General features: G+C 41.8%; 1 protein-coding gene across 3 annotated transcripts; it reads right to left on the reverse strand.

The window, feature by feature from the left end:
- Nucleotides 1–9420: 9420 nt before the first annotated feature.
- On the reverse strand, nt 9421–42552 carry PPP4R2 (protein phosphatase 4 regulatory subunit 2). Of its 3 annotated transcripts, none has more exons than XM_033141210.1 (9): nt 42403–42552; nt 41392–41473; nt 20890–21060; nt 17192–17285; nt 16056–16093; nt 15240–15314; nt 14172–14315; nt 13294–13568; nt 9421–11872 (listed from the first exon to the last, which is right to left on the reverse strand). In XM_033141210.1, the coding sequence occupies exons 1-9, from the start codon at nt 42545–42547 to the stop codon at nt 11556–11558; spliced, it is 1341 nt and encodes a 446-aa protein (XP_032997101.1). In that variant the 5' UTR covers nt 42548–42552; the 3' UTR covers nt 9421–11555. The 3 variants fall into 3 exon arrangements, with proteins under 3 accessions (XP_032997101.1, XP_032997099.1, XP_032997100.1); XM_033141208.1 differs by having other exon boundaries at nt 42182–42471; XM_033141209.1 differs by lacking the exons at nt 41392–41473; nt 42403–42552 and adding an exon at nt 36472–36617.
- Between the last annotated feature and the right edge of the window lie 12915 nt (nt 42553–55467).

The raw sequence follows: 55467 nt of genomic DNA on the forward strand, positions 1-55467 counted from the left end.
TTCAGCTACTGGAGCTGCTTCTGCTGCTTCTTCCATTGCATTGCCATACATCTGGGTTTTCCCTGACACTTTGCCAATTCAGTGAAATTGGCCCCCGATGCCATCTTTACACCCAAAAACCAGGACATGTCAGGAATTTTCCTGACGTATGGCAAGCCTACACTTGAAATGGGGAAACCCAGCCAGATGTATTATCATTATTATAAATTATTATCATGTAAATTTAGCTCCCATATCCAGAACCAGAAAAAAAGTATGTGAAGTTGTCCATCCAGCAGATAGATAGATAGATGCATTTTATCCCCAGTAACATATGTATTAATGCACTGTATTTACTCTGTTGCAATCAATCCAGGCCTTCGCATTCATTATGGTTCCATGTACAGCTAAGTTGCGCTGGTCTCGGTGCAGCTTCCAAGCACATACCGCTAATTGAGCACAGTGTTACAAGTCAAAGGAACGAAATCCGCTGAAATAAAAATATTTTCTACTCTAGATCAGTAGTTTGTAATAAATGGTGCCATAAAAGAGGAGGAAGAGAACCTAGACCTCCAGTAACTCAAACATCTTTTTGACTTGGTTATTTAACCTAACATGCTGCTATTATTTCCTGCCTTATACACATCATGACTTTCTGCTGACCAATACCCATTATTTGCTGTTTGCATTGCTTCATGTTATTCTTAAATTTTTAAAAGTGGTCTATCAGTAGGCTTAGCAATGGCTGCCTTTCAATGCAAATTTGCATGGCTGCCTCTCAGGAATTTCCAAAATAACGCTGCCAGTATTAACAAAGCCCTGCTAATCCCTTAGCTTCAGATTTTGTTGAGAATGTACATATTGCTATTACTCGCCATCTTAAACGGAGTGCCGGAATTATTCAGTTCACCTATTTAAACAACAAGTAGCAAGCACTTATTTCTGTGCATTGTGGAACCAAACTCTGGATTAGCAAACTACAGTGTGCCTTTTGCTGCGCTGCCACACAGACCTCCCTGGAGAATTGCTGGGAGACACAAAACACAGTCCTGATACCATCAGACAATTACGGAGATCAAACTTCTCCTCTAGTTAAATAATTAGCTGCTACTAAGCCATCCAGCAGTCACCCAAGGGAGTGCACAAAAGGCGCAGGCACCAGACAGGTTATTTGTAAAAAATCAGAGAGATGTTCTTGATTTACAGGCTGTTTAATGTCAACCTGTCAATGGCTTGGCTGAATAAGCATTGCCAGACAACACATCGGCAGCAAGAGACACTTTGCTCCTGGTCCTCAGTTGCATTGTCCCACATTTATTTTGATGTGACAACATCTCAGCTCTTTACTGAAGAGTCGGGAACATGGGAAACTGCCTTATACTGAGCCAGACCATTAATCCATCTAGTTCGGTATTGTCTACCCTGACAGGCAACACCTCTCCAGGATTTTAGACAGGGTTCTCTCCCAGCCTTACAGGGAGATGCTAGGAATTGAACCTGGGACATTCTGCAGGCAGCGCAGATGCTCTACCACTGAGCTATGGCCTTTACCCTGCTACTCCTTTATGGGAGGAGCCATAGCTTAGCAGTAGACGAGGTGTTTTATGTGCCAGAAGCCCCAAAGTTCAGTCCTCACAGCCTCTAGTAAAATGTTCTTAGGGGGCAATTATAGTACTTTATTGTTTATTTAATTTGTGTACCGCCCTATACCTGCAGGTCTCAGGGCGGTTCGCAGCATAAAATCACAATATGAAAACGCAAAAGACATAATAAAAGCAAAAACAAGAGTAACCCAATAATCCCCTTGTTATGTACTGAGTTGAATAGGATCCAAAATGCAGCAGTCTGATTGGTCCTAGAACAATAGGATTGAGATTGCAGCAGTCTGACTGGTCCCAGAACAATAGGATTGAGATTGCAGCAGTCTGATTGGTCCCAGAACAATAGGATTGAGATTGCAGCAGTCTGATTGGTCTGCAGGAGCCACCCAATCCAGCTCCAGGTGGAAGTGAATCCGCACTCCGATTGGCATACAGGAGTATCCCGGAATTAGCCAATCACGTGGGGCCCATTGTGTAAATAGTGTATATTATAAAGCAAACATTTTGGGGGAACTGCATTCCTCACTACTATGAGCTGAATAAAGAGCATGAAATTCACACTTGACTCCGAGTATATTTCACCCCTCCTCCAAGTGATGGGGAAGACCTCTGTGGAAAACTCTCGAGAACCACAACTGTCATGTCATATTGGGCTCAATGGACTTATAGGCTAAGCACACATTAGCTGTGTTTCAAGGCATATTTGCACATTGCCATGCACACCAGAGAAGGGGCAGGGGTGTCTTCACCCAATACACATCCCTTGTTTAGTTTCTCCACCCCCTAGCAGCCCTCTGAACTCCTATTCACGAAGCTGTTCATCTGTGCATGTGCAATGGCTCAAGTTTTCCTTTTGCTTGTGTTATAAGAATTATAAGGTCTAAGATATAAAATAAATGTACCAGGCAAACACATACATAAGTATATAAACCATGTGTCTGAAATAGTACAGGAGAACAATCCTGAAGCCACTTTGACTCCCAAATTGACCTCAAATAGCCTTTGGACTGTAGGGGCTTACACCTCCCTTTTCTAATAAAGTCTGGCAAGTATCTGTTAAGCTGAGCAAACTATCGATATGTGTAAGGCTTACTAGCTGCTTTGCTTCTCAATACAGTGGTACCTCGGGTTAAGAACTTAATTCATTCTGGAGGTCCATTCTTAACCTGAAACTGTTCTTAACCTGAAGCATCACTTTAGCTAATGGGACCTCCCGCTGCCTGCAGGGGCGTCGCTAGGGGGGCAGTGGGGCGGTACACCCCGGGTGACAGGGGAGGGTGGGGGTGACAAGCAGCGGCCCCTCCCACCATTCCCAAGCTCTGCCGCTCCCTCCATCACACTGGGAGCAACAGCACACAGCCGAGTGAGCACCCCGTCCGTGCAGCGCTGCTGCTCCCGGGATGACCGGCAGCATGGGGAGTGACGGGAGGGGCCACCGCTTGTCACCCCCACGCGCCGCCGCTCGCTCCGTCGCCCCGGGAGCAGCAGCCCTGGGAGACTCGGTATTGTCTTTGTCTTTGTGCTGCGTTGTCGGGAAGGGGCTCTTAAATTATAGCGCTCTTCCCGGGGTTATGGACTCCCTTCTGGAGACGGACCCAGTTACAGAATTTTTATAACACTATCTAATGCGGCCAGACTCTCCACGTGGTTCCCCCGCGTGAAGGTAGTTAGATCTCTGGCCCACTACTTGAGTGATCTGATAAATCCTACGCTAAGAAGGGCCTTTACACTAGCTCGATTTCATGCCATCCCCACAGCATTCTTACAGGGTGTATTTTCCAATACTCCTCTGGATCTTCAACTCTGCCCATGCAACAAAGGAAAGATAGAGGACTATATTCACTTTTTCCTCTACTGCCCACTATATGTCTCAATAATGTTGTGATATTATTACAAGCCGAGCTGCGAAAAGCCTCAGCAGCGAGGTCACCTGACTATGAGTCATGTTTCACCCTGTGGGAAAACCACTGGTCATACCAGCCTTCCCACACATGTGATGTTATTGTAATGTACTGTTGTATTTTTACTTTCTGTTCTGGCTCGAGAGATGCTGGACGTATTACAGACAGCTCTGAATATATGAGCTGGCTACGCAGAGGCATACTCTGCACTTTATCTACAATAAAGTAGGTTTTAGCCTTAAAGGCTTGTGTGTGTTGTTCTTCAAGCTGGGGAACAATCACATATTACTAATGTGCCCTGGACTCGAGTAGCCAGGAAGGCACAGAGGCTTTGTTCCTGCCTGGGGGTCAGTCTAAAAACTTGCCCCCCCCCGGAAGTCTCACAACAAATAAGACCCAGGCTTTTCCCTCTAATCCTGCTGACTGTCGCCAGGGACGATGACCGCATGAAATACTTACTGGCGGATGCCAACCCCTTGATTTCACATGGAGTGGCCATCTATACATTACAGGTCCTGAAACTCAGGACCACCTTTTCGGCTAACTTGCCTTATCCTTAGTACTATCTATCTTCCTGATATGGACACTGTCGACATTTTATCTATTTTATCTGTATTATCCAGCACGATTTTACATCTAATGCTTTAACTGTATCTGTAGTATTCTTTGTATAATTGTGCCAGGTTACTGCCTGGTCCTTTACTATGTGCTATGGCCATATGGCTAATGCAATAAATAAATTGAATTGAATTGACTCTGGCCTCCCAGCTCAGCATTCTGGATTGTCTCCAATAATTTTTTTCTTTAACCTCATTGCTGAGTAACCTCAACAACCAAGTCAGAATAGGGGCAGGGGCAGGTAGGGCAAGTTGAAATCATTTAATGTTACTTAAAATGGTGTATAATCAGAGCCGTCTCATCCATTGGGGCTGGTGGCGCGGCGCACCAGGGCGCAATGGCCTGGAGGGCGCCTCCGCCCTCCAGCCCCGCTGGCAGCGCCTGCCAGCAACGCCCTCCGACTGCCCAGCGGAGCAAGGGAGCTGGCCAGCCACGCCACGCCCTCCAGCTGGCCAGCGCAGCGCGAGCTGCCTGGCTGCGCTGCGCCATCCGGCTGCCCCGTGGAGCGCGGGAGCGCGAGTCGGCCACCCTCGCCTCCCTTCCCGGAAGCGCTGGAAGGGCGCGCAGAGCCCCGCGCCGCTCCAGCGCCACGCCCCTCACCCCCCGCTCGTCCACCCCCCTCCCAAGGGGCGGCAAGCGCGGGAGGGAGGCAGCGGAGAGGCGGCATGGTGGGGGCGCCAGAGGGATAGCCGCGCCAGGGCGGCCGATCTTCTTAAGACGGGCCTGTGTATAATTATAACTGTATTGTATTCAAGTTACTGTGAATAATGTTTGAACACATGATGCAGGCTTTGTAGTTTTCCATTGCAAAGGTGGGGTGAGCTAAACCATACGACTTGAGTCTCAGGTTTATGGATAGTTTCAAAGTGTTTACAGTACTTACCGGTATGTTAATGAAGTAGCCCACAGCACTCAAGAGTCATGAGTCATTTTGCAAGCAAGCACAGATCTCCCTGGGCCTTCACCAAAATGCAGCAAGTTGGAAAAGCAGGAGTTATTTTGCTTTTTAGCTGAAAATGCTGGGTTTTTGGCAAAGATTTGCTCTTGTGCCTTATACTGGGATCAATGCATGCAAGAACAGAAATTTATAACTGAGACAATGTGCCGTTTATTATTTTTGTAACGTTTAAGTCAAGTTTCTGCAAGTAAAGCTTTAAAACGTATTTATGTGTGCTGAGAAGTTATTTCTACACAAAAAGTCAGATATAATAATAATAATAATAATAATAATAATAATAATAATAATAATAATAAATTTATTACTTATACCCCGCCCATCCGGCTGGGTTTCCCCAGCCACTCTGGGCGGCTTTCAACAGGAGACTAAAAATACATTAAAACATCAGTCATTTAAAAACTTACCTAAACAGGGCTGCCTTCAGATGAGAGAGAGAACTTCCATTGGCAACATTAGTACAGTGGTACCTCTGGTTGCGAACAGGATCCGTTCCAGAGCCCCGTTCGCAACATGAGCAACATTTAACATGAAGCACTGAATCTGCGCATGTGTGCCGGGTGATTTGGTGCTTCTGCGCAAGTGCAAAGCATGATTTAGTGCTTCTGTGCATGCACAATGTGCCAAACCTGGAAGTAACCCGTTCCGGTACTTCCGGGTTAGGCACATTCGTAACCCATGCCGAACACAACCCGCAGGTATTGTAACCCGAGGTATGACTGTAATCTCTAAGGCACAAGACTACAACTTCCAGGAAGCAACCAGATTCTGTGGTGTGTAATGTTGCCACCTCCCTGCCCCCATACACCTAATAGCCCTAAAAGAGAACAGGGAAGGTAGAGCCTCTTTCCAAGTCACCAACCAGCTCACCCAAGGCAGTAGAGGCAACTACTTCTGGCCCTACAATCAGCCGGAGAGACCCTGTTGGTGATTGTGCTACTCAGTTGGTGTGAACCCATGACAGGGCCTTCTCGGTGGTGGCTCCCCACTTATAGAATGCCCTCCTGGCATGATGCATCTGTCTCTCATTGTTCACATTCAGCAGGAACTTTAAAATATTCCTGTTTACCCAGGCATTTGATGGCTGAAAGAAACTGTTCCTGGCAGCCTTTAATTTTTTTGCCTGGGAGGGTAAGTGATTGTTTTTAGATGTTAGTGGTACCCTGTGGTTCAGATGCACAGCTTGCAGCTACCAACCCCCCCCCCCCATACATTCATATATTGTGGCCCATACCTGTGAAAGGCCCTCTCAACTGAGAATGCGCTTGACAAAGACGTTCCTTTTTCAGCAAGCATTTTAAGGTGATTTCTGACTCTGTCGTGAATTTTAATTGCTCTTATTCTTTTAAGAAAGCATATGGAGAAATTCTGAATATTAAGCAGTACCTGGAATGAACGAACGAACAAACAAACAAACAGTTTTTAACGTTTTGAGATTTTAAAAAACTTCTTGGTCTTTGCTGCCCTGGGCCACTTTCAAATAAAGGGCAGGGTAGTAATTTAATAAATAACAATAAATAATAATAACAACAGCGAATGACCTACGTGCAGAGACACAATGATGTGGGAATAGTCACTTTTTTCAGGTCTCCAGGTCTTGAGCCATGGAAGGTTTCAAAAACAGACCGGATGCCATTGGAGTCCTGGAGAGAGACATTCCCAGCCACCAGTTCCAGTTATTAGCAGCCATGGGGCGGAATACAGCATTAGCTGGAACATTTGGCAGCCATTTCAGATGGTCTTTTCGTTTACTGCTTTTCTGGATCGGTGATGAGGGGAGGATTGTGTCTGCCTCCCTGCACAACTGAAACTACTTGCTGAGACCCCCTTCCCACCCTTTTACCCTTCCTGGAAGGTTTGCATTTTTTTCCCTTTTGGTCCAGAAATTTTAATTTCACATCCGAAGGGCTTCATCTTATCCCATTTTGCTTCTCCCTTGCTGATACAACCCTTTTCTTTTCTTTCCAGCATTCCTTTTCCCCCCTTTCAAAAATATTTTGGCTCCTCTAATAAAACAAGCATTTGCACTAAAAAAAACACACACACACACACCTTGAATGCTCCCTGTGGCTCCTCTGTTGTGGTTGCTTTTAAGTCCCTTGAATTTATATTGTTTTGACTGAACTGTCAGGATTTCAAAACTGCTTGCTGACTGAAAACATATGCAGTCACCAAAAATAGCGAGGCACCTCTCTGGCTGAAGAGCGCCCCATTTCCCACCAGAGGGCAGAATAGTCCTGTTTGAGTCGGTGATGATTCTTTCATATGCCACAGCAACAGGTTTGTTACTGAGATGCGAGAAAATGGGTCAGTGATACACACAACCTGAAGTCTTGCTTTCTTTCACTCTTCCGCAAGAGAATATTATTATTTTTTTCCAGTGGATGCTGTTGGATTTATTTTCACCACCTGGACTTTTCATCTTTCTCAGTTTTAGGAAAACACAGGTGCACGAGAAAACGAAGAGAACTCAAAGCTTGGCATTTTATGCACATCTCCTGACCATTGTAGTATTTGTGACAGATCAGTTCATTGATTCTAGGGCAGGGTTTGAGAATGCCCTGGAAGCAGGGCCAGCCCAATACATTTTGGCACCTGAAGCAGACTATAAAATGGCACCCCTTCCTCCAGGGAAGGGGGGGGGTGAGTGAAGATCTACATCAGGAACAAGGTGGGGAATAAAGATCTGCAATGGGAACAATTGTGGGAGGAGGCCAGCAGCACTTCCTATTGGTGCAAGAGCCCACTGTAGAGGCAGCATTGGGGGCAGGGGCTGCCGAAATGGCAGATTTGATCTCCAAGGGGTTCACCACAGCACTGCCACTGCAACAGGAGCAGAGGGGGTCACCTAACCTTGCCTCAAAGTTAGGCCACGTCTGCCTGGAAGACTGCAACCCATATTGGGCTAGTTACAGGTAGGTAGCCGTGTTGGTCTGCCATAGTCAAAACAAAACAAATTAAAAATTCCTTCCAGTAGCACCTTAAAGACCAAGTTTGTTCTTGGTATGAGTTTTCATGTGCATGCATACTTCTTCAGATACACTGAGACAGAAGTCACCAAACCCTTAAATACAGTGAGGGAGTGGGGAGGGGTATTACGGTACTCAGATGGGTGGTGGGAATGGGTGATCAGCTGATAGGTGTGGAAAAGCTGTTGATGACTGTTAACGACTGCAATTGGTCTTACAGGGAAAGGCAAGGGGTGAGATGGCTAAAGATAGCTTTGTCATGTATAATGAGATAAGAATCCAATGTCTTTGTTCAGACCAGGTTTCTCAATGGTTTTAAGTTTGGTGATTAGTTGCAATTCAGCCACTTCTCTTTCCAGTCTATTTCTGAAATTCCTTTGTATTAAGACAGCTACTTTGAGATCTTTTATCTGTAAGCCAACAACTTCTACTTGTGTAATGGGACTGCTTCTACCTCGACAACCCCCCCCCAAAAAAAACCTGTTCTAGAGGGTCCACCAACTCTGGAGCAGGTTTTGAGGCTGTAAGGGGAGAGAGGAAGTTCTGTTACACAAGCAAAGTCTTTGGATGCGACCCACCAAAAGTCAGGATGCGTCCTCAAGCATTCCTATATAAGGTGGTAGTCAAGAACACCACAGAGAAATATCTCAGCCTGGATATGTTGTGATTTGTTCCCAATTGCAGAGATCACAGCTTTCTTTTTTCCTTTCCACACAAATTATGAATTATGTGTAAAGCAGTTTACATAGCTGTCTACTGCCGGGCAGAGTCATTGCATTTTAATAGGGCAATAGCGTTTGTGGCTTGGCTACATTCCATAGTAACTCATTGTGATTAATTTAAGTTGCACAGAACACAGCCACACCCCAACAATAAGCATTGCAATTAGGGGTCTGACTTGTTCCAGATCTAAACACATTTACTTGGAAGCCAGTGCCCCTGGTTTGAATGGAAATGCTCAATAACAAGGTGCCATCTTTGTGAATAGCCAGTGTTGATGCCCTGGCAATCTATTCTCTTGTAGGAGGAAGTGCTTCAGGGAACGCTGCGCTACACTTTCCAAATTCTTCTTTCTGCAAATAAGAGAATGGGGATTGCCTGGGCAGCAGAACTCATGGACTCCAACCACCATCCCAAAAATAAGCCATAGCAACAGAAATCAAGAGACTAACCACTGACAACGAATGCAAGCTCCCGGGTGCCAACTAGTTTTTATGGAGTCAGCAACTAAATTGTGCCTTCTAAACCAAATCTCAACTGTACTTTCAAAGGCAGGCTGATTGAAATTAGCTCTGTCTTCTAATACTGGTGGACTCAATTCAGGCTGCCATCTTAGAAGGGGGAAAGTCTCATTTGAGTCAACGGGATTTACTTCTCAGTAGACATTTACAACACTGCGCTGTTAAGAATTTATTTTCCAAGCTCCTGCTGCCATTGCATTAGTACATTTATAAATTCATTATTTACAAGACAGTTGAAATCTGGCATCAGTGGGTTCTGTTAAAAATAACAATGTCAAAGGAGCACAGGTGCTTAAAGAATAGGTTTATTAACAATATTTTCACAAACAAACATCTAAAGAAAAAATCAGAAATCTCTAAAACGTAAAATTTGTTCTCATTGGCAAAATATCCCTGAAGGAAAAAAAGAGCAAAAAAGGGAAGGTGAGGGGAGAAAAATGTTTTATAGCCTTGGACTTTTGGAAAGAAATTCTAATTTCTAAGTTTGGTTTTAGTGCTACTTAATGCTTATTACACACACCCAACCCTCTGCAGAAGAGGAAATGGAGAATAACTGATTTTTCCTTTGTATACAGAACAGCAACTGAACTTTTTTCATAAGCATCCCCTTGTCTGAACCTGACAAGACAGCACAGTTTATTACCACCGTATACATATGCAAGCTCAGCCAAATTATTCTGGAATACAAACAGAATTCAGTCCCACCCTTCTCCAAAAGGAAGCACACCGTGGAAGTACAAGAATTGTTAGCATGCATTTTTGATGGTTATTTTTGTACTCCACGGTACGTGACTTCACCTCCAAAAAGGGGGGTTCCTTTTATATTTTGATTAAAATGTACTCAAACATTTTATAACATTAATATTTATTGCTTTATATGAATACTGTATTGAAAGCCCAAGCATTCAGTTTACACACAAATTATACAATTATATACCGTTTCACAATGGCAGTGAGCACTCTTTACAATCTACAAAAATCTACTTTACAGAAATTTAAAAATTCTAAATATCAAAAAGGTACAGTTGAAGAAACAGGTATAAATTTGGCAGCCAGTAAATGAGACTGGAGGTTGCATCTTGAGTGTTTTTACACGTTTGGTGCCAGGGCGGGGAGCGGGGAGACAATATGAAGAATTTAAAGCAGTCATTGTGCTTTGAGCTGGCTTTGGAAAAGAAAGGGTTAACACTGGCTGTCAAAGTAACATGTTTAAAAATATTTAGTGCACTTTCAAAATGATGTACAAATTATGGTAGTTCCTATGTATGCCTACAAATGCTAGTCAGCCGTTCACCTCAGGTACATAACTAGGGGAATAGTCTTGAAAATGTTGCAGTCTCTTATACCAGTCTGATCTGCCTACTTTGAAAAAGCTATCTGAGAAAGGCCGGAAATGCTCCAGTTCAGAGACACTGTCTTCCTCAGGCTTGCAAGCATTCCCCCTACAGAAAGCTGAAACTGAAGGCTGTCCTCAACACATTTTTATCAGAATTAAAACTTTTCATTCAGGCACCTCAGAAATGTACGCAAGTGTTTTGCTAGAGCAGTTCTGTTGGAATGTATTTAAACCTGGTACTTTCAACGGCTTTCGGATCTTCAGGATACCAGGCGGGCCAAATTTTATTTGGTTTATTCAGAGGTGAAAATGTTGCCTTCTGTGAAATGAGCTCAATTATTTCCATTTAAAAAACAAAACAAAAAAACATCATACACCTTAAGAGTGCAATAATAGGTTCTCTTTAGATTAACATGTTTTCAAGTATTGTGTGTCAGGTGTGTAGCTTTTTTTAAAGTACACAATGCAGTCAAATGAAAACCTGAAAACCAAAAAGAAGCCTACAATTCACATGTTGAATGTTGAAACTGTAACCAAAAAAGAGGAAAAATAATTGCTATAGCATTATTATTACTTGGAGGGGGGGACGGGGAGAAGAGACAGGTGGGACAAAAGCTTCCTTGCGTACAGATAGCTAAGCATGGTAATCTCCAAAAAGTTGTCAAAATTATAATTACCTTCCAGTTTAAAAACTTTTAATTCTAAATAAAAAAACTATACACAGACCACTGATTTGACCATACCGAAATTTCAGCGGTAAAGCAGGACCTGAAAGGAGCTGGTATTTCACAGTTCTTAATTAATACAGCTCTTCAGGATTTAACTCATTGACAAGTTCAATTTACAGCCTGCTTTTGTTGTAAAACTAAAGGTCCACTTTTATTACATAAAATTATTTATACAGTGTAAAACCAGAGCCTTATGGAAAATACTGCCTCTAAGTGTATTTAAATTATTAATCCTGTTCCATAGGTTCTTCTGCAGCTTCTGTGGCCTCGTCGCTGTTTTCCATAGGGGTCTCTGCCGCCATTTCAGGAGTTTCACTGGCATACAAGCCCAATTCTTCTGTTTCACTGCAGCTAGCTCTGCTACTGACAGACCCACTGCTTTCACTGTCTTCAGAAGGCAAGTCCTTCTCTGCTTGAGTCTCGTCAGATTCCTCCATTTGATTATTCTCCTCAGAAACGTCTTCTTTCACAGTTAAGGATGTATTATTGTCTTTATCTTGATCTTTTCTTTCCGGAATAATCTCTCTGGGCGTCATGAGGGATTCTGGAATAGGGTTAGAATTTAGCGTTAAGTATTGATAGTTCAAGTTCAACCCAAGTGATATGTAGTTATTATACCCAGGAATATTTCTTTATTTTCCTTCACCAAAGTAGTGAATGCGTGCAGTACACACACAATAAAATTCTCTCCTCCCTATCCATGCATATGCATCCATTGTCATAATGTCTGCTGTAAAGGAACCAATTAGCACAGCGATCATTTTAGGTATGTCTGATATGCGTGCGACCGCGAGCATTGGGCCGAACCCAGAAGTGACCCAGAAACATCACAAAAAGGGGCAGAACAGGGTGGGGGCAGAACAGGGTGTTTGCAAGCTTTTTCACTGGTGTTTCAAATATACAGTAATACCTCCGCAAATGTCCGCCTTGTCTGGCAGTCTATGCCTGCGAACGTCCGCGGCAAACCCGGAAGTACCGAAACGGGTTACTTCCCGGTTTGCCTCTCATGCATGCGCAGAAGCACTAAATCACACTTCGCGCATGCGCAGAAGCGCAAGCCGCTCCACGCGTGTGCGCAAACGCTTTGCCCTGCGTCCTTTTCGGCTAGCGGCCAGGGCTCCAGAACAGATCCCGGCCGCAAAACAAGGTACAACTGCATGCAATTTCACTTAAAACATGTGGTGCCTCAGAACATAACCCCCGCATAAATTGTGAGTTTCCTGCAGCACACATACACACACTGAGTCACCCAGAGATGGGTTGTGGTATCTTGTAGCCTGAGCAAGCAAATTCTGCACTGCCCCTCAGTGACAGAACTGTAATAAAGGGAATTCTAGACAATTTGCTATGATTTAATAGCAGCTTGTCAACTGAGGTGGTTCACTTCACCTGGCCTAATGGCAGGGTCAGTTCTGAACCTACCCAACAGAGGAAAGGAGAGGCAAGAATTAATCTGTTGCAACTCCACTGTGACATAACATCCTCCTTGTCCTTAAGGCCAAGAAGGGGAAAATCTCCATCAGGGTGACCAAGTAGCAGACCATACCTGGGTAAACTCAAAGTTTGTGGGAATACTATTGGAGGCACATATTCCCAAACCTACTCTACAAACATACCTTCAAATTTGTGTCCTGGCATGAGCTGAGCTACCTGTAATTTTGGATAAGTTACTGAATGCAACAGATTCTGCACAGAGTTTAAGGGGCAGTCTGTATGAATACTGGTTTCTCCACTACCACACATAACATATGTACAGTAGCCTAGCAACAAGACCAACATTAAGATCCTCTCATTCCTTCACTTCTTCCCCACAGTTAAGTATTTAATTCAATGTTAAGCATCTTCAAATGTTAAGAGTGATGGAGTTTCTAACAGATGCAGAATTTAAAAGCTGAATTCAAGCCATGTTCCTAAGTACAAAGAAACTTCCCTATACAAAATAGTGATAGTCAATGAGCGATATACCTTCCTCCTCTTCCTCCTCTTCTTTACAATGCTGCCTCTCACAAACAGTTTCTTTCTCTTTCTCTTGAGATGAAGAGGGTGTCTCGGTCTCTTCTACCATCGCTGAGCAAACTTCGCTGGAGCCACTTTGGTTGGAGGTCCCTTCAGCTTCCTCCTCTTTGTCAAATTTAAGTCTTTTTACCTCGCGCCCCTCAACTTCGGTCGGATCTTCTTCAGGGTGTTTATTTTTTACAGAACTGCTTTGGACCCTTTCGGGTTCAGATGCCGACGTTTCACTGAAAGACAAGAATTGATGTGGACAAAAATCTTCATATCTCATATCAACAGGCAGGCAGAGGCATGTGGCTTTTACAGTACTAGTCTCCTTGGGTCGTTTCAATATCTGCTACTCTGTTCAAATGTGTGTTTATTACAATTTATAAAGGATGAAAGCAAGATTGTGGTGTCCCATCTGCATAGTTCTATGACAGGACTATCTACCAATAAAACTCCGCTAGGAAACGTGGATCTCAATAGTTAAGGTTATTAGTTCTTCAGTTAACACTTTATAAATTTCCTCACTACCCTCAGACGTAATCTAGTAGCCGTACTTATGTTCATGGTAAAAATTGGGTCACTCTGGAGTACATTATTTATAAATAGCATCCTACTGTTCTGATCTAGTGATTTACGGAACAGGTTCAATTTTAGAGATAGCCCATGTCCACAAGAAATTTTGGCGTGTATACAGAGTACATAGAAATATCCAGTTCAGAGCACAAACATGTCAAGAGCTCAAAAGAAAGCAAACATACAACCTGACTGATGGAAGGTGGATTGAAAGTTACAAGCCTGTCTATGGGAAACACAAAAACCAACCAAAAACTCCTCTTACAAACCTGCTAATTTTCTCTTCTGCTTGTGGGAGACCTGACTCTTTATTTTCTGGGCTGTCTGGTAAACCGTTTGTTGTCATTGGAGGTGACAAAGAAACATTTGGTCGATTGATGGGTCGGGGTGTTCCAGGACCATTTATATTGGATCTGCAAAAACAGGAAATCTTTACATCTTAGTAAACAAATTGCTACTGAATCCCAAGACATGTTGGATCTGTGGTTCAAGAAAAGGGGGTTATTTTGCTTCATACTGTTTTTGACAGGAAGATAGCTACATGCTTGTATTTGGACTGTTTTGAATATGATCACGTAATGAAGCAGGGAGAATCTAAAACCATAATCTTAAGTACAGCTACTCAGAAGTAAGTTCCATTGCATTGCATGGGACTTCCACCTAATGAGCGAGTCTAGATTGCAGCATGGATCTCTTAATTTCAGGAAACAATGGAAATGTTTTAGGAAATGTTTGGAGTGCCAAACATACTACAGTGGTACCTTGTTTTGAGTCCGGGGTCCGTTCTGGAGCCCCGGACACTTGGCAAAAGGGACGCTCAGCTGACAAAGCGCCGCTCTCTGCATGCATGCAGAGCGGTTTGTGCTTCTGCGCATGCGGCAAACCCAGAAGTAACCCGTTCCGGTACTTCTGGGTTCGCAAAAATGGACGCTCGACGGGTCGGACGTTTGCGGAGGTATTACTGTATTGATAGAGGAAGCCACTTCCCATTCTTTTAACTTTTATATTCTTATTCCGAAATCTGAAAATTTTCTCCCTGACTCATCTTGTCTAATTGCATTTATATTTTGATCATTTTTTCAACATGTCAAACCAATTTTTGGAGTTTTACATTTCTTTCAATCTAAGAGAATCCAAATAAGCTGTAAAAGGAATAGGCCTAGAAAGGCATCTTGCCAGAAAGGGTTAATTTTCCCAGGGACACCAATAGCCCTTGCAATGAATAAACCTGGTCCTTCACAGAGGTTACCTTGGCATTACAGGATAAAGGACAGATCAAAAAGATCAGAAGATTTTATTTTTCAGAGTACTTGTTTTCCTTAAGCACTTTCTCTTACCTCTCAGAATAGCTCGGCGAGTTTCCAGGAAACATCACACCATTCATCCTGTTTAAACTATTGGAATTGTTTTTCCTACAAGAAATGAAAGTGTTGTTAAGTCTTGCGAACTGCTTGTGGAATGCTTCTAACCAAGGTGATTGTTTAAAAAGAAAAAGAAAAAAAAGACCTCCAGAGTTTCAGAACTCTCTCAAGTATTCTTCATTTCTTATGTTAACACACACATATCAAAATGGTGTAATTATTTGCCAACCAGCATTTTTACATTTTGAATGTCTGTCCTCTCCAAGTTATATGCTTTGGGATCAGTTTTGGGCCTGAAAATGCTCCCCTCCACAAGACAAAAGATGAGACACATGCAAACATGCAAGCAGCTCCATGTGGCAAGTCGTCCATTTGCAATGAAAACAAAACTGCCAGTATCATAATACCATTATACAAATCTATGGTGAGACCATATTTGGAATACTGTGTAAAGTTCTGGTTGCCTCACCTCCAACCCTGCCCCGCCCCCAAAGAAGAACATTGTGGAGTCGGAGAAGGTTCAGAAAAGGGTAGAGTGACTCCCCTATGAAGAAAGATTGCAGTGTTTGGGACTTTTGGGTCTTTTTTAGAAAAGGTGAGTAAGAGGCAACATGATACAGTAGTTTATAAAATCGTGCATGGCACACATGGAGAAAGTCGAGAAAAGGTTTTCTCCCCATCTCATAACACTAGAACTCATGGACTGACTGCTGGAAAATTCAGGGAAGATAAAAAGAAAGCACTTCTTTATGCAGTGCATAGTCAAACTACGGAAAACAAGGTCACACTTACTCTGAAGATGGATATACACAACTGACAACCATGACATTCTGTAAGACAAAAAAAGACAAGAGGCCAGGATTTTTAGACAAAGGAAAAGTATTTCTGGCTTTCATCCTTCCTATGGAGTGATCGTGCCTTTTGCAACATACACTTCTTCCAGAAATGAACACGAGAGCCCCATGTGAGGTCAGGAACAGCATCTTTTAAATAAAGTCTATTGAGAAAAACTCTTCAGTAATATTGGAAAGTCAAACAGAATTTACAAACCATGAAGTCTGTTCAAATTAGAAACTTGCAGACAAAAATCTGGATAGTTTCTTCAAACGAGTAAGCAACATTAATCTTCCACCCCACACTACTGGCACAATGGGTCAGTGTGCCTCGTTACTAACCAGAAAGTTGGTGGTTCTGGCCCACCCAGGGAAGAGAAAGTCTGGGGAAACCCCAAGTGAAGAAGGCTCAGAGACAGGGGACTGGTGGTGGGATGACAAAGAGGGAGAAGACTGGGAGGAGGTGTCAGAAACTGAGGAAGTAACAGGGCTTAGTGAGTGGGAACAGTCTGTGGTAGAGAGGAGTCCAGGATCAGAATCAGAAGCTGAAACAGGAGGAGGAGGAGGTCAAGAGGCAGAGGTGAGGGTGTCTCCTGCTGCGACAAGCTCCCTTTCCTGCTGGTCTCCCAGAACCAGGAGAGGCATGAAGAGGGCAGAGAAGATAGCTGCACGCGGGCACAGTCTCATATTGCTTGGGGGAAACCCTGGAGAGGAGGGGACAGGCAACTGTGGGGAGGTGGGAACCTTCAGACTGAGCAACTGCTTCATGGGGGCAAGACCTGCTGGAGATGAGTTGCTGTGCTCATTAGGCCTGACACTCCAGGGAAGATCTTGCTTTTGCTAATGAAGTGTTATAATTTTTTGCTGGCTTGCTCCTAGGAGTCACATGCTACCTCCTCCATACCACTTTGTACATCAGAATATTTAACATGAATGAACCATCTAACATAAATAGTAGAAGGCAAATAATGCCGAACTCTAAAAAATGGCTAAAGACAACCACTCATTGGGGTAAAATTACTGTTGACCATAACACAACCATCCTGAGGATATTTGTTAAATGGTACAACTGCAATTTTGGCCATAAGACATTACCTTTTCTACTCCTCTGAGAAATTTGTCTGTTCCTGTGTAATTCCTCCTTGGATCTGTCAGCAGTTCACAGAGTCGCTGAATAGTAAAGGGGATACTAGAACAAAATACAAACAAGTTAAATTTTATTTTGAATTAATGGAGAAGGAACAACCTTGATAATTTTGTCCACTGTATATCACTTTGCACTTATCTGAGTGGTTAAGAATTCAATACATTCCCATTTAGTACCTCTAGGAGTGTGCTAGGCTTTATGGACAATAGATGGCACTGTAGCATCACAAACTCATTTGCTGGTCAATGAATTCACTTCAGAATTCCTCAGGATGCTCAAGGTAATCAGAAAAGGTTCACATGATCAGGAGTTATGTACCAGTAAGCATTATTTTGGTGCCTCCATCATAAATTAGATAACGTCCTCATCACCTGTTTCTTCTGAAAGATTGTTCAAAATCTTAGTTGGTAAGGCCTAAAAATCTGATATACACCTCACACTAAATAAATGTGAAAAGCAGCCCAGAGTTTTCATTAGGTTTTTTTGTTTGTTTTTGTTTTTAAACCAAATAAATAATAATAAACTAACAGTGTAATCTTCAAGACACAGATGGTACCATAAAGAACGATACAAAGGACGGACTACTGGTTTCAAACAAGCTCCTCCACCACACAGGTATTTGGTTTGTTTGTTTGTTTTTGAAAAACATGTGCAAAGATATCTAAGCCTAATAACCCCACCACATAAAACGCCAAAAAAACTTGCTCTATGAGGCAAACGGGAATTGAATCCCCCCCCTTTCTACTTTGTGATTAACATTTTTAAAAGGTCAGCAATAATATGTAATGAGAGCTGGATGAAGCCAGGTTAAAAAAAGAACATGACAAAGGTTTATATACTAGTGCCAACACAATTCTCAAATTATGAGACCCTGAAGAGAATGATTCTACACAGGGCAGAATCACTGGATCCAAAAATCTTTGCAATTTTCTAATATTGCAAGTGGTGTTAATTAGAGTTGTGAGGGCCTGGAAAAAACCCCCCAAAAATAGGGGGGAAACGGTTTCCCCCCTTTTTTCCTGAAGTTTTTTTTGTTTTTTTCTGAAAAATTGGAAAATTGAAAAAATAGATTATGGAATGTTTTATTTTAACATGATGAATAAAATATTTTAAGATAAGGGGTTCAAATATTTTATATATCATCTCTAAAAAATATGTATGCTATCCGATTATTCTAATTTCTGTGAGGACAAGCAAGTCCTAGGTCACAAACTGAACTCTCCAATGCAAGAACAAGATACAATTCTTCCTTTAGCAGGTGCTGTTGTCACCAGAAAAGAAAAAGGTTTCAGTTTTGTTTTTGCATGTGTGTGGTATGCATTGGTTCTGTTCCTCTTCGCTAGGCCACAAAGCACTGGAAGAAAATATAGAGCAACAAAAAGGGCCTGAAAGTATATATTTAATTACAGCTCAGAAAATGATTCTGATTAAATTTCATGCCCATTCATTGAAACTTAGTCCAACTTCCTTATTCAGTTCTTTTTATGAGAATGTTTTTTTAAATACTGTGGAGAGGAAATATGAATAATTGTTACTTCTGGAGTTTTAAAAATTGTTTTGTGGAGGGTTTTTTTGTTCCACATAAACTAGTAAACAGTTCAGGAGATTGTTGCTCCATTTGTTACAAATACAAATAAATATTATTTTAAAAGTAAATTCTGTTTGTAATAATTGTTTGGATACACTAGTTGTGATAATTTTATGCCCATTAAAATTGTCCATAGTTATATTTTGTTTCTAAAGTAACAGAATAACTTTCAATCTGGAAAAGAAAAAAGAAGTGCTAATGTAGCATTTTTTTTCAATTTTGCCGAAAATTTCCGCGCCCCCCCCCCCAACCGGTTTTTTCCCAAGCTTCATATTTTCCAGAAATTTTTTCGGGGGGAAACAGAAATTCCAGTGCTTTGAGGCCTAGTGAAGAGGAACAGAACCAATGCATACCACACACATGCAAAAACAAAACTGAAACCTTTTTCTTTTATGTTGAAATTAGAATAATCTGATACCATACATATTTTTTTAGAAATGATTTATAAAATATTTGAACCCCTTATCTTAAAATATTTTATTCATCATGTTAAAATAAAACATTCCATAATATTTTTTCCAATTTTTCGGGAAAAACAAAAAAGGCTTCAGGAAAAAAACCGTCGCCCCCCCCCTAATTTTTCCAGGTTTTTTTTCCAGGCCTTCACATCTCTAACCACACCAAATCACTCAAAACATGTTTCTCTCTCTCTCCATATAAATCTCAAATGTAGAAGAACTGAATAACTTGTGTCCAATTATTAAGGTATGCGGCACAGTACAACTCCCAAAATCATAATGTAAATATTATTTTTTATGGGTTTAGATTTCTGGAAGGATTGCAAAAGGAATGTCAGTACCTTTCATGAAAAAACTTGAAAAACTTAGCCCTATAATATTTATTTTAAATCCTACATAGTTAGCTGCAGACAGTTCCAAATGCTCTGAATTTTATAATTCTTCTAGGCTATGTTTTATAGAATTTTATTCCCTCTGCTGGTTAAAATTTCTGAATTTCAAGATCAAAGAATACTTTAGAAAATAATACGAGTTTTTCTTAACCACTGTTTCATGTCTTATGGCAAGACGGTCCAATTTTGAACAATAAAATGCTCATGCATTTATGAGTTTGCGCATTATAGGATGCCTTAAGATCCATTATTCTATTAAATAAGGGCAGATAATAATTCCAGTACTGAGCTAAACCAGTGGGATCCCAATTAGAATTTACAATAAAATATTTTGGTATTTGAATTTGCTGAGTCAGGAAGCTGCAATGTTAATTGGATATGATGGGTGTTCTTGGTGGACAGAATTCAATGCTAGTGTGGTGGAATAAATTTAACACTGATGTAGGATTTCTAAATCAGAGAATAGGTCGAGGAGCTCAGTTTTAACTTGGCTTCAACTGCCACAAACATCTGACCGCCTCAAGCAAACAAATACTGTTCAAGGAGATGCTTAATATATTGCTGCAAATGAATGGTACAGAGACAACAACTCTGGCTCCAAGATACAGTCGTACCTCAGATCTCAAATGCCTTGGCTTCCAAACAAATCGGCTCCCAAACAATCGAAATCCGGAAGTGAATGTTCCGGTTTTCGAACGATTTTCGGAAGCCAAACATCCAGCGCAGCTTCCATGGCTTCTCATTGACTGCAGGAGCTTCCTGCAGCCAATCAGAAGCTGTGCTTTGGTTTTGAGAAGCTAGGTTCATAGTTTGAGCTGTAGTAGAAAAGAACACATAGCTTTCTGACCTGCAATACTAACTAGAAGAATTAGTAGCTCAGATTCCTATTCTGTCCTCACTGCAGGTTCACATGGAACTTAGTCATCTAGTAAGTTATTTAAAAGCTATCATGCAAATTAGGAAGCGCAACCTTTGAAGAGCCTGATATGAAGGAATGTAAGCAAGTGATTTTTGCATGAGGACAATTCAGAAAGCTTACCACAATGGTTTGAACTTTGCCAAGAAACATTTATTTATAGAAATTATTCATATTGCTCAACATATGGCAGAAAATTACTACAATATGAAAGACAGAAACAGAATGTCTAAATTTGATAATAAATCATGCGGTCTGAACAACAAGTGAGGTTTGATCTAAGATTGCATACCCATTAAAGCCAGTGACTATTTTCAGAATACGTTCTTTCATTTCCTCAAAGGGAATATACTCCACGTTGGGGTTAGGAGGGCCTCTTGGCTCAGGAGCAGAAGTTCTGAAGTCATCCATCACTTTCTCCAATTTGAAAATAAAATAGCCTTTGAACTGCGACCACTGGATCCTAAAAAAAGAAACACACACAGCTTGCTTAACAGCACACAAAAAAACCACATGCTAACCATATTTATATTAAAGCAATAAAGCATGCACAGCAGTTAGCTTTAAAAATACCTGCAGGCGAAACAAGTCAAACAGAGAGAGAGAAAATCACATGACCAGGTATCTGAGCCATTTATTCAATCCTGTGTAGGTAGGGCTAGCTTCTAAAGTATGGATTGTTAGATCTGAACCTGGGTATAGTGGTGAGTGTAGCTGCCTTCCAAGCAGTGATTAAATAAAAAGTATTTTCTGTTATACCTCTGAGCCATAATACCAAATTTAAATCACTGACAAACAGGGCAGGTTTGGTCATTAAGCCCCCCAAACCAGAACTATTACATGAAGATGCAAGTGATAGCAAAATTTAATACTACTACCCTTTACTAAGAGAAATAAGGTCAAACATCAGATGAAAACAAGGCTCAAATAAGACTTGAAAGCAGAGATGCCTCAATCCTGAACAGCAAAAGCATTCATCATCCAGCGCACAGAGAGGGGATACAAGACAAAGGGCACTTTCTGCTTTCTAATAAAACTCTTGTCCACCACTCATTCCCCCCCAGTCAAGCTTGGTTTACTCCAGATATTCAAATGACAATACACAAAGTTGTTTGACCTTTCATGTGGTTCCTCCATTCAGGCATTACCAGAGTAGTTTAGGAGCAGATTCAGAGAAGCAGCTCCTTTGTTGTTCCAGTGATGCATGAATTTTGTCCAACTGAAGACCAGTTGGTATGCAGAGGAGCATGACCGTCCTTACTCTCAGTGGAAAGGAGGGTTGAACGAGGGATTAATGTATTCTCTCACTGAAAACCACTTTGAATTCTCATAAGGGATTCAAATCTCCAGTATCACACTTGCAACTGGCAGCTAATCTAGACACCAGTTGTAGAATTATGTCACAGAAAATCTACTTCCCTGGGCCTGGAACAGCCCAAATTAGATTTCTGTTGACTTTCAAGCATAATGGCCGCAAGTATCCTCAAATAATCGTGCCTGCTAGCCCAGCACAAAGCGTACTCTCTAACATGAGAAAACATGGAAGGTTTATTCTCTCTGTTTTATAATGTTAAAGCCCAAAGCATACAGTACTTACAAAGAGAGAGAAAATCACCTGACCAGATATCTGAGCAATTTATTCTTGTGAAGGTAGGGCTAGCTTTTAAACTATGGATTGCTAAATTGGAACCCATGCCTCAATTCACTTCCAGGGTCTTCCCATCTAGTTCCCAGCATATCCCCACCAATCCCCATCCTAAGTATATTATGTAGTTCATCCACTTTCACTTGAGCAGGCCAGCCCACAGGCAAAGAGCTCTTTGGAATTCACTTTCCACCTCTGCTGCTCACTGCCACTTGGTGTGTCTGACTCATACACAGAAGTGAGCATCTGACATGCATAATGAGGGCAGGCACCTGACACCTGTAAGAAGTTGTGTTCAGCTACCTTTTACTCAGAATAGAACCGTTTAAATTAATGACCACGGCTAACCTAGATCTAGTAATATCAATGGGTCTTCTCCGAGAAAAAGTTAGTTGACTCATTCAAGAGTAAGATGCAAATGTTTTAAAACATGGTTTGAAAACCTGTGATCCTCCAACTCCCACAAGCCCTACCAAGCATGCCAATGCTAAACAGGTGTTGGGAACTGAAGTACAACATCTGCAGGGACACATGTTAGTCATACCTATTACAGGACTTTTAATGCAGACCCATACGGAAGCCGTTTTGCATTGTACACATACCGTACATATTCATGCATCATATATCCAATGATAAATACTACTTGCCTGTTACCTTTCTGCAATCACCCAAGTTTAAAAAGAACGTCATTTAAAAAATAGAAATTGAAGGTTCTTCAAAGATGAAAGTTTTAAGTTTTGCTTTTGTCAAAAAGCCCCTAAACTTTTCTATGTACTTTTGACTCTGCCCTCAAATTTTTGTCTTTCTGATCCAAGTTCTGAGCACTAGGTGGTCACAAGGACTAGAAGGAACGCAAGCTGTGATGTGAGCTTTCTTGAAAATTTTGAATTGGAAATTATTTCTTGTTCCTTAATTCTATTGCAATCAGATTTCATGTCCTGTGTTAGTAAACTAAACTACTATACCATGTTAGTTCTAAGGGCTGTTAAGTATCTCAGATGTTTTTTCCTTGAGCTGTGTCCCAATAGCTACAACAGGGAATGTACGGCTTCCAAGAACCCCAGAAACCACACTTCAAGGACTTTTACACAGCTCATCTGAGCTGTGAGTCCAAGACCTAGATGAAGATGAGAAAATGCCCCCCCCCCAAAAAAAAAAATTCATGTGATTTGCTTAAGACTCTGAAGAAATATGCAGATTTTGCCATGGAAATCGCAACTTGAAAAATTTAGCTCAAGCCTCATGTTTAGCAAAGCTATTTCTTGCAAAAGTACAGAAAATGGAACCTATTTGGTATTCATAGTACAATATATTAACCAAAAATCTTATGTTAAAGCTAAAAGGCAATAAAACTGAAAGCTGAAAATTCAAGTGACCACTCTGCAGTGGGTAGCCAAGCAAGACTATTGTTAGCGTGTTTATCTAGTAAGAAGCAATTAGGAGAGTTTCCTATTTTGAAGACAAACTAGGCAGCTTAACTTAATTTGGTCTTTCATCATGCCAAAAAAAAAAATGCTATCCAGTTGCAGGAAATACTTAGGAACAGAAGTATTTTTTTAAAGGTTTTATGTTCATATCCTCCCCATTGCCACTTACTTATGTTTAAGAGCTTGATTAGTTACCTGCCTTAGGTTTTTAATGCTGAAAAGCAATTTCGTGTATACTGGCAATTCAACATGTACAAACCTGCGTATTTACTTTGCATGTAATTTATTCACACACAAAATGAGACATTTACTTTCTAAAGTGTGAGTCAGAACTGAACCTTTTTTCGAGCTAAGCAGATGAGCAATCAAGATGGTTATTTTTAACTTGTATCAGATGTTGTGAACCAACCCAATATTAATTTTTCTGGCTGTATCTGCTCTGGAGATCAGTGGCATAGTGAAGCATACTTATCCAATGTCATTCATGCTGTGCCAGTGTTTAGACCCACTTTGGGTGAATGCTGATAAACTACTTAATCCAGGCAATCTCTCCAACAGGTGGTATGACCTGTCATTCCCCCATGTGGTTATCCTGTGCTATACTTATAAGGTTCAAGCTTTGGAGTCGGGGAAGACTCCCTCTACCTGCAACCCTCTAAATATGTTCTAAGTTTTTGTGTTGGCAAAACAGCACCCATCACAGTTCCCGGATGACAGCTGATTGCTCCCCACACCCATACTCACCTGCCAATCTTGTGGACCAGCGGTTCCCCATCCTTGCTCTATCTCCTTCAGGCTGTAAGGGAAAGGGTAGTGTTGGGGCAAGTACATGCCTAGTGATTTTTCCCTTGCAGTTTGAGTATCAAAAGGCTCCCGAGTCTCTGCAACTAGTAGGAAGGAGGATATTCCAGCCTCTTCAAAGCTAAAATAAATGCTTGGTTTGAGCAGCTGGCACTTGTGTTTGGCAGCATACTTGCAGTCCCACAAGGAAAGAGGCGGTCTACCCACTTTTTGACCACATGTGAACCGAACCGGGTTGCTGCACCCATCCAAAAGCCTTGGTGATGTGTTCTACTAGGGCGGCACCAACACCTGTGCAAGGGCATGTGATCTTGCAAACTTCTGAATTTTATGCAGCACAAGACTCAACTACAAGAAAGCAGCAATATTTTTAGAACATGCATTTTTAGAAGGCATCAAAAGTAATCCAGCTGCTCTCAAAACACTAACATCTACAAAAACCGATTAGAAGATAATAAACTTTTAGCTATTGTCAGCGCCAGCATGAGCTTAAACCAGCTTAGCGGTTTTATCAGTTTGATTGAGAGACTGTTTTCCTTGCTGGCCACTTTCACCCTTAACTTGATTCTGCCTACTGACATTTTCATTCTTCTTGTTACCATGGCTTCATCACAACAATGCTGCAACCAGCCTCTCAGAGGAATGCACGGAAAACAGTACAGTAGCTTATTCAGCAACCAAGGGCTATATTTTAATGCAAAAACAATTAGCACAAATTCTTTGTGTACCACACTTGCTTTTCAGAGTTATCCCCAAGTTTGGCCAGATCATGCATAATGCATGATGCTATCCTATGCATATAGAAAATTCAAAGTTTCACTGCACATACAATGAGCCTTGTCATCCTGCTATTCTCCTATTCTTTAGGCAACTGGGGTAACGAGGTGGCAGTAGGAGAGGGTGTGGGCCTACCCCCTGCTTCCAAGCTGTTGAGGCTTCTAAGTTTTTCATTTAAAATTTACAGACCGAAAAGTTATTCTTATTTGCCTTTTATCTTATGGGAAAAGCCCTACTGCTATTCTTACAAGTTCCTAAGATGAAAAGTTGGGAAGCTTCTTTCACTTGGTTAGAACTTGCAACTTGTCATTGACAATGCTAATTTTCCAGATACCGTATTTTTCGCTCCATAGGGCGCACCTCGTTTTTAGAGAAGGAAACAAAAAAAACCCACATTTTTCTGGTTTTCCTCCTCTAAAAGCCCTGTTTTTTTTGAGGATCAGATCAAATTTGTGCACTTTTTTTGCAAAGGGAAAAGCCCTGTTGTTGTTGTTGTTGTTCTTTAGGATCAGCTCAGATTTGTGCAGCTTTTTTGCAAAGGGGGAAAAGCAAAGAGGAAATGCCCCGTTTTTAGGGGGTTCAACTCACATTTCTGCAGCTTCTTAAGGAAAGGGAGCCGTTTCTACAGTTTCCAGACAGATAATCTAATCAGCCAGTCACATGTCGCTGGGGAAACAAACAACCTCCCTCTGCAGCACATTCAACAATGGAGGCCTGGGCAACGGGGCAGGGTGAAAGGGAGCCAGGGACTCTTATCTCTCTCCCGATCTCTTGCTGATCAGCTGCTGAGCGGGGTCCTTTCAACACCCCCTTTTCTCTTTGTAAAAAAAAAAAAAAAGCACGATCTGCTTTTGGCCCCTGGGCAATTCGGTTCCAGGGACCACCATTCGCTCCATAAGACACACAGATATTTCCCCTTACTTTTTAGGAGGAAAAAAGTGCGTCTTATGGAGCGAAAAATACGGTAACTAATATTTTTCAGCCTCATGTCAATACAGCAGATATGATCTGCTCTTCATAATCCTGAAAATAACCTAAAATGCTTTACATTAGTATCTTCTTCAGTTATCTTCTATTATATATTTTTACATGGAAGAATGCAATGGTTTTCATGGTTAAAGTTAAGCTTAATATTCAGATTGTGATAAGTGAGAAGATTCAGGGTAAGGTCCATGCATAATACAATTCACATTATGGTGAAGAAGAACATATATAGATAATGAATAGTCAAGTTTAGATGTGGGATGTGAAAGATGGGTAAAAGACAAATGCTTCTGCTACAGAGTGACTGTGGCAGTCTTTGGGCAAGTCACATGATCTGTATTAATTTCCTGTTTTTGCAATATTAGCTACCCATGAAGTGCAAGAAATTTAAAATGTCTGCCGACTTTTTATTATTATTTTTCATTTTTCTAACTGTTTTTCCCTAAAAGCTGAAATATACATCAAAAGACATTAAATACTACCCAACTATAATCAACACCGCAGAACCCTGGAAGCATGAAGCAAGAACTGCTCTGAACCACCCATCCAGATCTAAATGAACACCAACAGAGAACTAATTTTAGTGTTTCTGGGCATAGTCAGAAGGCAAGTGATGAAGCAGCTAAGCATATCTGTTTTTGTCAATGCATGAATGGAAGATTGCCTGGTAATCCTCAAGTTCAATGGAAGAAAAATAAAAATAATGTAGCAGAGAAGCCAAGCATATTTCAGCACATATAATTCCAACATTTCATAGTATTTATTCCCTACCTTATTTGAACTATCTGAATATTGATACTTTGCAACTGTGCCACTAGCTCCATTTCTAACTTTTAATTCCCCCCCTTTAATTTATTCAGCTAAAAAATATGTACAATTTGTCTAAAGAGCTATTTACCACCAAGAGTGTGTTTTTATGAATGTATTTGCCAGGGAGCTGTTTATCACTACAGTAAGATCTGTGGCTATGTTGTGGGGGTGATGAAAGCATCATAATCTCATACATGAATAAGGTGGGCACCACACATTAAAGGTTTTTTTGGGGGGGTAATTTTGTCTTCACTAGCAGATAAAATATTTTCCCTGTTCAGTATTGGTAGGACAGTTGCATCACAGCTTCTTCTACAAGGCAGGTATAGAGTATTTATATCTATACAACTTTTAAAACTTTGATCTGTTGAATGTTTACTTTGTATTGTAAGCAGGGATTCCCAAAATGTGGTTTTTCATGGTAGCTGTCATGTTCTGCCTTCACTCAAAGTGAGAGTGACTTGTACCAGCAATCAGCAAAGACTGGAAACGGCAAACATGCTTGCTCTGCCTTTCCTTAAAGGTTACTTTGAAGTGAAAGACCCCACCCCCACCCCACAGGCTTCACTGTGATCCATGCAGAATTGGGAGAGTCACCTTTGGTGGGTGTCTATGAGAGTGGCAGGCAACAGTTAAAGTTGAAGGTAATAAGCCGCTTTTGGCGAACCGGAGCAGCACATGGAAACGCCGTTTACCTTCCCCCCCGGAGCGGTACCTATTTATCTACTTGCATTGGCATGCTTTCGAACTGCTGGGTTGACAGGAGCAGGGACCGAGCAACGGGAGCTAACCATCACGGGGATTCAAACCGCCGACCTTCTGATCGGCAAGCCCTAGGCTCTGTGGTTTAGAGTGCCACTGGTAGGTGTCTATGAGAGTGGCAGGCAACAGTTACTTAAGTTGAATTATATGTCAGTGACTACTGACCCCCTTTTGTGAATTCAGGATTTCAAAGTATCTTAGGTGGTATAATTTGTGGTATTATATTCTTTACACAACATATTGTGTAAACAGTTTTACACGCAGCATTGAAAGAAAGCAGTGATCCAGTGAGCAGTCTGGAAGAATCTTTAGCTGTAGCAATCTGCCTCTTACATAAGAGCCCCTGGAGCCCCATTTAGAGAATGTATAATAAACACATCTTTTAGAAAAGCTCGACATATTTCCCACTTATAACAATATTGGGCTGGCACCATAATTAGTAGTCATTCATTCATCCTAGAAAAAGGGAATCGAGTCTCATTTATCAAGTAACTGCTTTCATTTCCATCTATTCTAAAGATTAGATTCTCATTCATCCTGATTTTAAAAATTACATTGGTGCTATGATGTGCAGAAGTTCCTGTGCGAAGGAGGGCTTCCTATTCATTTCAGCATTACGGATTGCTGTGTGCAAGTAAAATAAATATGCCAAAGGAAATCTGTAGAATAGCAAGAGGCAGAAGTACAGCCACAACAAAGGCTCCATTAATTACTCCCTTATATTGACAGCTTTGGATAGTTTATCACAAGATCCCCAATACTCTAGCAATCAAGCCTTTCTATTCAGATTGAATCCTCAGTGTCTCTTCAGTTTCGTAACAACCCTCAACTGTCTTTTAGACACTGATGGGTGGAGGGGGGGGGAGAGAATCCACCTTGTTTGCCTTCATCAAGTCTTACAGGAGCTTATTATATCTTTAGATAAGTTTTAAGATTTTTACATCACCTCATTTCAACACATTCCCACCAATTGACAGACTTCTAAACCACCTAAGCAAGTCATTTTAGAAGCATTTTAAAGCAAACAAATTAAATTGTGATGTCCCTATATGTTCTTGTAGATGTTGAGATACCACTCAGATAGAATTTGCACATGCTGGTCATTTTAATTTAAAAAATATATAGTGGCAGATGATATTCTGCATTCTCTTATTTGAGCCAGCTTCTTCAAATTAAGGGAGTCACCCATTTCACTCTTTTTAAAAATGTTGCCAGTGAAAGATTCTTGAACAGATGTATTTAGTCCCCTAGATGACAAAACTGATTAAACATTCTCTTCAGTCACTCCCTCTTATGCTGCAAAACAGTCACTTTCATAATTGTTTGTGCTTAAAGTGATGATGCTATTAGTGAACATGGTAAATCCCTCATTTCTCAAACAATACTGTGATGTTTCATCTCTCAGCCCCAGAGTTCTCTGCTTCTGAAGTGCTGGGGCAAGGGGGAAAACCACTGTGACAGAAGTGGCCACTATTTCTAAGTAGCACCTTAATTAGGCTGCAAATCACCTGACAGAAGAATAGATTAAGTAATGAAGTTACTGAGAGTTCACTGGCTTAAGGGATATTACTTTATTCGACTGGAAATAAAAGCCTGCAAGATTGGTCACCAAATATAGTTGTCCAAATTAAATGACTGTTTCACATGTTGTGCACATGCATGAAATCTATGACAACTGGGAAGAACGAAGTTTCCATATATAGTGGTGCCTCGCAAGACGAAATTAATTCGTTCTGCGAGTCGTTTCGTATTGCGAAAAATTCGTCTTGCGAAGCACGACCATAGGAATGCATAGGAATTTAATTCCCATAGGAATGCATTGAAATTTTCGTCTTGCGAGTCGCGCCCATAGGGAAATTCGTCTTGCGAGTCACCCTTTCGTTAGCGAATGCCTTTCGTCTAGCGAGTTTTTCGTCTAGCGAGGCATTCGTCTAGCGAGGTACCACTGTATATCATTCACATTTCTGGGACACACTCCATCAGTACAAGCTTCCTTGTTCACAGATTGAAGAAACTGAAGCAAATCACCAAAGACTATCAAAATTGTCATTTTTACTAGTCTGGGCTAAGACAATTTTTATTAATACTAATTATTTTGGATAAGCAGTTTACAGGTATGAATGAGCATATAGAATCCCTTCAACGCCGGCTAGATAAAGGTGAAGGGACCCCTGACAGTTAAGTCCAGTCGCGAACGACTCTGGGGTTGTGGCGATCATCTCGCTTTACAGGCAAAGGGATCCAGCGTTTGTCTGCAGACAGTTTTTCCAGGTCATGTGGCCAGCATGACTAAGCCGCTTCTGGCGCACGTAACACCGAAACCAGAGCTGTGCACGGAAACGCCGTTTACCTTCCCGCCAGAGCAGTACCTATTTATCTACTTGCGCTTTGATGTGCTTTCGAACCGCTAGGTTGGCAGGAACTGGGACCGAGCAACAGGACCTCACCCCGTCGCGGGGATTCGAACCACCGACCCTCCGATCAGCAAGCCCTAGGCTCTGTGGTTTAGACCACAGCATCACCTGCGACTACCATACATTATCTGAGAAAACCACATATTTTGGGGGTCAGATTAAAAATTAACACAAGCTGCTGAAAACGTCAGAGTGCAACTGTGATTTCTGGAACAAAGAGTAGTCAGGAACAGAGACATACAGGCACTGATCAGACTGTGTTTGCAGCATGTGGGATCATTTCAAATGGAACCAAATCCATGAGCTTTGGATAGTACTATTACTACTACTAATTTCTTCAGTAATGTGCATATGTTCTGTGGTAATTTCTCTTACACCTAATTATGAATTACTGCAAACTGACTAAAGCTTTCATAAAATGCATAAACAGACCCAACAGAAGGATAAGAGCAAACAAAATGCTGTAAAGTAAGTATCTAGAGTGATAATTAATGATAATCTCTGCCCATGTGTGGAAGGATCCCCAATGGGCTTAAAAGAGCTCTATTCCACACACACCCCTTCTAGCATGTAAGTCCAGACAATGAAACATCTGTGCATACTTCCCCCATCCCTACACAATCCTCTTATTCCGCATGATCAGGTTTAAGTTGTTTGAACTGTCTTTTAATATTGTGTTTGAATTGTTGCAACCCACCTTGGAACGTTAAGGTGAAGGGCAAGTAAATGATAATGATGATAATGTGTACTCCAAGATATTATCATTAGGTGCCAAGCAAAAGCATTTTCTTGTAAGATGCAGTGAAAATTATTATTATGTGCTGCATTTTATTTCTGAGTTTTTACTGGGGAAAGGAATTGTTAAATAAATAAGGAAAACCACTAAGGGCTGTATCCAATGAAGCTGTACTTTTGACACAACAATTTCCACTTGCACAACAGAACTCCTCCCTTTCCTCCACCCAATATGACCTGACCCCCCCCCCCAACCTCCATATAAGTTCTGGGGGAGGCCACATGGAGAGAGGAATTTCTGTTGCTCAAACAGGATAATTTTTTCAATTACAACTTGAAATGTATGGCCAACTCCATGCTAGAACCTGCAGAAGGAAATTTGCTGGTCAATTGGAAAAAAAGGCAAAACGACACTATTAAGGTATTCTCTCACAATATCTTAACTCATAACAGCACTCAACAGTACCTGGGCAGCATAAGTAAACATAAAATTGACAGTTACAGGTGGGTAGCCGTGTTGGTCTGCCATAGTCAAAACAAAATAAAAATTTATTTCCAGTAGCACCTGTAGTATCTGAAGAAGTGTGCGTGCACACGAAAGCTCATACCAAGAACAAACTTAGTTGGTCTCTAAGGTGCTACTGGAAAGAAATTTTTATTTTGTTATAAAATTGACAAATGCCCACCATTGGCAGTTAATTTTGACCCATCTGGATATGCAAACATTAAAAAGTATATTGAAAGTCCAACATGGTAGTAAAAAAAAGTAGTTAAAAAAAACAAAAGTAAACAGATACAAGATAGACAAGTTGTTCATGTTCATTCTTAGATTCTAATAAGTGCAGGATAATGAAAGAGTATGAATTAGCATGCAACTAGATTAGCAGACACAAGAGGTTCTCTGATTGCTTCGTGTTTTGTCACATGCTGCTCTATAATTCAAACTATACACAATATGTGGAACTACAAGGAACATAAAATTGGGAAGAGCTTCAACTCACTGACATGTCCAGGCATGCAGTTTTATTTCCGGTACAAACAAGAACTTCATTCAAAGATGGTGAAAATGCCTTTATACTTAAACAAAGCTGTGTGAATCAGAACAACTTGTTACAATGCTCTTATTTCTTCATTAAGGATTAAGAGCCAAAATGAAAAATTTCACAAAACTAATTTTTGCGGGTGTTTGGTACAGCAACCAGCTCTGGAAAAAGCAGCAAAAGCTTTGGGTCTGTTCGCTTTTTCAAAGCATCTATCACTTGAGGCTCATTTATGTGCAAGGAAATCCTGTAGTGCAAAAAAGCACAAAATGTGACATGCCTTTCACACATTCCCTTGAAATAATGTGGCTGATAAAACAGACTGACAGATTATAAATACATCCCCCACATGCATAGCCTTCAATTTAGAAGAACTGCACTGATGTTTCACTAGCAGCAAATTGGCAGCATTTTAAGTTTAAAAAATTACATTTAAAAAGCATATGCTCATTATCAGAAACCAACAATTTGATAATGGAAGCTATTCAACAGTTCAGTTGAAAAAATGTTCACGGTAAGAGAAAGGTTACTCTGCATCAAATACAAAAGTATCTGAAGCAATGTGAAAGTAACCAAAAAACCCACACCCTTTACCTTGTTTTCCCCCCATCAACCACATGGTCACTACTGTTATTTATTGAATATGTGAAGTTTTACATGCTACCATAGGACCTAAGAATCATAGAGTTGAAAGGGACCCCAGGGATCATCTAGTCCAACCCCCTTCAATGCAGGAATCTTTTGCCCAACGTGGGGCTTGAACCCATGAGCCTCAGATTAAGAATCACATGCTCTACCGACTGAGCTATCCCCATTATGGTCCAAAAAGCAGAGTGATATCTCAATGTGATCCAAACTTTCAGTTTCTAAAATGAAATTACAGATATCCTCTGAGATTGGCAGAGGTGGCCCTTCTTGTTATGCTCTTAATGGGGGATAGATCACTGTGCTGTGACACAGGACAGGGTCATCTCTGTGACAGTGCTCCATCTACAGAATTCCTTCCTCCTAGGTGGTATGGTTAGCCTCTATTTTCATGGATTTCAAGAATCAACTGAAACACAATTTTCCACCCATTTTACTGGACTTTCGTTACATATGTTCTGTCCTATTGCTTTAAATTGCTGTTGTAAAACACCCTGGGATTCCTTTGAAGGAAGGGTGGTTTATAAGCTAAATAAATAATATAAGACAATACAGGTTTTGCATCCAAGTTAGATGATCTTCTTCTAAGAAGGAGAAAATCTTGTCAAGTAAGGATAGCTAAAAGCCAGAACCCAAAGACATTATTATGCACACAGGAAGGACGTCCTCATGCATGAAGCTTTGATCTATTGTTTTGGTAGCAATGATGTTTACATTGCCAAAGAAATCAAGCAAGTTTAAACTACAACGTGTGCTGCATGCTTCCCCAAAATGGTGCCCACCAGATGTTTCAGATTACAACTCTCTCTTCATTCCTGATCACTGGCCATACAGGCAAAGGCTGAAAGGAGCTGGGAGTCTAACAGGTACTCCTAGGGAGCAACATTTTGCAACACTTGGCAGCTCAAGTCCTGTTCATCTACTTTCATATATGAACTTTAGCTTGCCTAAGATAGTTAACAATAATTAAATGCTGTCTTGTAAATAGTCACACTAGCCTAGTCATTCATGGGATGTGAGAATCTTCCAACAAAGGAAGGTTTATGAGATTGGAAAGGTTAGCATCCCCCACTCCCTCCACACACTTCCAGGCAAATGTTATTTATTACGTTTATAATTCATCTTTCCTTCAAGGAGCTCATACTTGCATAGATTGCTCTCCTCCCTATTTTAATCCCAAAACAACCCTATGAGGTGGGGTTAGGCTGAAAATCCAAGATCACCCAATGACATTCATAACTGAGATATGAACCCCCATCTCCCAGGTCCCAGTCCAACAATCTAACCACAATGTTCCACAAATGACTAATGCAGGTGTGGATAAGAGAGCTACTATAATTTCCGAGGGAATAAGTTAATTTTGGGGGCTGTGTCTACATAATCTTTTTCCATACATAGTCTTAAAAAAACAAAAAAGTTAGATGGCTACCTATGAAGGCTAATTGCTTGCATATGTTGTATTGCTTTAAAACAGTGGGTGGAAAGCAATTCATTTAAAAAAAAAATTCATAGTAAGTTTCCTAGAGAAGTACTGCTCTTAAGGTTTAAGGACAACAGCATATACCTTCAGTTTTGAAGTTGTATGAAGTCAAAGCAGTTACCAAGATTATCAACTTTGGATACTAGGGCTTAATTGATCCTTAGACAGGCAAACCACTTTTTGAAAAAGATCCTCCTTCTGTGCAGCTAGATGTAAAACTGCATTGGAAGCACAACTTGAGGCAGGCATTTTTTCTTTGGAAACATTAGTGTTATCCCTTGCAATATGTTACTGGCCTCGCCTATATTTATCCTCAGCCCATTTGAGTTACCTATCCCTGGCTTTGCTTACTAATTATGCTTGCTCTTGGCTAAAACTTGTTAATAACCAACTTAACACCACTGGCTACTCACTATCCCATTTTCTGACAGCTGGGTTAGAAAAAGAAACAACTGTATTAAATTTCTAGCTATTAACTTCCAAAATTCATTAGGTCTGGCAAAAAGGGTTTGCTCACCACTGTACCTTGATCTACAACAGGGGCTTGCAAACTGTAATCTGAAGACCAGCAGTGACCAACCAGTTTCATTCAGGTGGTCAATGACATGTACAGTATATGAATTTGTGGTTGAAGACAGGACATGGCATATCCATCACATTGAAATTCATATACATTTAAATTGTACTTTTAGCTTCTTTTATATTTTATGTTGTATTTTATTGCATTATAATTTGAATTCTCTGGAATTCAATACAATATGTAAGAAATAAAAAAAATCCATTGTTTTACCATAAGCAGTGAAGAAAAGTTGATTTATCGTGCTGCCCTGGCATTTAATAGTTTGTCCTTGTGAAAGTGGCTCTGCTGAACCATTGGCCAATGCTCTTCTATACTGTAATGTTTACAAGAATATAAACTCCTACTTTATCTCCCCAGTACTTTCCTTACACTTGGGGAACTCAGATGAATTTTATGTTTCAATTTTAATGACAGGCACTAACCCCAAAATTAATGAAAATATAGCAAAGTCCCTTGCTGTAGCCATTAAAACTAGACCACAGCTAGATGATTTCAGAGTTAAAAATGTCTGCATTTTTAAACTACTTTTGATTGCTGGTGGATTTTGTTATACTCTTTATTTTAAAGGCACAATATGTGTGCATTCATACTGTGTTTCTTTGCTATGGTTGTCTTAACACTGTATTGTATCTGCTATTTATGGTCTGAAGACCAAATAAGCTAAACTGCGTGACTGAAATTTTGTACTTTTTTGGAATTGTTGTTATGGCTTAACAACACAGTCAAACATACACATTTACTATCTGTTTATCTTCCTTCAAAATGTCTGCAGAGTGCACAACATAATGCATTGTACAAGTCTAACCAATAGCATCAATGAAGCATTAATTTTGTGAAGTCTGTGTGTAAGACAATAACTGGCTTTATGAACAGGTCTTGCCTCAAGCTTTGCTATGCCTCCACCAAGTTTCCCGAACAATCATTTTTCCTAACTGTTTAACCCATGGAAACTAAATTAAAAATTAAAAAAATCCTTCCAGTAGCACCTTAGAGACCAACTAAGTTTGTTCTTGGTATGAGCTTTCGTGTGCATGCACATGAAAGCTCATACCAAGAACAAACTTAGTTACTGGAAGGAATTTTTTTTTTTTTTAACTATGGCAGACCAACTCGGCTACCTACCTGTAACTGGAACCATGGAAACTAGTAAATGTATTATCTGTTGTTAAAGCAGGCCATACTCCTATTCAATGTACTACCTAATAATACACAACATGTTCCTATTCAAACTGTTGAAAGGGAAGTGCACATCTTCAACCTATGAACCCTTGCACAGATACGCAATTCTCAGTGAGGTTACAAGCCTTTGCCTAGCCTGTTTCGCTTCAAAGTAGAGGCCTCACCTTCAAAGCCTTTATTCCAACATGCATATGTCATGTGTGCATGCCCCCACCCACATAGCACAGAGCAGACACAGACCCCTCAGCAGGAGAGGAACGGGTCCACTTCCTCCCCACTTTCTGCCTCCTTATTCTCTCTATGCTTCCCTGCCCTCACTTTTACTGGCTGTATTCCTGCCAATATCTTCAAGGTTCAAGAACCAAGTCTCAAGGAGGTCCCAGTATGGCCACTAAGCATGGTAGCGTCGGATTTATAAGATCCGAGGTCTCTGCAGTCCTTCTGCCCTGATGAGCACTGGTAAAGAAAAAAAGTGACCTTTCCTTTGGTACGACAACAGTGGTGATGATATTGGTGGCTACAGTAAATAAATTGGGGGAGAGGGAGGGGGAGAAATGCAGCCACCTGTGCAGTTAAAGGGGATGTCTCTGCTCGCTGAATCAGATGGTGAGGAGGGAAAGGGGAATGCATGGAATCCTGCCATGATGGGGCTCCAAGCTGCCCCCTCCCCACATCGCAGCTACTGGAAACAGCCAAAGACAAGGCTACAACCGACCGTGTGCAGTGTTCAAGAGGGCTCAAGAAATCCTGTGAATACAGAAGTTTACCACTTGAAATCAGAGCAGACTCTTGGGGAAAGCTTGAATGAAAACAGAGGAAAGCACAAAATAGCACCGGGGCACTCAGCCAAGACTGTAAGACCCACTAATAATGCCACATCCCCCATATTATTAAATCAAAAAGAAAAGTGTGGTCTTTACAGTCCACTGAAACTGTCTTGGGGGGCATATATGGCCTATGAGGCACAGGTTTGCCACCCTGTTATTATGCAACCCTTTTTCATGGTTGGCATGTATACAATCATTTGTATATGTGCCAACCATCAACAGAACATTCTTCTATCAGGAAATTCTCAGGTGTTTCTTAAAACAAAAAAACTTAACAGCTACATTTTCAATACTGGTGCTTCTTACTACAGTGGACTTTCAACCAACAGGCTAATATTCATTAAAAAGGTACAACAAGAATCCTGAAAATATGTCCTGGCATTTAATCCTGAAAGCTAATGTAGTCTAATGTTACCAAAATGTTAAGATGCTAGATATGAACTTTCTAAAGCCAAACGGTCAAAGAGGACTAATTCTGATACTAAAGCAAATACAAATAAAATTTGTTAAGAAAGGTCACATAGGATTCAGGCTACTATTAAGTACAGTGGTACCTCAGGTTATAGACGCTTCAAGTTATAGACTCTGCAACCCAGAAATAGTACCTCAGGTTAAGAACTTTGCTTCAGGATGAGAACAGAAATCGCGGTGCAGTGCAGCGGGAGGCCCCATTAGCTAAAGTGGTACCTCAGGTTAAGAACAGTTTCAGATTAAGAACGGACCTCCAGAAAGAATTAAGTTCTTAACCTGAGGTACCACTGTATATAAATAAGAAATACAGGCAATGACCATTTTGTGTGCGTTCAAATAACACGCGACCATGCACGTGTGCACTGCTGCGAACAAGGAAATGGCAGGAAAAAGAGGCATAATGGGTGAGTTTATACATGCTCCACCGTTGCGCGAAATGACCTAAAACATAATCCCTGCACAAATCAAGGGTTCCCTGTATGCAAGCTTTTACAATCATTGTTCCATTCTATCATACTGACACAAATTTTAATAGACATTGGCTAATATCCAAAATTGTGTTAGATTTAGTAGTCCACAAGCTTAACATGAATCCACAGTGTGATGCAGCAGCATACAAAAGGTAATACTATTCTAGGTTGCATCAACAGAAGTATGATGTTCCAATCAAGGGAAGCAATAGTACCACTCTTGGCCAGACCACACCAGGAATACTGTGTTCAATTTTGGGCACAATTTTGACGAGCTGGAAAGTGCAGAGAAGGGTGACGAAGATGATCAAATGTCTGAAAACCAAGCCTTATGAGAACAGCTGAAGGAATTCAGTATTGGGTATGTTTAGCATGAAAAAGAAGAGACTGGGGGGAGATATGATAATCACATTCAAATATATAAAGAGCTGTCACATGGAAGATGGAGCAAGCTTGTTTTCTTCTGCTCTGGAGGGTAGGACTCAAACCAATGAATTTAAGCTACAAGAAAGGAGATTCCAACAAAACATGTGGAAGAACTTTCTGACGGTAAGAGCTGTTCCAATAGTGGAACAGAACAGACTCCCTAAGAAGGTGATGGACTCTCCTTCCTTGCAGGGCTTTAAGCAGAGGATGGGTGGCCATCTGTCATAGATGCTTAAATAGTTTCCTACATTGCAGGGAGTTGGACTAAATGACCCTTGGGCCACCTTTCCATCTCTACAACTCTGCTTCTATTACCCTTGCTTCTGCAATGGGACTTCCCTGTCTTCCTCTCCATATACATACAATTCCGCTCTGGAAGGTTCTCCAAACCACAGGAGAAGATTTAGGAAGGATGCCTGGGGGATGAGAGGAGGACTCATCGTGTGAGTAGAGACATAATTGTCTGGCATCCATTGCATTAAACTGATCCTGCAACCGACACTGTCAACCGTTAACCATGGAAGGATGACAAAAAAACAAAACAACGAAGTTTAAACTGGTGCAGCTAAGTATAGAAAAATAATGTCTTTGTAGTTTAGTTTGAATATATATTAGGGTAAGACATGAGCAACTTTCTTTTCTTATTGAGCAAGAACCCTTTAATTCAAAGAGCCAAATAAAACTGATGACGTCAGCTTTCCCTAGAAACCAGTCACAAAGGGAAGTAAAGCTTCTCTGGTAAGCTAGACATAAACTCTAAAAGGATAGTCACTGAAATAAACATTCCTTGCTGAAGCCTGCATCTTGCATTACCCTCCCCCACTAGGATAGCTTGGGAGCAAGAAAATATGCACTCGCTAACTGTGCATACTGGATACCTTTCCCCTTCATGCTAAATAGTGAGACAATAAGGAAGTCAGGGAAGCTCTAGAGAAGTATATAAGCAGTCTATAACTTTAATAATAATAAAAATGATAAATACAGGAAAGAAAAACTTCATATATATAAAAAGTGTGTTAAATAACTGTGCTTCCTCATCTTTTCTACTGCAGCCTTAGGGAAGGGCTGCAGCTCAGTGTCAGAGACCAAACTTTGCATGTAGAAAGACACAGTTTCAATCCCTGGCATTTCCAGGAAAGGCTGGGAAGACTGCTGCCTGAAACCCTGGAAAACCACAGCCAGTCAAGTCAGTGTACTATGCAATAGTGAGCAAGATGGGTCAATGGTGTGACTTTGTGTAAAGCAGCTTCCTATGGTCCTAACCACCTCTCTAGTCTTCTGTTGTTTCACCTCCCCCCCCCCACCTTTCTTGTTGCTCTGACCACATAAAGCTCCTCCTTAAATTCCTATCCTGACTTCCTGTACTCTCTTGGTATCCAGCACGTGTTTCTCATATATATCTTCAAATCCTACCATGGCCTTGCCCCACACCTCTTCACTGTCTGCATTGTGCGCCATCAAGTTATTTCCCAGTTTACTTCTTGTTACCCCTTATGCATGAAACTACCTCCCAGAACACTGGAGATGCACCAAATCCCTCCTCAAAACTCATTTTTGAGACTCCTTTGGGCATAAACTTAGCTACAGCAGGGTATGGGATTAGACATTACAGTGTTAAATATGTGTAATGGAAATAAATATTTATTTCTCCTCTATTTCATCCTACTATCAATTACTGCCTCTTCCTCTATTGTCTCTTTGTCCTGAATTAGTCTGTAACCCCCTTGGGACAAGGACTTGTACTTTATAAAGGACCATGCACAGTGATGACACTATAGTAACAACAATAAATAAATATGTTATTTTATATACTGTATTAAATAACACACAACTGACCATATTGCCTCAAGCCAGACACATGTGCCACAAGTAGTATAAGAAGCAGGGATTTGCATCATACCGGCTTAAAGAGAACCGGGAGAGCCAAGGAGCAACGTTGTCAAGACTCTTCAGTGCTCTGGGCAGCTGGCACCCTAGACTACTACAAATGACCTGCATGCTGTCCCATGCACAACACTATGCCAATCTCCACTACCCACACTCTCTAAAATGGAAGGGATCCAAATTCAACCTCACTGCTTCTGGAAACTGATGTAGTGGGCAGGGTTGGAAGTTGGGAGAGTTATCATTTAAAGTACAAGATAAAACAGGGATACAAGGAAGCCCACCAGAACAGAAGCCACTGCCTGGTTGTGTGAGATGATATGAACAAGTATAAAATAAGTATTGTTCTGAGAGATCTGGGAAAACCAAGCACTTGGTTTTACTTGGAATCTCAGTCCTGTAGTTTCCAGACATATGGCTAGCCATTCTGGAAGGAAGAAATGTCCTTTCAAAGGGCTGGTTAGAGGAGGGCTGCCAATAAATTATCCTCCTGGGCAAATAAGAGCAATTCAAATAATAGTAGGCATTTTCATCTTAACAAATAAACTGTAATTCCACTCAGAAACATTTTAATCATTTAAAAAAAACCTATGCAGAGGCAGTCGTGGATATCGTGGAAGTGGTGTGGAGGAAAAAGGCAGACCAACAGAAAAGCATAGATATTTGCCTTGGGCCTGAAGATGACCAACCAAGGCTTGGGAAGTGTGGTTTAGTACACTTCTGGATCAAGATGCACTGGCACAAAACAGCTACTGTGTGAACAATTCCCAATGTGTTTGTAACTAAAGTAGAACTGTCTCAAAATTCAGACCAATTTAGGTTTACCAAACAGGGCCAGCACTGCACCAATGCACAATTACAACGGTCTGGGGGGAAACAGTATCTTATGCTAGCTAGTGAATCAAAAGCTATTAAAGAACAGAAAGTCATCATTTGTGTACAGCTGTGTGCAGGAAGCATCACATTGGGGCTGCTTGTGCGAAAAGTTGAACCAAACTTAGAAGAGGCTTGAGACTCAATGTCTGTACTTTTCATTAACTCGCAATTCCAAAAACTGATTGCAAAACACATGCTTTTCTGGTTTCTGACTATAAAAGCAGAGGTCAGAAGTGTGGGTGGTTGTCTTCTTAAAAGGAAAATACAGCAGGCTTAATGTACTCAGTAGGATCAATTAAGGCTGACAAGTGATACTATAAGGAACCACAGGGACTTAGATAATTCTCAGTCTTCAATGAATGTGCAGCAACTTTTAAGTCTGGAAGTAAGTTACCCGAACAGAAAAACTTGAGAAACTCAGATTGCAGAGTTCTTAGTGTAGAATTCTGTAGAAACTTAACTGATCAAGTATTCCTATAATGGAAAAACATTTGGTTACTAACTTTCTGTCATGTCCAAAACCACACCAAGAAGCTGTTAATCAATTAAAAAATCACTCACATTGTCTCTCCAGTCTTGGCAACATGACAAAGAAACTGATCCAGTACAGGACACACTTCCTTCTTCCCCCTCTTTTCAAAATCTGCAAAAAGGTAAAGAGAAAAGGGAGAAAGGTTATTAAGGAGCAAAAGAAACACTCACTCACTCCCACACACAAAAGGCCAGGACCTTATAGGCCTCCAAAGGACAACAAATACACTTTAATGACTGGAAAGTTCATATCCAACTTCTCTTTCAAAGCTGGTTTCTCATACTAGGCCACCTGCCTCAGGTAAGATGAAAGCTGTAGCCAGTGTAAACCAGAGATTTCTTGTGGGTGGGGTTGGAGGTGGGGCTGGGGGGTTATGGAAGCAGAAAGTAACAGGAAGTGGGAAAGGAAAAGGAAACGGGGAATCCATTGAGGGCCACGGACTGTGGAGATGAAACAGTTCACGTTGAGAGTGGAGGGATCTACGAGGGCCTTTTTAGGGGGGGGATCAAGATAGAAGGAAGGCGGTGGCGGGGGGGGGATCTCTGGGTCGTTTCAGGATCCCCATACCACCACCCTCACACCAGAAATTAGGGGCCTGGAAAGCAAGACTGATCAGACTCTGGCTGGACTTCCTACACATCCACACACAGCTTTTCTTTTCCTTTTTTTACAGGTCATCTTGCCCCCCCCCCCCGTTCCCCTTCTCTTCCCTCAGGGCTTCCTTTACAACCTCTTACATGTTTTTTTGAGGGGTGTGGGTATGTGGGTTACCCCGGGGTCACCCACCCCCCAACCCATCAAAAAACAAGCAGCTCTCACCTTTCAGCGCCTCCTGCAGCCTCTCGATATCCATGATCCGCTGCTGCCTCCTTTTCTTCTTCCACCACCACCACCTCCTCCTCCTCCTCCTGCCCCCCGGGCCCTCACGGGAAGCAGGCACCAGCAGCCGCGGGAGCGACGGCCTCCACCACAGACAGAGACGAGAGAGAGAGAGAGAGACGGAGAGAAACACAGAAACCCCGGCGGCCGGGCTCAGCAACCTTCCAACATGGCGCCCAAGCCGTCGCCGTGCGCGCCCCCGACGCCCTCTCGCAAGCGCACCGAAACGAGCCTCTCCTCTTCCCGCCGGGGCGGGGGCGCGCTCGAGTGGGGAGGAGGAGGAGGCAGGGGAGGGGCCGCTGCCATGACGTCACCGCCCAGCCAGGGGGAGGGTGGAGCAAACAAGCCGAGCAGGGATAGCCGCATCGCCGGCAAAGCAGCTCGCCTTGGGATTGGTCGGGAGGCGCGCTTTTCACCTTCTGCTCGCCCCACCCACTCTCCCGGCTGCGTCACGTTCCGAGATGCAAACGTGCGGCTTTTCTCTCTCTCTCTCTCTCTCGGCGCCTCTCCCGCCTTGCTAGTGTTTGGGGTGCGGGGTTGCGTCGGGCGTTACGCACTAGAACGAGCTTCTCTCATTCCGGCCTCTCTTTATCAGACACGACCCCTCTCTACCCCACCTCACAGACAAGGGTCTTTCCCCTCTCGGTGCCCCCCAAAGCGTCCACATGTGCTCGTCACGGTTATTTGCGTGAGCTGAAATAAAACAACCGTCAGAATATAATGGCGCATCGCCTTGCAGATTAAGGACGGAGCTACACAGGAGGGGATTTCACGCTGGATGGCGCTAAAATTATTTCGACGACAATCTATAAAGTTGTAAAACTTGAGGGCAGCTGAACCTCAGTTCTTGCATCATTCTATACCTGGAATTCGTTCACTGTTTCATGAATGGTGCTCGGTAGTGAGACTCAACACATAGACATACACACAGTATTTTTTGTAATTTGTTTTGGTTGTGTAATGACCTGTGATGGGCAGAGATAGATTTGTTATATACCACCATTCATCAATAGACCACAGGAAGGTTTGCAGCATAAAACACAAAATACATAATGTATTGAGAGTAAAATAAAATAAAAAGACAACACTCCACATGCTTTGAAATGCCATAGATTGATGAATAGCAGCTACAGCATCCAGCTAATTCTATAAAACAAGGGTTGTGTCAGGGATTTCATATCACAGTTATGGAGGCAAGCAAGGGTTCTGTAAATTACTATTTCTCCCTCACTACATCAGACTCAGGCCTAGTTGCCAGGCACATGAGGTGGTAAATCTTGAGTAGATTCACAGGGCTGGCCCACCCATGAGGCAAGGTGAGGTGACTGCCTAAGGTGGGAGGATCCACAGGGGCAGCAGATGCCAGTGTAGATCTTAATTCCACCCCCCACCCTTTGTTCTTGTTGCAGATTTTCACTCCCCCCTTTTGCCTCCAGACCAGGGCCAAACTGTCTTGGGCTAGCTCTGCCTATTCAGGTTGAATATACAGTATCTCTGTCAGTCAGTCTGTAAACAGAAATATGTCATCAGAATGGTTCTAGTCTGGCTATCAGCCTGCCAGTCTATTTTCCGTAAGCATTTTTTTTTTTTTTTGTATGAAATAACGTTGCATAAACAGAGTGCCAAGTCAGCCTGTGGTGGTATTAGCCAGACACAGATTTGCTGCCACATCTTCTGATTTGTGGTGATAGGCTTTAATAACCTTCTTATATACCCAGTGCTTAATTTCTAAAATAACAACCATAGGAGCTTATGGCCTGTGATGGACAGAGATAAAGTAAAATACGCTTGGAATGTAAATCCTGCTCTTATCCCTTGATAAGTAAATCCTACTGTCAATTCTAAATGTGCTGACTGATTATTTAAAATCAATAATAAATGAAAGGCCATTATTTTGCATTTTTAAAGACTCCGCCTGGTCCAGAAAACAGGTCCCTGGATTAAGCTCCAGTGCATCCCAGTATCAAATTAAGCCCCATTAAGCCCAAATTAAGCCCCACAGTGCCTTCCATTTCACTGCATACATAAACAACACATTTATGATCAGCACCATGGAGGTTGCATCAGGGGCTGAATTGTGTCCTCTCATACCTCACACACAGACATATACACACAGTTTAGGGACTGGCCACAGTCAATTATAGTAGGACCACATTTATAGTAGACTGCATTACTGACATCATCTGAGAACCGGTCTGTTAGCTGAGTGGTGGCACAGACAGCTTTGCTTTTAGTAATGAAGCTTCAATTAGATATTTAGTGATCTTTGACCTGTGCTGGCCTAGAGCAGTTTTCTTCCAAGTACAGCATGGGAACTTCCACATGTGCAATGACTGAATTAGGTTCCTACTATTTCCACTGAGCCCTATAATTTCTTGAGACCCTGCATGAGAGCAGCCAGTCTGCAACATCAAAAGGCTTTGCTTATAACTGGGGAGGGGAACCCCCTCCTAGGTTCATCTAGCTCTATGGATTCTCTTCTGGTGGCTCTGGTGCAGTCCCCTACTGATACTGGAGTCTGTGTAATGGTGTTTGTGAGCCTTTGCTGTTGAGGTAAAATCCACATATCTTGCTGCCAAGACAAAATATCAGGTCACATGTAATTTTAATTTAGTAAGGCCAAAAGGGGGGGGGGGCAAGCTAGTGCTTGAAATTGGTAATTTATAGTACAATCCTATCTGTGCTTACTCAGAAGCAAGTTCTATTGAATTCAGTGGAGCTTAGGGGGGCACATCATGCTCCTTCTGGGGTAGTTGTTCACCTTTGGCCCCCACCCTGTACTCAGCTCTCCCCTGTAAGCATGTGGTAGTGACTACACCTGGGGAAACAGCTTTGGCTGGCCAGCTAAACCTAGTAAGGATAGCTGATGGGTCTCAAACCCTCAGCGAGTTAGGAACTTCCTCTACGTGTAAAGACAGGCTCCAGTGGATTGAATGGATGAGACCAATAGTGGGTCCAATGGTCAAGAAGGTAGTTTCTGAATGTGCTGTAGAGGGAAGTGAGGGGCAAATGGGGCTTGTCAACCTGGGAAGGTAGCCTGCGTAGCAGAAGGAAAACTCTAATCCTAAACCTCTGCTGCCTTGCAGGATACCTTCAGGAGAAGAAAAAGGTTAAAGAGTAAACCCTATACAAATACAGAGTGGAGTCCTCAAGATGGTTGGATGGCGTCTTGTACACCTCCTTCTGGCAACTCCTGCAGTCAAGCTGTTGCCAAATATATTGCTCCGCTTTCTTTTGGAGCACATCAGCGAAGCTGAGGGAGGTGGTTCTTGTTGTTTGAGCATCCCAGGACCTCCATACACACTGGCTAGGCCTGCACCCTAGGGAGGTCACCTTGCTGACGCAGCAGTTTGACTTCACCCCTGTAGGTGCACTCCTTTGTTTCTCGAGACAGGTGGATGCCAACAACAGTCTCTGGTAAATGGAACCATGACTGCAGCCTAAGTAGGGTTGCCCAATATGTTTTTACTGAAGGCCTTTTTTCAAGGAAAAAGGACCATCACGTTTCTTACAATGGTACACCAGTTAACTCAGTATATGTACTCCGAGTTGCTTTATCAGGTGACTAGAATAATCCATATGTACTGGATGGTTTTTTCATACAATAAACTAATTTTTAAAGCACCAGCTTGTGGCTTATCTTTTCCCTTGCCCCTCCATTTTTGTTGTGGATGGGGGGGGGCTCTACTTCTTCCCTTACACAAATGTAGTACTACTGTTGTAATCAGGAAAAAAAACACCCATGAATCGTCCTTGAAGTGTTAATATATATCACCTGTTGTAATCAGGAAAAAAACACCCATGAATCGTCCTTGAAGTGTTAATATATATCAACGTGCCTCTGAATAGAATTAGAGATAACACCTTGAGATGATAGCCTCTCTTTGTTGAACCACCTTAATGGTCATTACCATACAATTCAAGTGGCAGTAGTTTCTCAAACATCCTCCAGGCTGATGGAGAAAACCTCCTCACCCTATCTCCCCAGTTTTCAGGAGGGCAGAGCCAATTTGTCATTCCATGAAGTAACTGACAAGGCTCATCCATCTTTCGCATTCTTCCGGGTGACAGCGCATATTATGCTTCAGTAATGTCCAATAAGGAGAGGAACAATTGCTGTCCAGGGTACAAAAATGTATTATAAAAATGTTAGTGAATTAAATATTTGCTTAGTTCATGGAGCGGGAATACTTTTGCATATGAGAACATTATGGAATTACAGGCTTTCTCCCACCTAATTAAAAAAAAACCTCATATTAACCAACACCTTTTTAGCAGCATTCCCACTATAGCTAACTTGAATAAAGATCTGGAAGTAAAATGGGCACACCCGCAAATAATAGTTTCTGCATATCTGAAAGTATCCCTGCACAAATTAAAACAAAAATATTTAAATAATAAAAAAGAAATAGCCCAGGAAGGATCTGTGAACTTTCACAACTTAGGGAATGTTGACAGCAATCGAGCCTATAAAGACAAAATAATATTAAGATAACTCACCTTCCCTGCGGACTCCCATTAACCACCAAACAGAAGACTTTGCTTCTACCTTTTGCCTGAGGACTACATGCTCACCCTAGTTACACCTATGCAAAAAAAAATCCTTGGTTTCTCATCTCTGCCTTGGGGAAGGTTTGGAACCAGAATGTGGTCAAACTATGTGGACAACCACAACCCAGACTTTTAATTCTCAGAAATGGGGAGCAGCCTTTGCTTCTTAATCTCAGAATCCCACGTGTAACCTAATATCTCTAGCACCTGGGAGGGATTTGTTCAGCTTCCAATCTCCAACTTGAAATGGAGTCTACAAGCTGGACCTCACGACTATTATTACCTCAGCCTAATTTTTGTACCTTCTGTAACATCTTGCCTTATGAAGATTTATGGAAAACGTGAAAGTTTGTCCCTCTTTTGTGAAATTTTGATTGGTCCCCAAAAAACGTATTGCCTAACTGTGGATTTTAAATACCCCCCTCCACTTATGAACTACCATGGCTACCTTTACTGTTTATCTGTCATTTAACAGCAGACGTCAAACCATGTCTACTTTGAAAGGAAGCACTATTGAATTCAGTGGTGCTTAGTTCCAGGTCAGTGAGGTTAGGATTTTAACCTACTATCTATGACTGAGGGCAGAGACACAGAATTATTTGTTGGGGGGTGGGAAGCAGGGAAAAAATAAAATATAATGGAGGGTATGGGAAAATAGAGAACAAAACTACTCAAGCTGTGTAAAGGCAAAGGAATATCCAAACACTATATTTAAAGCACATGGGTTTCCCCAAAGAATCCAATGAACTGTAGTTGGTTCAGGGTTATTGGAATTGTAACTCTGTGAGGGTGAACTACAGTTCCTGGGATTATTTGGGGGAAGAATGAAAGGAACGCTGGCTGTGAAGGGTTTTGGTTGTTTCTTGAAACCTCTGCTCTGTACAGAGATATTTCAGGAGAAAGGAAAGCAAAAAAAGGGCACCTTTCCACTCATCCATAAATATGGGTGAAGAAAGCTCCACTGGAGGGGCCAGCAGTTACCTGCATTGCCCTTCACAATCTCCCTCAGCATTCCTCTTTGTGTCTTCAGATCTCTCCAGGGCCAACAGGGACTTCCTGGTTTTCCTTTCTGATTATTTAGTATGTATTCATTTATAATTGTATATTAGACAGCTTCTCATCCAACGATGCCGAAGTGGTTCACAGAATAAAATGTTAGAAACGTCTAAAATCAAATAAATATCAAAGTTGTCTTTAAATCTAAATAAAAACCCAACAGCAAACAATGAGCAATGTTAGGCATGTATACAGTAGATCTGTCTGGGTTTCGTTAGCTGCTTCAATGGACTGAAAGAGGTCTCCCTATGGCAGCGATAGATTTTATTCTTTTTCCAAAAAGTGGTGGCCGTGTGGAGATATTAAGCCCTCACCAACAACTGCATGCTGAGAATTGTGTCTGTTAGGGGCAGAAGTCATGATGGAGCTACATCCTCAGAAATTGTTGGTCAACCAGGCTGCCATTATGAAGCTGTGTAGAAAAGATGATGGGAGTGATAGCAAACACACCTTTAATCATTCTTTGAACTTAGCTAGCAATACATTTTTGGTTCACCTTAGCATCTCGACTGTTAGCTGGCTCCCCTCTTGATGTTTATTCCCCCACCCCCACCTCTCATCATGGCCTCTTCCCTACCCTACTCCAAGACTTTGAACACCAGCTGGATATTGTCAATACATGCTTATGAGGGCACGAAAGTAAGGTTCCTGGCACAAAAGTACACAGTACTTTAGCATTTGTTTTGAGGAGGTTCCAATTTGGGGGCAATTGACAATTGGCTCCTCTTCATCCTGGAGAGATGTGACTAGTGGGGTGCCACAGGGTTCTGTCTTGGGCCCAGTCTTATTCAACATCTTCATCAATGACTTGGATGATGGGCTTGAGGGCATCCTGATCAAGTTTGCAGATGACACCAAATTGGGAGGGGTGGCTAATACCCCAGAGGACAGGATCACACTTCAAAATGACCGTAACAGATTAGAGAAGTGGGCCAGAGCAAACAAGATGAATTTTAACAGGGAGAAATGCAAAGTACTACACTTGGGCAAAAAAATGAAAGGCACAAATACAGAATGGGTGACACCTGGCTTGAGAGCAGTACAGGTGAAAAGGGTCTAGGAGTCTTGGTAGACCACAAACTTGACATGAGTCAACAGTGTGATTCAGCAGCTAAAAAAGCCAATGCAATTCTGGGCTGCATCAATAGGAGTATAGCGTCTAGATCAAGGGAGGTAATAGTACCACTATATTCTGCTCTGGTCAGACCTCACCTGGAATACTGTGTCCAGTTCTGGGCACCACAGTTCAAGAAGGATACTGACAAGCTGGAAAGTGTCCAGAGGGCAACCAAAATGGTCAAAGGCCTGGAAACAATGCCTTATGAGGAGCGGCTTAGGGAGCTGGGTATGTTTAGCCTGGAGAAGAGAAGGTTAAGGGGTGATATGATAGCCATGTTCAAATATATAAAAGGATGTCATATAGAGGAGGGTGAAAGGTTGTTTTCTGCTGCTCCAGAGAAGCGGACACGGGGCAATGGATTCAAACTACGAGAAAGAAGATTCCACCTAAACATTAGGAAGAACTTCCTGACAGTGAGAGCTGTTCGGCAGTGGAATTTGCTACCAGGGAGTGTGGTGGAGTCTCCTTCTTTGGAGGTCTTTAAGCAGAGGCTTGACAGCCATCTGTCAGGAATGCTTTGATGGTGTTTCCTGCTTGGCAGGGGGTTGGACTGGATGGCCCTTGTGGTCTCTTCCAACTCTATGATTCTATGATTCTATGACACTCTGTAACAAGTTAGCACCCTTCTTTACTTGGCATCCCATAATGCACCCATGTTTCACTGCTTGGAGCCCAGTGATTCACATTCATGACCAAAACCCAACAAGTACCTAGCAACCAGCTGTATTCTAGGATCATTTTTTTTCATCTTCTTTTTTGAGGCCCAGTTTCAGTCACGATCCGTGAGCCACATTTGGATAGTAAGGATTAAGGCCCCATCAATCTCCTTGCGGGTTACCAAACTCACATCCGTCACCCCAGCAAGGATGCTAGCTACCGCAGCAGCTATTATTAAGAATTTGAAAAGTTCTCAGGCTGACAATGGGACTTTCCAAAGGTCAGAACCGATGAGATCATTCTGTGGCTTGATTTCTGGGGATGATTTGACACTCACGGTTGCAGTGTCCGCCCAGCATCTGTAAAGGCAATGAGGCTCTGCACACTGTGATTTAAGTTTACACAATTATGCTGTTTTTGACATCTTTCTTTGGTATCCCTTGGGCCTGTGGTTCAGAACAGATATCTTATCTATAATATATAAAATTCTAAGGATGCCATCACACTTGTTTGCTTGGCCACAGACAGATGGTGCTGCAAACTACAGGGTGAGAAGCTGCTAGTAGCTAGACCATTGGGTGGGCAGCCCAGGTAAGGTGGGGAGAGGAGGAGGGATGTGGAGGGAGAGGCAGCTCTAGGTGAGGTGAGGAGGGAACTGAAGGATGGAGAAGACATACAGGTGAGGTGAGGAGGAAACACTCAGAGGATGGAGATGCAGGTGGGAAGCCCAGGGCAAAGTGAGGTAGGAACCAGATGGAAGAAAGGCAAGCAGATGGACCACCCAAATGAGTGATTCAGGTGAGTCACAGAGGTATGGCAAGGTCTGAGCCCCTAGTATACGTTTATGTTTGTGACTTTTTAATGAGGTCTATAAAAAAACCAACACAAAATGCAGTATATTTATATGCTTTCTTAATCCTTTGGAAGGTTTCACCAGGTCAATGAAATGGTTTATTTTCTTGTTCTTTCCATGTATATGAGCTTGCTTTGTTGTAATAAAGGTAAAGGGACCCCTGACCATTAGGTCCAGTCATGGACGACTCTGGAGTTGCGGCACTCATCTCGCTTTATTGGCCGAGGGAGCCGGCATACAGCTTCTGGGTCATGTGGCCAACATGACTAAGCCGCTTCTGGTGAACCAGAGCTGCGCACGGAAACGTTGTTTATCTTCCCACCAGAGAGATACCTATTTATCTACTTGCACTTTGACGTGCTTTTGAACTGCTAGGTTGGCAGGAGCAGGGACGGAGCAACAGGAGCTCACCCCGTCGCAGGGATTCGAAATGCCAACCTTCTGATCGGCAAGTCCTAGGCTCTGTGGTTTAACCCAAAGCGCCACCCGCGTTGTAATATATCCTAGTAAATGTTATGTATAAACCAAATTTATGGATTTTCTATTTCTATTTCTTTTTATGTTTCACCTACAGCAACCCTAACTAGCAGAAACCTTCTTTTCTAATCAGATGCCAGAGTTGGTCTGTCAACACTAAGAGTTATGGACCAATGCTCAGACAAAAATAGAACAGAAATAGAGTCATCTAGACTAGTGTTATTTGGCTATTTGTACAGGTCCTTAGTAGTCAATGGCAAATGGACAAAAGGCATGGATCTAGTTGTCTTTGCATGAAGAGCAGAAATGTTCAGTTTGTCACAAAAGTTTAATAATGTGTCCTTTCCTCCCCAGTTCTGGTAGTTTTGAGTGCAGACATTAGCATCAGCTATCGCTCACTCTTCTTGTATGTTCACGTTGACTCTTACCTTTTGTTTCCAGCATAGTAAGAACTATTCAACAGTGGAATGGTCTCCCTCAGGAGGTTGTGGAGAAGGTTGGATAGCCACCTGTCATGGATGCATTCATTGAGATTCTTACGTTGCTGGGGGTTGGACTAGATGACCCACAGGGTCCCTTCCAACTCTATGATTCTATGGTGAAGGGTGCCGTTATGGCTGCTGGTGCTACTAAGACATAGACAGTCCCCTCTGTCAACTATGTGGTCAGGCCCTAGAGGCAATAGCAGAGGGGGGCTTCTCCAAGATGAGAAGTCACTGAACACAACCTGTTAACAGTTTTCTTCTCTTGTCACTGTTTTTAATGCTGTCTCCCACATCTATGAACTGTATACAGAAACATAGAATATAATGATAGAAGATGCAATAGTATAATGAGGGGAAAAAGCTCATATAAGCAATTTATTTACATCGCCAGCAACCATAACTTGTCCAATGCAGGCAGCTTGTTGTAGCAATTCCGTCCAGGGTAAATGGAGTGCTGTGTGCACCCCGTACAATTTAGCAGCTTTAAATTTCATCCTGATGAATGCATTTGTAGCAATTCATTTTGTATTGACCATAGGTTGCAACAGAAACAGAGTGATACATGTGTATCATGTATTAGCACTGACTAGGAGAAAAAAATAAGATATACTACTGTATTAGCAGAATTAAGACACTGGCTGCCTTGGAAATGAAATATAGTTAATAGATATATGGGGGAAATGGATGGTTCGATCTGGGTCAGCGGTTTTCAAACTATGAGATGAGCATCCCCAAGGAGGTGTAAATAATTTGAGAGGAGTTAAGTTAGAGCCTTTCTAATTCTCCAGTCCATCCTCATGTACTCTTTTGGGCAAGGAGACACTGAGGTGGAAAAACTGTGTCTGGGTATCTCACTTCAGGTAAACACTCTATAAAAAAATACAATAAAAATCCCTGCATGTAGAAATCTAGCTGTTGGGGAAAATGCATTCCAAGATAACCTTTTCTCTGACATGCTGGTCTTCTATGTGCAGGGTTACTTTTTTATATATAGAGGATCGTCCAATAAGACATTACTTCTGGGCTCATACATTAAAGGTGGAACACACGAGACACAGGTTTATCACCTTACTGAGAACAAGGGCAAAGCAACAACCCATCACTACCAACCTGTGCCATCTACTTGGTTGGTGCTCTGGGGCGCAGGGTTACTGGAAGGGTTCCACACACACACAGCTTTGCTTGCCTAGAATCTCTCTCTAGGGGCACCTTTCTCTGATGTGTGTGTAGCTAGTTGCTTTTTTATACATTGGGGATGGGGAATCTGTGGCTCTCTAGATATTATTGGATTACAACTCACAACCCCTGACCATTGGTCATGTTTTCTGGAATTTAGAAGTCCAACAATAGCTGGATAGCTCAGCTGGTTAGAGCGTGGTGCTGGCAATGCCAAGGTTGCAAGTTTGATCCCAGCTGCCTATGCCTGCATTGCAGGGAGTTGCAGGATCCCTTCCACGATCTATGAACTTCTGGAGGGCCACAGGTTAAGTTCCCCATCTCCGATTACTCTGAAGTCACAATAGCAAATGTGAGCATAGGTTCTCTCCTCCATCCAGCTATCCTACAAAACCAGGTATTCTGCTCTTCCCCATCTTGTTCCTTTCCCTCCCTTCCAAGATACACATTCATCTGCTCAAGATCTTTCCTTTCTCAGCACAACTGTGCAAGCTGCTTGCCCAACTCATCCAAATTTAGAGCGCGCGTCTTGCAGTTCCGACAGCAAAAACATTGAATAAGGTTTGAATGCTCATTCGCCTAAGGGACGTGCTGTCCTTGACAAGTTATAGATATTGATAGCGCAGTATTAACATGTATTAACATTTGTAGGCAATCTCAATGCAAGAATGTCCCACAGTTGAATGGGAGATAGCCAAGTACACGCTGCACTAGTCTCACAAGTCTGGACCTGTCTAGAGGCAACCCTATGGCAGGCTCTGTTCAGCCCCGTATCTTTGAAAAACAGTGGACAGCGAAAGGGACAGCCAGAAGGTAGTGAGCGAATGCCGATCCAAATAGCAGCAGGAATAAAAATGAAGGGAGGAATATTGCTTTTGGCCAAGTGTCAAGCATTCGCTCTGGCCACAGAAGTTCCACCTGCAGTTTTGAATAGGGGAACGGCTCTGTCCAGCATACTGGCTGGTGGCATCACAGAAGTCAGGCATTCATTTTTCCCCATGTAAAATCTAATCTGTCTGTAGCATTGATGGGTCCCCAAATAGGGATTAAGTGTAGAGATTACGCTTCACACTTTTCCTCCATATAACAAGGGGAATCTGCTACAGCCTGAAATACATGCAAGGCTTTATATTGCGAACGCATCATGCATTCTGCTTGTACGTTCTGTACTTCTGCCCTTTCTTATGACTCATTTGTTTACACTCTCTAGTAGCCTACACGTAAAGAACCTTTCACTGTATGTTCTACTGCACAGATTGCTTACACTATTAACACTTTCATGGCTTATATTTCAGGTAACAGCTAAAATCAAGAATTAGGCCCCATTTTAAAAGAGGCAGTTTCTGGATAGGACAATTTTATGTTTGCATACACATAGGCAGCCTGATTATTGGAAGACTTAATTTTCTTTCCTAGAAAAAAAGGAGGCTATTCAAATATGAGGTTTGCTCAAAAGTTCATTTAATTACACGGTAAGCCTAAAATTGCATATGACTTAGAAATGCACCGTAATCATCTCCTTAGGAGCTATAAAAATTTGGTGCACTTGTCAAATACAAATATACATGACACTTAAGTAGCATGACACTGATTGCAATTCCTTACAGACATACCTTATGTAACTATACATACACAAAGCAATTTGCATTTTTCGCTTTCCATTGAAATCTGTATCGTTTTTCCACATGCAATCATATAGCTACATAAGACCAGGGCTCTAATGGATTGATAAACCTTGGCAGAATTTATTTTTTTTAAAACACCTTGAATATTTCAGTTCTGCTCAACTACTATTCTTGAGTAAATTATTTCAAATAATTTGTGCTTACAATGTTTATGCTAGACTTCATGACTGGACTTCCCAATTCCTAAAAATATTACTCAAAAGTCCTATGGACTGTAGGGGTTATTTTTATGTAAAATGTTGAGGCGGCACAGTTATTAATGTGTTGTGTTTTACACCAGGAAAAATGGGAAGGCAGGAGTTTTTGCTTGGCAAACCTCCATCAACTCATACTTTGGGTTTTGGAATCCAGTGAGGTCATAGAGTCTATCTTAGTATATTAAAGCAACTGGAGGAATGCCATCCAGATCAAGGTAGCTAGTTATGCACTAGCTTAATGCTAAATAGCTTCTTTTGCCCTCGAAAGGATCTCTTGAGTTTGAATCACCAAACCCTTTGAAATAAGGTTTGGGCAGTTGCTGAAATCATAAGCACGTTCGCAGCCTGACAGCACAATTAGGCACATCTAAGTTTGAAAGCAAGAACCATGCCTAACTCTGCCCAAGACTGCACAGTGGCATACATACGGATGCTTAGGGTTGTACATTTAAATTATTTCCATAGGTAAGATTTAAAGAGTGCAAGGCTAGATTATATTGTCTGCGCCACATGCTAACATGCTGGTTTGTCTTTTTTTTTTTGCACCTGGAGGTGTGCAGTGTGAATGGATAACGTAAGGCTATTGATTTGTCTAGCCTCCTGCCACCTATTCTGACTGACAGCAGTTCTTCAAGGTGTCAACTGTGATCTTTTTAGCTTAAGATGTGGGGAGTTGATCCTGAGATATTCTGCACATTAAGTATGTGCTCACCACTGAGCACTTTAGCATTTTGCTGCTCACTCACTGACGGCATTTAATGCACAGTGAGCTCATCATATCATGAATGGCTCATGGGTAGGTAGGTGGTGAATCAATCAGACTGTGGCTTCATCACAAGCCCATCCGCAACAAGGTTGGAATAGATGGATGCATTTGCTGCAAATACTGTGACCTTTTCTGGATTGGTTAGTAAGCATTCTGATGACACCTCTTCCTTCTAAATCACAATAGGTGGAAAACACTCTTCC

The sequence above is a fragment of the Lacerta agilis genome, chromosome 2 (genome assembly GCF_009819535.1).
Source record: "Lacerta agilis isolate rLacAgi1 chromosome 2, rLacAgi1.pri, whole genome shotgun sequence".
NCBI lineage: Eukaryota > Metazoa > Chordata > Lepidosauria > Squamata > Lacertidae > Lacerta > Lacerta agilis.

Excerpts from the sequence above, each read along its gene's own strand:
- PPP4R2 (XM_033141210.1), bottom strand. The coding sequence starts at position 42,547 with ATGGCAGCGGCCCCTCCCCTGCCTCCTCCTCCTCCCCACTCGAGCGCG. Across the intron at positions 17,286-20,889 it reads ATAGTCACTGGCTTTAATGG|TATCCCCTTTACTATTCAGC; the intron begins GTATGCAATCTT and ends ATTTTGTTCTAG. Across the intron at positions 16,094-17,191 it reads TTCTCAGAGGAGTAGAAAAG|AATGTCATGGTTGTCAGTTG; the intron begins GTAATGTCTTAT and ends TTTGTCTTACAG.